The sequence below is a fragment of the Gadus macrocephalus genome, chromosome 10 (assembly GCF_031168955.1).
Source record: "Gadus macrocephalus chromosome 10, ASM3116895v1".
Taxonomy (NCBI): Eukaryota; Metazoa; Chordata; class Actinopteri; order Gadiformes; family Gadidae; genus Gadus; species Gadus macrocephalus.
The window spans coordinates 13191187-13261530 of NC_082391.1; the positions used below are offsets into that span (position 1 = coordinate 13191187).

The 70344-nt window shown below is 47.2% G+C and overlaps 5 protein-coding genes across 15 annotated transcripts in view; all 5 read left to right on the plus strand.

Moving 5' to 3' along the window:
* The window catches only part of LOC132465723 (uncharacterized), a 10596-nt gene extending 8681 nt beyond the window's left edge, over positions 1 to 1915 (plus strand). Inside the window, exon 6 of the mRNA XM_060062453.1 lies at positions 1 to 1915. This exon is cut by the window's left edge and continues 1058 nt beyond it. The gene's annotated coding sequence lies outside the window, so the exon portion shown is untranslated.
* Positions 1916 to 21889: 19974 nt separating this feature from the next.
* Positions 21890 to 25595, plus strand: LOC132465734 (zinc finger protein 239-like). Of its 4 annotated transcripts, none has more exons than XM_060062478.1 (4): positions 21890 to 22468; positions 23874 to 24222; positions 24389 to 24455; positions 24843 to 25595. In XM_060062478.1, the coding sequence occupies exons 2-4, from the start codon at positions 24025 to 24027 to the stop codon at positions 25451 to 25453; spliced, it is 876 nt and encodes a 291-aa protein (XP_059918461.1). In that variant the 5' UTR covers positions 21890 to 22468; positions 23874 to 24024; the 3' UTR covers positions 25454 to 25595. The 4 variants fall into 4 exon arrangements, with proteins under 4 accessions (XP_059918461.1, XP_059918459.1, XP_059918460.1 ...); XM_060062476.1 differs by having other exon boundaries at positions 23960 to 24222; XM_060062477.1 differs by having other exon boundaries at positions 23960 to 24222; positions 24392 to 24455.
* A 2665-nt stretch (positions 25596 to 28260) lies between these two features.
* LOC132466516 (zinc finger protein Xfin-like) lies at positions 28261 to 48855 on the plus strand. The gene is made up of 11 exons (XM_060063767.1): positions 28261 to 28700; positions 29052 to 30605; positions 30897 to 30991; positions 31115 to 31181; positions 31372 to 32179; positions 36206 to 36890; positions 37523 to 37621; positions 40214 to 40511; positions 40667 to 40902; positions 41031 to 41094; positions 41947 to 48855. Exons 2-11 carry the CDS (start codon positions 30299 to 30301, stop codon positions 42762 to 42764), a joined length of 3477 nt encoding a protein of 1158 aa, XP_059919750.1. The 5' UTR covers positions 28261 to 28700; positions 29052 to 30298; the 3' UTR covers positions 42765 to 48855.
* Positions 32193 to 39176, plus strand: LOC132465733 (zinc finger protein 252-like). Of its 3 annotated transcripts, none has more exons than XM_060062473.1 (4): positions 32193 to 34174; positions 35509 to 35603; positions 35735 to 35795; positions 36112 to 39176. In XM_060062473.1, exons 1-4 carry the CDS (start codon positions 33868 to 33870, stop codon positions 36906 to 36908), a joined length of 1260 nt encoding a protein of 419 aa, XP_059918456.1. In that variant the 5' UTR covers positions 32193 to 33867; the 3' UTR covers positions 36909 to 39176. The 3 variants fall into 3 exon arrangements, with proteins under 3 accessions (XP_059918456.1, XP_059918455.1, XP_059918457.1); XM_060062472.1 differs by having other exon boundaries at positions 35729 to 35795; positions 36112 to 38041; XM_060062474.1 differs by lacking the exons at positions 35509 to 35603; positions 35735 to 35795 and having other exon boundaries at positions 36112 to 38040.
* A 9534-nt stretch (positions 48856 to 58389) lies between the features above and the next one.
* Positions 58390 to 70344, plus strand: part of LOC132465719 (catenin delta-1-like) — a 13843-nt gene continuing 1888 nt past the window's right edge. Inside the window, exons 1-19 of one of the 6 annotated variants that reach the window (XR_009527682.1) lie at positions 58390 to 58536; positions 61051 to 61119; positions 61437 to 61559; positions 62270 to 62547; positions 63085 to 63369; positions 64075 to 64315; positions 64604 to 64826; positions 64993 to 65185; positions 65637 to 65754; positions 65870 to 66026; positions 66263 to 66280; positions 66676 to 66747; positions 67188 to 67315; positions 67672 to 67822; positions 68264 to 68459; positions 68778 to 68980; positions 69301 to 69342; positions 69468 to 69535; positions 69812 to 69921. Coding sequence is in view for 5 of the 6 variants with exons in the window: in XM_060062445.1 (XP_059918428.1) it covers positions 58393 to 58536; positions 61051 to 61119; positions 61437 to 61559; positions 62270 to 62547; positions 63085 to 63369; positions 64075 to 64315; positions 64604 to 64826; positions 64993 to 65185; positions 65637 to 65754; positions 65870 to 66026; positions 66263 to 66280; positions 66676 to 66747; positions 67188 to 67315; positions 67672 to 67822; positions 68264 to 68459; positions 68778 to 68980; positions 69301 to 69342; positions 69468 to 69535; positions 69812 to 69866 (2764 nt within the window). In the remaining variant the exon portion in view is untranslated. The other 5 variants (XM_060062445.1, XM_060062447.1, XM_060062446.1 and 2 more) reach the window with 5 other exon arrangements.

Below are 70344 nucleotides of genomic sequence, written 5' to 3' on the forward strand. Positions count from 1 at the left end.
ATTAAAATACATTGAAGGACATTTGCAGCATGTTAAAGAAATACTTTGGGGGGAATTCACTTGAACGAAGTCATTTCATTTGACATAATGTAGGATACCCACCTCCGTTCAGTAGGACGCCCTCTTCAGTTCTCCAGAAAGAAGGGTATCCCGCGCAAAGAGTATTCTGCGATCTTTGTAGCTCCATGGCTGGCACGCGTTGTGTCCCAGTGTAATTTGAGAAATGCATCCCTGCCGGCGATTTTCATTGGATTAGGAAATTATGGGCGGAACTATTTTGTCCCGCCCACGGACGCTCTGGCATCTACGGATACGAATACTTTTGCTACACATTTAGCACCATAGATATACAGGACTGTCTCAGAAAATTAGAATATTGTGATAAAGTTCTTTATTTGCTGTAATGCAATTAAAAAAAAAAAAAAAAAAAAGTCATACATTCTGGATTCATTACACATCTACTGAAATATTGCAAGCCTTTTATTATTTTAATATTGCTGATTATGGCATACAGCTTAAGAAAACTCAAAAATCCTATCTCAAAAAATTAGAATATTTCCTCAGACCAAGTAAAAAAAAAAGATTTATAACGGCAAAACAAAACAAACATTTGAAAATGTCAATTAATGCACTCAGTACTTGGTTGGGAATCCTTTTGTACGGATTACTGCATCAATGCGGCGTGGCATGGAGGCAATCAGCCTGTGGCATTGCTGAGGTGTTATGGATGCCCAGGATGCTTCAATAGCGGCCTTTAGCTCATTTGCATTATTGGGTCTGGTGTCTCTCTGCTTCTTCTTCACAATACCCCACAAATTCTCTATGGGGTTCAGGTCAGGGGAGTTGGCAGGCCAATCGAGGACAGTAATGCCATGGTCAGTACACCAGTTACTGGTGGTTTTGGCACTGTGGGCAGGGGCCAGATCATGCTGGAAAATGAAATCATCTCCATAGAGCTTTTCAACAGTTGGAAGCATGTAGTGCTCTAAAATCTCTTGGTACACAGCTGCATTGACTCTGGACTTGATGAAACACAGCGGACCAACACCAGCAGCTGACATGGCTCCCCAAACCATTGCTGACTGTGGGAACTTCACACTGGATTTCAAGCAACTTGGATTTTGCTCCTCTCCAGCCTTCCTCCAGACTCTAGCGCCTTGACTTACAAATGAAATACAAAACTTGCTTTCGTCTGAAAACAGGACTCTGGACCACTCTGCAACTGTCCAGTGCTTCTTTTCCATAGCCCAAGTCAGACGCTTCTTCCGTTGTCTTGAGTTCAGGAGTGGCTTGACCATGGGAATACGGCTATTGTAGCCCATTTCCCGGACACGTCTGTGAACAGTGGCTTTTGATACCTGGACTCCAGCTTCAGTCCACTGTCTTTGAAGCTCCCCCAAATTCTGGAAGCGGCTCTTCTTCACAATGCTGTTAAGGCTGCGGTCCTCTCTCTTGGTTGTGCAGCGTTTCCTGCCACATTTCCTCCTTCCAACAGACTTTTTGTGAATGTGCTTTGAAACTGCACTCTGTGAACAGCCTGCTCTTTTGGAAATTTATTTTTGTGTCTTACCCTCCTGATGGAGGGTGTCAATGATGGTCCTCTGGACAGCAGTCAGGTCAGCAGTCTTCCCCATACTTGTGATTTTTTTTAAAGGCTCAGGGAAACCCTTGCAGGTGTTTCGAGTTAATTAGACGATTCAAGTGATTAGTTAAATAGCCTGCTATTATACTTTTTCATGATATTCTAATATTTTGAGATAGGATATTTGAGTTTTCTTAAGCTGTATGCCATAATCAGCAATATTAAAACGACAAAAGGCTTGCAATATTTCAGTTGATGTGTAATGAATCCAGAATGTATGACATTTTCATGTTTTTAGTTGCATTACAGAAAATAAAGGACTTTATCACAATATTCTAATTTTCTGAGACAGTCCTGTATATTAGGGATGGGCATGAGTAGCAAATTCCAAACTCGGGTGATCAAAGGAATTCCTCGAGGATCAATCGAGTACTCGTTTAATCAAATGTATTTTTAGAATGCAACGCATCTGCAGCAGGAATAGGCCTAATGATGAACGGCAATATTACCAACCAAACATGTAATGCTTATCCTCCATCAAAACAGTCGGTTATCAGAGTATTCATTATTTATTTTTGCAAACGTTCAAAACACATTTTCCTTGCAAAAATAAATATGCGTCTCACAATTTAAATCACGACGAACCAAGGCCTGTAACGGTTTAAAAAACAAAAGGAAAAAAAACAAGTAGCCTAACCATTGCAAATAATTTAAAGCTGCAAATAAAACGGCAGCATATGGACTATGGAAATACTCGCGTTGTGATCTTCTCTACACGGCCGGGATTACAGCTGCGTCTTGCGGCGGTGAAAATAGCCGACACGCTTGGTTGCTGCGGGTCTTCTTTCCTGAACTCCCCGTTGTGTTTCAGGAGCATATGTTGCCGCATAGTACTTGTAGTACTCTGGTAGCTTGATTTTGTTTGGCATATTTTACATTTCACCTTATGATCTCCTATTTCTTTAAAGTATTTCAATTCTTCGCTGCGCTTTGCTTTAACCGCCATCTCTTAAAGGGCAACTTCACCCATTTCACTTAAGCTTTGCATCGTTAGAAACCCACTCATATTTTTGAATGGTCGAGCATCATTCCCTTATTTTCTGGAGAGACTGGAGAGATCCGTATCAATCTCCAACACTTCCTGTTTACAATGACGCAATATGACGATTTTTGCGTACAAGAAAATAGGAAGTGTAAGAGGGGATGATTCTCGTAAGACTACAACCACTAGTCCCACCCCCCTCTAGGGGGTGGGACTAGTGGTTGTAAACTAACATCCACAGCATCTGAAGCTAAGTGAAGTAAAATGGCGGAAGGTACTGGATCGGACCTAGAAGATCGGGATTTTGACGCTCTGATGCTGGAATCAGATGTTCGTGGCTACCTCTACGAGCCACAATATAGTGATGAGCAGCTGCAACTGATAGATGAACAGGAGGCGGCAGAATAACTACTATAAATACTTTATTAGCACCATCATATGACAGTGATCTGAACTCCTGTTCTCGGGGTGAGGAGCCCCGAGACCCTTGATTTTCTGTGTAATAGAATACAGAATAGTAGAGCAGAGAGAGATGGAGTTGGGTGCTGGGCTGAGGTCTCAGAAGCGGCTTTTGAACAAGGTTGTGGCAGCCTCCTTTGGTGGTTTATGTACAGGGGCAATGTTGGCTGGCAAAGCAGGTTGTGCCAGGGTGAGTGAGGAGGTTGGGACTTTGAACGTGATGTTAGGGTCATGTCTTCTGTCCATGACCCTGTTGATTAGATGTCTGATAAACTGGGTGATGTGTGGCGTGAAGATGGTTTTCAATATCCACTGTTTGGACTTCTTGCAGTACACCGGCTTGAACCGTGGTTCTCCTGTAAATGACAAGGAATATGATTACACAGAAAATTGGAAAGAAGCTTTGTCTAGTAGACTTCTCTCCCCAGGAATAGATTAAACCTTTCAGCGACTTATGCCTATTGAGTTAGCTGTGAACTTTCTAATTTTGGTTATTATACTATTCAAAGAGCACATGGTAACACCCCTGTCACTGTGGTGTCTTGCTTCCTTTTCACCATGTTTTCATTGTGCTCCAGGATAGCGAGGTAGCACCTCTCCCTCATTCCATCATATGAGAAGGCCTGGCGTTTGGGGAGGTATTTCAGGAGATCACTATGAAAGATCTCCAGTGGTCCTGTGGGCAATTAAAAAGAGAGAATGGATAGGACTAATTAAAACATGTTCATTAGCGTCGTGGAAATATCAATCATAACAAAAATATACAAATTACATTAACCTTGTTTATATACTTACTATTCACATTAAAATTAATTGTATACATTCTCCCTTCCTCTCTCTAACTGAGAGAGGTTAAGATAGTTCACATTTGCATTCCCACTGCAGCCACTAAGTCTGATACTGAGGCCAGGCCTGTTGTGTAGATGCCTTGCAGCCTTGCAGACATGTCTACTTCCCCCATAGTGTATTGCCGTTAGCTTGGCCGTTAATATGCGAGAGTAAAAGGGCATCTATTCTCACCAGTATGTTTGAAGAGGGCCATCTTCTCGAGGTCTTTCAATAGCCTTTTGTCTAGGACCAGCGACGACAGGTCCTGAAATGCCACCGAGTCCTTCTCAATCCACATCCTCTTCTTCTGCTCACGGGCGGTAAGAGGAGTGTGGTCACACCGATGACGATTTCCGTCACCATCTGTCCATTCGTGTTCATTGAGAGCATGGTGTGGAATAAACTTCCACCGTTTTTGCAGTGCCTGTGTGAAAGAAAAGATTGTCAATAATACTATTACTAAAGAAAAATAGGATCGAAGCTTTATCGCAGCTTTTGCTTCCTTACCTCTACGTCCCCCTTACTTCTGAAATACAATCCAACACTGACCTGGTCCATGAAAGACGGATTTCATTGCCCCCTTTTTTTCCCCTTCTTCAGCATCCTTTTCCTGAAACCTGTGATCGTAAATGCAGCATAATTTTGGTCAAACACCAATAATTTCCAATTATTTCTGTATTGTCTCCATTCACCCTGTCTTAGCCATATATATTCTTTTAGTTTAGGTTTATTTAGCTATTACTATTTACTATTGCACAGGGTGTGGCTTGTCACTGGGATTTAGGTAGAACTACAGGAGTGGTGATCAGTTAGGCAAAATTGTGGATAGTGGGGGGAACAATGTGTGAAGTACCAAACTTTGATAATGGGAGCACTACCCAAATATGACGCATGTAAGGACCTATGATTCTGTTTTGCTATGTGTTGAGAACATTTTGACATCCATGCAGAGGGTTTATAAGATAGCCTCCACGCACATCTTCTAGTTTCTCATTCTCAACCCCCCCCCAGAGCTTCGAAGCATTGCTTCCCTCAGCCAGTGTAGCCGTGTGGATTGTGTGTTTTCTTGAATGAAAGGAAATCGAGAGTTACATATGTAACTACGGTTCTATGAATTCTGGATGACCGCCAGAGGCAGTGCTTAACACTGGATGTTATCCATCGCGCATGCGCAGGTCGAGTATTTAATATCAACAAAGTCACACGTGACCGGGGATGATGTCGGGCCGCCCGTCTATATAAGCCCACGTCACTCTCCAAGATGTCCCTTCAGAATCTTCTCGCAAGATTCTGAGTGACGGAGAACTCTGGCGGTCATCCAGAATTCATAGAACCGTAGTTACATACGTAACTCTCGTTCTATTTCATTCTTACTGACCGCCAGAGGCAGTGCTTAACACTGGATGACTATTACGAACGTAGTCACAAGGAATCCTGTACCCACCTATTAGGAAGGGCCTGAGGGTTCCTGAATAACAGCTGCAGCCACTGCGTGGTGAGCAGCTACATTGACCCTGTAAAATCGGGCAACGGTGCACGCTGAAGCCCAGGAGGCCGCTGCACAAATCTCACCTAGAGGCACTCCTCGTAGTACTGCAGAGTAGGGCTGTAACGATACGTGTATCAAACCGAAAATCGCGATACTCAAAGCCACGAACCTGTCTCGCGGTGTGAGAAGGCAGAAGCGCGATATGCCCTTTCTAACTCTTCGGTCAAATTGTCCGATTGAAATTTGCTAATAATTTGTCTAAATAATAGTCTGCTGACAGCGCCCCCTCCTATCGATGCCGTAAATATGTGACGAGATGCAGGGGCGGGCCGTACTATTAGGCAAACCAGGCATTTGCCTGGAGCCCCAGGCCCCATAGAAGGTTTTTGGGGCCCCCAAAATGCCCCAATGCAAATATTTTGTCCCCATATTTATTATTTTTATAAAAATCTCTTCACAATAGTAGCATCGGGATGTCTAATTACTCATATTTTGACGATCTTTCCGTGTGCACCCCCCTTCAGTCTGCACTACATGGACTATTCCATGTTACGCGCATCACGCTCATCACGCGTATGCAGAAATGATGTCAAATTCAAAACGGTAAGCGGTAGAGAGAGAGAGAGAAATCGAGTGAGACATAAATCGAGTGAAACATGAAGCGATCGTACGAAAGCGGGTCACATAAAAAGAAGAAGAAAGACCAAAGGCAGGACTTGCTTTCAAATCTGCCAAAGCTATCCAGCTTTTTATACAGCCACCGCAGTGTTAGCGGGACCGTCGGCGGCTCAAGAGCAGCCGTCAACGTCGTTTGCCGTCACGTTACTGCTCCTTTCATTCCAAGTGGCTCTGGCTCAGCCAGCAGCGATGCTAATGACGTGTGTCAACAAACTGACGGAGATGATGCACAACTGGTAGTGAATATTGCTCATTCTCCTTCTTCCACTTCGGTTATTGAAATTGATGACAATAACGATAACAATGACTGCGAGACACATATTCTTGTGGATGACCCAGCACTCTGGCCCAAGCTGCTGTGTCTTGGGCAGGCGCACACATATTCTAGTGGATGACCCAGCACTCTGGCCCAAGGGCCGCAGATTCACAAAAGCATACTATTACATAGTAATGAAAAATGATGAGAGGGTGAACAGGTCTTGGTTAGTCTAGTGAAAGTGCAGACCGTGTTTTTTTGCTTTTGTTGTTGCCTTTTTGGAAAACAAAAACAACTGAGTGAGGAAGGATTTAAACACTGGAATAACCTTGCAATGCATCTAATCAACCATGAAAGGTCTGAAGAGCACAGGAAAAATACTGATGGCTGGAATCAGCTATCAGTAGGTTTCCAGTAGGTCACAGCATATAGCTGCTGTGACCTACTGGAAACCCTCAGGTATATGATGACATAAGGTTAACAGTCAGTGTAATGTGTCAACATAACTAATCTTATTGTTTTGAATGTTATTCTCAATTTGTAAATAGATAATTAACATTTGCATGAAAGAAGGATAGTGACTTTTGTTCATCCCTTGTATGGAGTATCTCATTATGCGACATAAGGTACAATAGACCGGTAGATGCAGGGGCCCCTAAATTACTGTTCGCCTGGAGCCCCCAAAGGGCTAAGTTCGCCACTGACGAGATGCCCTCTCTGTGATCACAGCTCTCCGTGGCTACGGAGGATTGCATTTCTCCACAGCCGTCGAAGTCCTCATGCGATATGAACGACATTTATCCAGAGTGGGCTAAGCGCGAAAAAAATTGCCTGTGTGATCCTGTCTCTATTGTTTTGTGTGATTTGACTGGCAGTTTGTCTGCTTATAGGTCGGAATGAAGCGGCCACCAATTATTGACAGGATGGGTACTTTATTCTACCGGACTCGTTCGCTTCTTCACTAGACACACGCGCTACCGCTCGCTCTCCTCGCTCGTCCACTCACTCGCTGACGTCACTCACACACGCATACGCACACTGCCATTCTCCCGCACACACATATGCTACTCGTAACACTATGCCTCGTTATTGCGACGTTCATGTTTTTCCTCATCTATTGAAAGTTAGGCTATTAAACATGTTGCATTCTATACGGCCTGATTATGTCATTATTTAAGCTACATAGCCTAATAAGAAGCGCTACTAAGGATATTTGAATAAACCAACCAAACAGTTAAAGGGGCCCTATTATGCCTACCAGCAAAAAGCATCCTCCAACTGCAATCTTTGGTTATTTCTTTATTAATTTAGCTATACTTTAATAGTATTCTTTCGGTTCAAATCTGTTCAGTGTTCCAAATTATTTGTTATTAAATGTTACATTAAGATAATTGGTATTTAAGTGTTGTTTAAAGGTCCCATGACATGCTATTTTATGTATTCTTTAATATAGGTATTAGTGGGCAACTAACACAGTATTCAAAGACGTTCCCTAAATTCAGCCGTGGTGCAGAGTTACAGCCACTCCGAGCCAGTCGCACATTGAGCTTCCCCCAAATGCGCTGTTTCGGTGGGCGTGTCAAGGAGGAGGGTGGGGGTGTGGCCCTGAGCAGCTTGCAGCCACGGTACCATGCGCTCTGTTTACAGTGGATGTATCGCAATGGCGAGGCGCACACAGCCTTTAGCCGTGTTCTGTAAATATTCTAGAACACACGGGAGTCCTGGAGCTCTATATCTAAATATTATCATATAGCCTACACAGATATCTATATCATATAATATATATTATCACGGCCAAAAGCTGTGAGCCGATATTATGAATCTCAAACGACCGCGTTGGGTTCTCCGACGTTCCTGGTTCTTCAACGTCCACATCAATGTGAATACACACACTGTAACGCAAGTGTTTCTTGTCGGTTCTTTGACGTGTCTTGTCACAACGAGGCTGTCGTGGGGGTTATCTGAGCCATGGTTGAGAAGGGGGGGGAAAGGAACTTTGGTTTGACTCGCTGAAGTACATGAACTGCGACATGCCGCCGGTTGCCGCGAGGCACCATCGCCCGGCAGCGGGCAGCCGGCAGCAGGCAGCGCGCGGTTCAGTCGACTTCAGGTTGATGTGAAAGTGGAAGAACCAGAGACGTCGCAGAACCCGACAAAGTCGTTTGTGATTCATAATATCGTCTGGAGGCGCACACAATATGTTATATGATATAGATATCTATGTATTATGATATTATTTAGATATAGAGCTCCAGGACTGTAACGCAAGTGTTGTACACTTCCTTGTTATTTGGATAACCGTTCTGCTGTTGGTGTGATGGCGCATAACACGTCGGACTCTCGTATCTGGTATTTCTACAACGAGACTCGTATTGGGGGTTATCTCAGCCAAGGTTGAGAATGAATTGGGGGGAAGGAACTTTGGCTTTGACTCCCTCAAGAACATGAACCACGACATGGAGGAGAAAGGGATTGTTGGCGGCGAATGTCTCCCGCTTGAGCCCCGCTGAGGGACCACCGCCGGAGGCGGAGGTGCATAAGTGCTGCCCGGCAAAGATCCCTTTCTCCTCCTTGTCGTGGTTCATGTTCTTGAGGGAGTCAAAGCCAAAGTTCCTTTGCAAATATCTTCCACCTGTTAGCATAAAGTGCCTTGGTGGAGGGAGCTCTTGAGTCCATGATGGTTTGAACTACCTCCTGGTCACATTCCATTATAAGTGGATCAGGCCCCTCAAGGGCCAAACCCATAGCTGCAGGCACTCTGGTCTGGGGTGCCAGATGTGGCCCCCCAGCTGTGAGAGCAGGTCCCGCCTCTTCGGCAGGCACTATGGATCTCTGTCCAGCAGCCTGTACATTACTGGAAAACAAGGTCTCCCTGGCCAGTTTGGGGCAACCAGCAGGAGTCTGTGGTTCCCCTTCTAAACTCTGTGTAGAGTTAACAGTGGAAATTGCGGGAAGGCATAAAGGAGCTGACGTGGCCATGGATGTGCCAAGGCATCCTGTCCCATCGGACTCGTCTCTGACGGAGAGAACCAGAGAGGGCAATGTGTTGTGGACTCTGAAGCAAACGGGTCTACCTCCGCTGTGCCGTATTTGCTCCTAATTGCCACTACTACCTCTGGTTGGAGTCGCCACTCCCCCGACGGAGGTTTCTGGCGTGAAAGAAAGTCTGCCACCGTATTCTGTGGGCCTGGAAGGTACATTGCCCTGAGGCTGGAAAAGTAAGGGAGAGCCCATAGAAGAAGTTGCTGTGCAACCTGTAATGACTGACTCGACCTTGTGCCCCCTTGGTGGTTCACATTGTAGACAGCTGACTTGTTGTCGCATCGTACCAGAACATGTCTGCCCTTCAAATATGGCAGGAATTGGTGGAGCGCTAAATAAATAGCATGGAGCTCGAGCACATTTATGTGCTGTGTCCTGTGCTGTGCACTCCAGAGCCCTCTCACCGCCCTGTGCTGCCACACTGCCCCCCAGCCAGAGAGCGAGGGTGTATCCACCCTTCTTCTCCAGGAGGGTGGATACCTCCTGGCTGAGGGCCTGTCGCCTTGTGGGATTGCTGACTGTAGTCAGTCTGATCCCCCTGAAAACTGGGGGCCGGCGTCGGAATCTGAGATTGTACCCCTGGGAAAGCGTGGTCACCACCCAAGGGTCTGTAGTGCAAATTCCCCAGCAGATTAGGTGCTGCTGGGTGAAGCGCCCGACGCCCGGCCCTGAGCCGTCAGTACCTGCCCCCACGTCCTCTTGGGGGCCTGGAGGGGGGAAACCCCGACCCCCGACCCCTCTGTGCCTGTGGTGCTGGCCTTGTGGGAGCCCGACGGGGTTGATAGGGTCGCTCAGGAGCTGGTGAGGTCCTGGGATAACCACTAGGACGCCCTAGCAGCAGGGGACGATTGGTGCCATAACCTTGTGGAGGCTGCTGCCTCGGTAGGGATGCAGCTCCCCGAAGGCTAGCAAACTGCTGCCGTGTCTGGTTAGCCTGGATGCCACGATCCAAGGCCTGTTGTGCTGCTTAGGAGTTCCCGATATGGCCCATTCGTGCCGCTGTGTCATAGCACTTTTTAACAGGTCATCAGTGATGCGACACTGTGGCCTGGGACAGCGAGCATTCGGCCTCAACACCTCCTCTGGTGCCACAATGAGGGAGGCAATGGTCGGCTCTACGGCTGGCATTCGGTCAAGTCCATGCTTGCTGGCATTCTGCATTGAAGCCAAGGCCCTGCTGTCACTGGTGTGATGAGATAGAGATCTGGGGTCTGGCAAGCATCTGTGAAGCTCCTCAATATATGGCTGGGATGGAGGAACAGAAAAAGTATCTTGTGGCGGGACACGCCTAAAGAATGCAATAGCTGGAGCCATTACTGCTGGAGCCTCATCCAACCCTAAGCGTGCCAGTGCCATTCGGAACACTGGCTTAACCGTGGCCGGGGAAGCTTCTGAGCCTGCCCTAGACCCACTCCCTACATGCTGGGAGCCCTTCAGAAGCCTGGGTAGAAGCCTCTACCTCGCCCTGTCCCGGCCTGTCTTCATAGAACTGGCTACAGGAAGCCTTCGTAGACGGAGCATCTCTGTCCCATTCTGGTGTAGTTGGAGCCTCAGCCTGAGGGATTGACGCCAACCTGACTGAAGGTTAAAGAGCAAACTCTTAATCTCAGCGAACTCTGACACTAGCTTGTCCACTTTGGCATAACCGTCAGCCTTCCTAGCCTTCTTCCTGGGCGGGGTAGCCCTGGGTGGGGATCGTACTCGTACCACTGGTTCTCTTCCAGGCGGGGGAAGCTCACCTTCAACCTGAGGTCCTTCCACCTCGGCTAGTCTTGCCACTTTCAGCCCATGTGGCATGAAACTGCAATTCATACACTGATTGTCGGACAGCCCCTCCCTCAGGTGGGCCACACCGAGGCATGCGGGGCATTCATAATGTCCATCTAGGGCTAGCAGTCGAGCCATGCAAGTGCGGCAACCATGTGAGAACATGTTGGGGGAAATAAGCTATCAAAAAATAGTATTTTTCCAGAGTGAAGTAGTTGCTAATGAGCGAAAGCATTCAACAAAAGTGCAGCAAACTGCTCAACGTAAGAAACTCAAACTAAAACAGTTCTCTTTTTTTATTTTTTATTTTATTATTTACCCATTAGCCTCAACCGTAATGGGGTGCTTCTGCTCTTTAATTCCAAATAAGGCGGTACACGCTTTAACGAGTGAAAACACTTGTCAGGGAGCCTTTAATTAACTTAAACGGAAGTTGCCACAAAAGGCAGCAAACGCCGGTAATGGCAATCTCCGATGCAGCGAGGCAAACAAAACAAGACGTAAGCTTAAGCGGGTGCCGAAAACAGGATCCCCTTATCTTACTTAACTTTAAAGCTAACACAGAGAGAATACTTACCTTGGCAGCCTTCGCTACAGCTGGTGAAGACGCTGTGTTAGCCTAGCGTGAGCCGAGCTCACCGGCGAAAACACCGGTATGCGGCGTTCAAAACATAGCCGTGCGTGACAAATCGCAGCCCTTGGAGGACGAATTCGTGGCTCCAACCATGCGGTTGCAGGGTTACCAGCAAAGAGTCACCGGCTAATATTGCTTTTATTCAAGCTTATCTCGTACTCTAAACCTGTATTCGCTACTGCGAGAAGATACAAGGGACATCTTGGAGAGTGACGTGGGCTTATATAGACGGGCGGCCCGACGTCATCCCCGGTCACGTGTGACTTTGTTGATATTAAATACTCGAACTGCGCATGCGCGATGGATAACATCCAGTGTTAAGTACTGCCTCTGGCGGTCAGTAAGAATGAAATAGAACACACCTCTACAATGGCTGAGTTCAGCGAGGCTGCACAGATCTGGGCAGGGGTGAAGAGTGATACCATGAGGTATCAATGGGGGGTAGGCGTCAATGGGGGGAAGGTCCGGAGAAGAATTGCGTGTGTATGTTTACAAGGATGGCAAAAAATACATACCTTTGGCTGTGTGCCAGATGTCAAATTTGTGCTGGACACTAGGATATTGTTCCCGAATTATTTTTTGTATTGATGTGGAGCGGCCCGTGGCCATCACCTCCACGTCAAGGCCCAAGTCCAGAAGCTCAGTCATTCCTCTCGTAAAACCCAGTGGCTCCATGGCTCCAGAGCTGGTGGCCTCTGTACACTAAAGATTCAAGTTTGATAAGTTGCATGTCATCAAAATGTTCAACATAGAAAGACTAATTTTCCATTATTGTTATTCTGCATCCATTTATATGTATCTTACCTGCACCAGTTCTGTGTGGAGTATCTCCTTTGTGTCGTCCAACATAAAGGTGTAGTGGCAGTATTTTGCATTGAAGCCTGACGAGTCACATCGGCCATCACCTGCCAAATGTGGCCTCTTCCCATCTTCCTGTTCCAAATAAACTCTTGCCAAGAGTTCCGTTCTTTTCTCCCTATACACGTTCTCAATAGCAGGGTGCAAGTACGCCTTCTGAATGTTATAAAACGTAGTTGTTCCAATAATTTGGAGACCCATGGTTTGGCACCAGTCTGAGAGTTCCGTGTATGTGCCGCCCCTGAACAGAATAGCTGCAGCTGAAGGGAGATTAACCTCTGGCATTCCTCTTACGTCAGGTGAAGATGTCCAGGTCCCAGAATGGCCCCCAAGACACATCCATTTCACCCTCCTCTGTGCCCCTGAATCAAAGATGGTCTTCGATGAAATCGGTTTCCCACACATCTGGCAAAATTTGAATAGTGACATGAGGCTGGATTCATTGACAGTAATCTTCTTTTCACCCCAGTCCTTTACACCTTCATCCTCTGACGACGCCGATGTGGGGGTGAGGGTTGATTCAGGCCGATAGCTTTCGTCGGTTTCACCAACTTCAAGGCTACTGGCACTGGTATCGACGCCTGGTGACTATAAAACAAAAGAGGTTTATTTTCAATGTTAAATTCCACAAATTACAGTAGTTTTATAATTCCATTACAGACAATATGCTGTACAAACTTACAAACTGTGCTCTGCCAGAGGGAGGATTCTTCATTGGTGTTGACATCATTGGCGCTGACTGGCCTTCCTCATCTTCTGACGACGAGAACAAAAATTGCAGCAGACGTTGTTAGTCTGAAATGAGATATGATCAATAAACATTTTAATAACAAAACGAATATACGTGAAACATCGATAACAGCAAACGTATATAGAATACTCAGCAACCAACAACAACACCTACGACCACAATGAATGAAAGCCATGCCGGCAATGCGTTGTGCAGTGGGCTACTGCACAACAAATTGCCGGCATGTCTGTCGTTTGATTGTGGTTGCTGAGTTACCACTGAAATCAATGGGTCAGTGGGTGAAATCGGTCGTCAAGATGGCCGCGCAAAGCTACAGTGCCGTCGCGTGAACCAAACGAATAGGCGTTATAAGTTGGCTGTTTACAAAGTTAAGCTGCCGTCTTTCGCATGTTTTTGTCGCATGTTGTTCTAATGTGCCGGCATGTAACAGTAAATATATTATGACATAACCTTATCCATAATAATTCAACTCTGGTTTTGTGGGGTAGCAGCCGACCGAGGAGCCGAGTAGCAAAAGCTCTCGCAGTAACCTGAAGTGCTTACTAGCAGCACTGATTTCAGCAATCAATGATGATCAGTGTGTGTCATCAGTCATATAGTTGAGTCAGTCTTACCTCCAGGCACATGCGTTTAGCGCTGCTAGTTGTAGACATCCCGGGCTGTTCATCGTCATATGGAACGGTAAATATTGACGGAATTGCAGTGTTCAAAAGAGCTGCTCTCTTCGTTCCCAGGACATTTAATTCGAAATCTTCAGGCTTGAAATGGAAGCTGCAAACCTTCTTCAGTTTTATGCCTTCCATGGCTGTGTCTTCTCCAAAATTCGGATGATTGATAGCCCGTAGCCACTGTTTGCAACGCTCCAAATCTCTTGTTGGTAGGCGATGAAAACTAACTGCTTGTCCTTTCCTTGTCCTGCTTGAACATCCCAGCACCATGCAAAAGTTCACCATTTCACAAGAAAGAAATACAAACGAGGAGTAATTTGCTAATGACTTCACCAGAGTTCACTAGAAATGTTGTTTGAATTGATTTTCAAGCTGTCTTGCGGTATCAGCTTGGTAGACGGAACCGCGAGGTCTCTGATAGGCGGAGATCTAGATCAGTGGGAGTGGCCTGCGAAGCTGTGCATCGGGGTTCATGGTGGGATTTGTTGTCTTTAATACACAAGCGACAAGTCACTTTCTGCCTTTTCTCGGTCAAGACGGCACCAAATTAGAAATGTATTTCATTACTCGACTACATATAGGACCCAATTTCAATACATATTAATTTCTCCACCGGTGAAATGCTCCTTTAACTTTTTGAATTCTGGCGTGCCTGCACACGGTACGGCACGCGCCACACAGAAATTTTATACATTTCATTTGCTTTGTTCCCACGGCATGCGTTAGTGGCGCCGCACAGAAAATTGATACATTTGCTTCAGAAAACTTTGTTTGTGTGTGTATATGCAAACTTGAGTTTGCCTGTCCACCAACCGAGTTAATTTGTAACGAGGAGTACTCGAGTAATCGATTCCTCATGCCCATCCCTAATATATGTATTAACTAGATGCCTCGTCCGCCGTGCTGACCAATGGAGTCGAACGTCACCACTGGCGGCCATCTTACCACAGTAAGCTGGTCACCAATAACATTGTGTTGGTAGTGATTCATGTACTTTTTAAATAAGCATAACTTGCTCAATTTTCAACTGATTTTCAAACGGTTTGGTTTGTTATAAACGTCAGAGATGTAGGTATGACAGTTCATACTTTTGAATAATTGTTAGGTTCTAAGAAAAGTAGAATGTTCTAAAATAGGTACAATATTTCCCTTTACAGATATACATCAAGAAAGGCTGCATGTTGAAATCCCCACCCTGTACAGAGATGTATTTATGTAATTATAACCATGTGTTTTCATATGAAATGAACATTAAACAGAACAGATAGGTGCAATAAATACACATATGCACAAGGTATTCATGTTAAATCAATATATGGGCTGCTAAAACTCAGCAATCTATTGTGTTGGTTGGTAACTTCACTCAAATCTATCTACAGTCAAGTATGCATTTAGAAAAATACGATAAAATATGAATATAGTATGTGCAACCTTTGTGGCTGTTCAAGACACACTGAAGGCACATTTTCAATCAGTATTTAAGATTAACCACACTAAAAACAACATATTCTAAAAAGCCTTTTGTCAACAACTTCTAGCAATACTAGCCCCGCTGTTCCTGTGTAACAGGAATTGTATATAATTCCACTAAGTAACTACCGATTATCCTAAAAATAAAAGTCATAATATTGTAATATCCTACAGGTGAAAGGTGATCCCACGGGTTCTCGTTTCGAGAGTTCGCAGATTAACGCATCCGTATAGCTGCACAAAAGTCTGGCATCTTCACGTGTCAGCAATTTCCTGTAGAATTCATTATGTAAGACAAACAAACCCGATTGGAAATCATGTGCAGCTTCAGTTTAATCATGTTCAAATTAAATTATATTGAAAATAGAAATTCTGCCTCTCCCATCGATGTAAAATTACTGGGTAGCTAGTAGCCTACCCGTGATACACAACTAAGCTGCACGATTAAGTAGTTTTTCGAAGAGAAAAGCTGCAATTTAAACATGTTCAAGCATCCAAGTATAACCACGTTAATAACGTTTGTAAGAAATCAAACCGTTTGTAAATCCGTCCAGATTTCAGCGAGATAAGAGGATTAGCGTTTGTGCAGATCACTGTCTTACGTCCGCTACAACAGATTCCACCAGAAAGCTTTACTGTGGTAAGATGGCGGCCGCCATAGGGCATCTAGTTAATATATATATCTATGTTTAGCACCTAGACGTGTTGCAAAACTACCTGCAAAAAACCCCACAGCTGAGACTTGCAGGAGCAGATTCGAGCAGTTGTAAAATAGATTTGTGCTCATTAAAATGCTGAATTAAGGTAGCGTTCTTTATCATTTTATTTGTGAGAATTTTTCACAGATGTGCAACTTCTGATGCATTAGTTCAAATTTGGGTTTACGAATGCACACCTTTTTGGGTATGTTCTCAGATTATGAAACACGGGTGTGCGAATGTGTTTTGCACCAACTGCGCTGCAATAATTGTAGCAAAAGGATTTGTGCACCTGTTACACAGATTTGCGACTCAGGCACTCAGAGAGCTCGGCCTTCCTCACGCGGTTAAGTGTCTTGCTCAGGGACACGTCAACACTCAGCTAGGAGGAGCTGATCGAACTAGCATCCTTTCGTTTACGTTCGGTTACAAGACAACTGCTCTACCTAAGCTGAGCCAGAGAATGTCTAATATGACGGGCTCTGGCTGAGCTGACCCCATTGATTCTTCTTCTTCTATTTGGTTTTATTGGCGGTTGGCCAACAAACATGTGCATTACCGCCACCTACTGGTTTCTTTATGCATCTTTATTTACTATTGTAACCCTGAGTTACCCGGATTTCATATTTTCTTTATCAAATTTGTTTCTTTTAAATATCCAAATACGTGCCTATAGCATCTATCTCCTGACATTTTCCTTAATATATTCTCTAACTCATATCTTTCTTTAATTCCTGCCAAATTATCCTGCATTTGTCGTCTCTCTACTTCATACTTTCTACAAATGTTCATTACATGATCTACAGTTTCCTGCTCCTCACAATGATCACACCTCCCTGTGTCATGTTTTCCAACCATAAACAACGATGCATTTAGCCCTGTATGTCCAAATCTTAGCCGTGATATTACGGTTTCTTCCCTTCTGCTCCTTCCTGTTCCCCTGGCCTCTCCTACTTTCCTCTGAATTTTATAAAACCACCTTCCCTTCCTCTCCTCCTCCCACCTCTTCTGCCATTTCTCCTTCATTTTCCTTTTAATTATGTTTTTACCCTCCATCTTGCTGATATTTATGCGTAATTCAATTTCTTCACATTTTGTTGCCTCTTTTGCCACCTTATCTACCACCTCATTCCCTCTCACTCCAATATGTGCCGGTACCCACACAAACACCACTGTTATACCCATCATCTCTATTCTATATAAAATCTGTTTTATCTCTATTAGAATGTCCGGCCTGCTATCTGACTTACTGCTCTGTAGACTGGTTAGAACTGAACTTGAGTCCGAACATATTGTTACTCTTACTGGTCTAGTTTCCTCTACCCAATGTATTGCCAATAATATTGCAATCATTTCTGCTGTATACACCGATACTTCATCATTGACCCTTTTACCCACCCGCACCTGAAATTCTGGGACCCAAAATGCTACTCCTACTTTACTTTCTGCACTCTTTGATCCATCTGTATATATCTTTACATAACCATAGAATTTATCAGTATACTCTTGCACACTTATGGCATTACAAACAAACTCTCTATCTTTATTTTTCCTTTCTAGAATTGTCAGATCTACTGTAGCATCTGGAAGAATCCAGGGTGGGAGTGCTGATATTGGTACTGTTGGACTAAACTGTATCTTTTCAATTCCAATTTCTTTTGCCCTCTGCACTGCTGTCCAACCAAAATTCCTAACTTCCTTTTTCTCTTTTTCCCAACTAGGTTTTAACGTGTCTTGCGATGGATGGTCCTTGCTATGTCCTTGTAAATGCACCCAGTATGTCAGTGACAATTGCAGCCTTCTCAAGTCAATAGGCATGACCCCCATTTCTACCTGCAGCGCAGCTATAGGTGTTGTTTTAAAACCGCCTGTACATAAACGCAATGCCTGATTCTGTATACCTTCCAGTGTCTCTGCTGCTGCCCCATATACCACACTCCCATAATCTATAAATGCTCTAATTAAACCATCATATATACCCTTTAGAGCCACTCTATCCGCCCCCCACTCTTTTCCAACTAGACACCTCATTATATTTATAACCTTTTTACATTTGTCCCCAACCTTCTGAATGTGTATATTCCATGTTAACCTTTCATCAAACCACATTCCTAATAACTTAAAGTGTTTTACTCTTTTTAGGTCTTGTTTATAAAGTTTTAATTTAATCTCATCTCCCACTCTTTTCCTGGTGAAAAACATTATGTTTGTCTTCCCTACCGAAAACTTAAAACCCCATTCATAAGACCATTCCTCCACTCTATTGATTACCTCCTGTAATTTTTTAACAATGAATTTCATATTTTTCCCCCTCTTCCATATTACCCCATCATCTGCAAATAATGAAAAACCCATACCACTCTCTATTTCTTCAAAAACTTCATTTATCATAATGGAAAATAATAGTGGACTAATTATGCTCCCCTGTGGTGTTCCATTCTCTATTTTAAATTTCCCTGACAAGCTTTTTCCTACTCTCGCCTGTATTGATCTCTCAGTTAAAAAATCTTCAATCCATCTGTATATTCTCCCTTTAACTCCCAATTTCCTTAATCTAACTAATAATCCTTCTACCCACATCATATGCCTTCTCAATATCAAAAAACACAGCTACAACACTTTCCTTATTTATCTGTGCCTTTCTGATCTCATGTTCTAGACATATGGTCGGATCCATAGTGTTCCTCCCCTTTCTGAACCCACTCTGATACTTTGACATAAATCCTTTACTCTCCATATAGTATGTTAATCTTTCATTTATCATTTTCTCCATTATTTTACATATATTCGATGTTAAGGCAATTGGCCTATAGTTCTCTGGGTTAGAACTGTCCTTCCCTGGTTTAGGTATTGGTACAATAACTGCCTCCTTCCAACTTTCTGGTAATTTACCTTCCTTCCAAATTCTATTGTATAACTCCAATAATATTCCCTTTGCTGCTTCACTTAAATTACTTATCATTATATAACAATCCTGATCCTTTCCTGGTGCGGTCATCTTTGTTTTCCTTAATGCACGATTCATTTCTGTCATTGTGAAAGTCTTATTAAGCAAATCTTCATTTTCTTCCTCATCTTGCATCAACACTTCATACTCCACTAAAGTAGCCTCCCTCCCTCTTTTTCCCTCTTCACTAATATTTTCTGAACTATGAACTTTCACAAAAGCCTTTGCTAACATCTCCCCCTTTTCTTCTTCCTTCATTGCTATTGTTTCCCCTACCTTCAAAACTGGATATCCATATTATCTCTTAACCCTGTTCATCTTTTTAATCATGCCCCAAATCTGTCCCAATTCCGTTTCCCGTCCCACCGAATTGCAAAAATTCCTCCAACAAGTTTTCCTTGCATTTTTAATAGTTCTCCTTACATTTGCTTGACTTCTTTTATATTCAATAAGGTTCTCAAACCTATGGTTTCCCTTTAGCCTTCTAAATGCTTTATTTCTACTCTTGATTGCTTTACTACATTCTTTGTTCCACCATGGTACCATCCTCTTTTTCCCTTTTCCTTCTTTCCTCTTAATTGTTCTCTCAACAGCCTCTAATATAACTCTGCACACATTCGTATTTAGCTGGTCAACATCTTCTCCTATCTCAATTTCTAACATTTCTTTCTCACTTATTTCCTTAAATAGTTCCCACTCTGCATTGTGAAAGTCCCAATTCATCACTCTTTCTAGATTGCACTCTTCAATTGTCAATTCTACTCCAATGATTATAGGATAGTGATCACTTCCAACAGTCGTTTCTTTCCTTACTTCCCATGAACATACTCCTGCCAGTGTATCTGTTACTAGTGTAAGATCTAACGCTGACTCCACTCCATTGCTTACATTTATTCTTGTCCCCTCCCCATTATTTAAACAAACTATTCCCTTGTTGTCCATTAATTCCTCTATCGTCTTCCCATTATCATCATCTTTCCTTCCTCCCCATAACGTGCTGTGTGCATTAAAATCTCCACACCATATAGCATTTTGCCTTTGTCCTACCCTCTCCAATTCCTCCAACTTCATTTTCTTACATGGATTGTACAAATTGATTATAGTCATTTTCCTTTTATTAACCCAGATTTCAATAACAATTATCTCTAGACTAGTTTCATAATTCATTGGTACTCTTTCATACAATATTCCTTCCTTAATAAACGTTGCACATCCCCCTGCCTGCCGCTCATTCCTATCCAGTCTAACTGAGTTGTATCCTACAATTTTAAAATCCAAGTGTGATTTCATCCATGTTTCTTGTATACAAATGATTTCTGGTTTAACGTCTAATTTCTCTATATATCTCTTAAATTCTTGCCCATTCGATATCAGGCTTCTGGCATTCCACTGCAGAATAAGGAACACCATAATTATACTACTTAGTAACCCCTTCATTTCTATTGATCTCATCCTGTACCATCTCTCCCGTTACATCCTTTATGTCTAAGTATTCCCTTGCTGCCTCCACAACAATCTTTATCCGATCTGACCTTGTATTTTTGTCCTGCATAGCTAGATTTATGACCTTCGCCATGAAGAATACAAAGTTAGCCTTATCCACAATCAAAGTGTCCTTATTCACATCACACTGCAAACCTACTGGCTTTAAAGCTTGCTGTGAATACTGAGACTTTATATTTCTGAACTTCTTTTGCTTTAATCTGTGCTTCGCATCCTTGATATGCAGCACTGTGATCCCCTCCACAATTGCAGCATTTAGCTTTAGCCTCTGCCTCGCATTTACCGTATTCATGTTCCCCTGCACATTTGGCACATCTTGGCTTTGCCCTACATTGTCCTGCTATATGCCCAAACCTCTGGCATTTAAAGCACCGCAATGGCCTGGGAACAAATTCTCTAACCGGGTAACTCAGGTATCCAATCGTAACCTTATCCTTTATTGCCCCTTCAAACTGAATAAGCACAGACAAACTGTCCACTATTTTCCCCTGGTATCTAGTGGACAACCTTTTTTCAACAGTCACTTTGGCTCCCTTGATTTCTTTCTGCAGTTATTCAATACTTAAGTCTATTGGCACTCCGATTATCACTCCACGTATCTTACGATTTATACCAGGGATATGACTTTTGATTCTCACTTCGTTCAGTGTACTCATTTTCAAAATCTTTTCTTGCTGATCTTTGTTAACAGTTTCTATTAACATCCTTCCTTTGCTCAAGAACCTTGCCTGTTTGACCGAACCAATCTCATTTCTCATAGCTTTCGATAGTTTGACTGGGTGTAGCTTGCTACTAGATATCTCTTCAAACTCCACAATCACTTTCCACACTTCTCCTTCCTCCTTCCTCCTTGCTTTTTTCGACTCATTCTGCTTTTCTCTGTCACTGTCACTCATCTCAGAACACCTTCTTGTTCTATTCTTTTTCCTACTGGTCACGGGATTCCAAATTTCTGCATCTGAATCATCATACTCCATATCATCACTAACGATACCAGACTTCGCCATCCTCCTCTCTCAACTGTTGCACTGTCCAGTCTCCAACTCTCCTGGCATCCAAACTCTCCGGCTCGGTCTCTTTCCCCCTCAACTCGACCTCGCTCCTCCGATCCTGACCCCATTGATGATTGATGCCTCTATCTTTATTCATGTGCTTAATTGAATATGACTGTTTTCAACCACTTGTCCATTTTCTCGATTTTCTATTGTCTAGCGTTAAGAATTAAAACATGCTCAGGCTGAAAAATGGATTGATTGAATCGACAGTTTGCCGTTTTTATTTATTGGGAGAAATGTTCTGCTTACTACCTGCAGTATTGAAAAGTCCCCCTAGGGGCACGTGTACCTCCATTCGCTCTTTGATATCGTTTTCCAGTCGTTACGGTAATATACCGGAAGAGGCCATTCTGTTCTGGGATATATCGACATCACAGGGTCAGTTCCAGTTCAGTTTTTTTTTTTTTTACCTCTCACCGGTGATCGAGTAAAACATGTTAATAAACGTGTCACCGAGCGACCCAACTTTGGAAGAACAGCTTTTGTCCATAATGGACGTGCTTGCGAAAGCGGCCGTATCTGAAATTAGCCAACTATTCTCGGACTGCTCGACCACCCTTCGCTTACAAATAAATGAGGGCCTGAAAGAAAACGAATCGCTGAGGACGAGGATGAAGGTGATGAGAAGTGAGCTGTTTTCTTTGCGGCTTCAAACGAGATCAAATGCATCGCGTGCGGCAAGTCGTTTCGCCCTGGCTCGAGCCAGCATCTGCAAACCACGGACTAAAGCACTGGGGAATGGTGAGTTGAGTAATAGTTGGAAAACAGGACAGTCCAAGTATTCAGGGAGGGCTATATATGACTTAATTTGTAGTAATAGGAAAAAGTTATAATCATGATTCAAAATTAATTATTTATATCGGTGAAGCAGGCTACCTCACAACTCATGCCTCCTAATTTGACGATATGCCCATTGCCTGCATGAATGTAATCAGTAGCGTGCGGTGCCCCTTCATTTCGGTGGGGCAGAAACTACTGGCGTATGACCACACCCACAATATATATATATTTTTTAACATGTATATTTTGAGCTACATTAAAACATGTTAACTAAACTAATTTTGAGTAAGAATGAAAAATAAACTAATAGCCTAATGTTACTTCACGCTTTTGAAGTGCCATCCGCCATACTCGTCATATGATGTCCCTTTATAGGGAAGTTATTTCTTCTTGGCCCAACGATGTGTGCAAATCTCTCAATAACACTTTTGTAATCAGATATTTCTCAATAACAGCTGTTTAAATCGGGTATGAAATCAGGTATACAATTTTAATACCTGCTGAAATAAATAAATAAATAGTCTTCAATGCTGAAAGATACAGGCGGAGTAATTCGATTTTAAACAACAGTCCTAGAATATATCCATGGGCAGACTACTTTACGACCATATCGGCGTCTTATAGCGCGGATTGCAATTCGTATTGCAGCCTGCAGGGTTATGCGAGAAACCTACGGAGGGACGCGGTCGTTGAGCTCCGCTGCCCCACATTGCATGACACGTTAAACTCAACTAGAATCGCCACCATCAATTTGATATCAACAGATCAAAAATAGTCGGAAAGCCTACTGAAACTATAGATAGTTAATGTGACAATCACATTATTAAAAATAAACTTGGAGCAATGATTTACTGAGGCAACTATTTTTTTTGGGAGCATGCTTTTGCAGGGAGTTCGCCGCCCCACCTGCCCATATGGACGGCACGCGCCTGAATGTAATTTAGTCATCATCAGGCCTAAAGCCTTTGATGGACACAAGGCAGTTGGATATTCCCCTACATTTAAACCACCCATAGATTCTAGGCAGTATCGATTATAGGCTGACTGCTAGATTCTACCTGCGCTATAAATCCTGGTCGTCTTTTGAAAAGCATCATGACCAGTGTGCCCTGCTAAAACACGAGTAACACTTTAGAGTTGCATTTCAAACATGGAATCAGTTAAGTGCCCATGGGTTTCAAGACAGATGCCACATCAGCTGGTTTATCATTCTCAAACGTAAATAAATTGCAAATATATAAACGTTGGCTGATCATCATCAGCTTACAGGGAAGGACAGGTTGTCGCTTGTTATTCTCAAAATGGAATAATCGCGCTTGTCTCGCATTTAATGTGCTCGGATCATTTTGTGATGATGTTCGTTCAGTGTCCTCAACCTGGTCACCCGCTTGAGCTTTGAGTCTCGGGAGGAGGGGGCTGGAGGAAACATCCCTCTCAATCTGTGACTGTCAGAACGCAGCATAGAGCGTGGCGCCACCTCGGAGAGTCTGCGTGTGGGAACCCCAGGCTCCTCCCACATGTCCAGACACAACAGGGAGCTGAGGATCCTGAGCGTCCATGGACGAGGGGAGGGTCCATTGGCAGTGGACGGCCATGACACCCTCGTAAAAGCATCCAAACTGGAGGCTCTGAGCTCGCTGACCACGGACCACAGTGTCGCCAAGAGCCTGGAGCGCGGCGAACGGCTTGGCGTCTGTGAGGAGTTGACTGGGCAGGTTAATAACAAATCAATTTCTCGTTCACTATCCAAAAAAGAGGCGTCCTCTGTTAAAACTCCAGCACACACCTGTGAAAAGCACACACCTTTTATGATTCAATGTCATGACTTCAGTGCAAATGAAAGTATATGTCTTGTGTGTCTTTTCTTCTTTATGTTTAAAGCAGCAGACCCGACACACCATTTTAATCAAGGAGGAAGAGGATATTGGTGGAGGCATGACCACTGTAGGTTAGTAATACACATTGCATCAAGGCAAGCAAGCAAGCAAACGATCTGGATCAACCTAGAATGCACTAGATTCTATCTGCGCTAAAAAAAACCTGGTCCTCTTTTGAAACCGCATTATGACCAGAGCCCTGCTTAAACAGGAGGACTAGTTACAGTTTATAGGACAATGACTTACATCTTCTTCGTGGCAGACAGGTGGCAGGAATGCTGAGATCAGCTCTGATTCCCAAAATATAACTACAGTATTGTTAAAACATGGAATCCAAATTCAAGGAAAAGGCATACTCAACCAATGGAAGTTAGAAAGATTGTCAAAGTACATACTGTCTCCCTTTGTGCATATAATGAATTAATAATAATAAAAATCTTTGTTTTTCCTCTCTGCAGAAGACTCAATCTCTGAGAGACTGCATGTGGACGCCCCTGGCTCCTCCCACATGTCCAGTCACAACGGGGAGCTGAGGATCCGGAGCGTCCACGGAAAAGGGGAGGGCCCACTGGCGGTGGACGGCCATGACACCCTCTTCAACGCATCCGAAGTGGAGGCCCCGAGCCCGCTGTCCGCGGACCAGCGGGCTCGGGAGGGCCTGCACTGCGGTGAGCGGCGAGTCCACCTTGAGGAGCGGACTAGGCCTCGGAGCGGCAACAAGGGCCCGCACTGTGTCTTGTGTGGCAAGGTTTTTTCAGACAACACCAAGATGGCCATCCACATGCGTACCCACACCGGCGAGAAGCCCTACGGGTGCGACCAATGCAAGAAGCGCTTCAGACAGACCGGCAACCTGAAGATCCACATGAGGACTCACTCCGGGGAGAAGCCCTTCAAGTGTGACCAATGCATGAAGTGCTTCAGTCAGAGCTCCAACCTGAAGACCCACCTGAGGACTCACTCGGGGGAGAAGCCCTTTGTGTGTCGGCAGTGCAAAGCCAGCTTTAGTGACCCAAGCAATTTGCGTTTGCACATGTTCAAGCAGTGTTTCCCCCAGGAAATGTCTTAGTGGACAATACATTACCAATACATTACTCATCTTTATTCTTTGTACCTGATGGAAGTATGTTTCCTTACCCTGCGAGAGTTGGGTAAGGAAATTGTTAATGCATAATAATTTGTTAATGCATAATAATAAAAAAGAATATAAATTTTTTTATATTTTTCTTTTCCTTTTACATTGGTAGTCAAGGCAGGGCCCTATTGTTGTTCAAGTGTAATTCCTGCGAACATTGAACCCAGGTTCTTTGTTTTGGACTTCTTGCGGCGTTTGTTTCATTGTTTGTATGTTATTTTACCGTTATTACCCTGCGTTCACACCAAAAGATGCATTTGCTGCCCGAACGCGTTGCCGCCGAAGTTTTGCGGCGCGTCAAAAGTTTTGCAGCGCGGCAAAGGTTTTGCGGCGCGTCAAAAGTTTAAATATTTCAACTCGAGCAGCATTTGACGCGCCGCAAAATACGTGAACGCGCCCGCCTCCCGTGCCCGGCAGCGGGCACGGGCATGCCGCGCTGCAAATCAGATTTTGACGCGCCGCAAATCAAATTTTGCTGCCCGTTTTCTCGGCAGCAAATGCTGCGGCAGCAAAGCAGCAACGCGTCTCTACATTCACTTTGAATGGGATCGTGACGCGCGTCAACTTTTTGCATCTTTTGGTGTGAACGCAGGGTTACACAAATATATGACCACAATTGTTAAACGTTCGGATGACTCTTCCTCCTCCACAACAATTGTGAAAATTCATATAACACGACAAATAAGCAAACAACTTTACCTCAAGTCTATCCGTAGCCACTTGCTGCACTCTTGGAATAGTATTCTTCCTCAATGACACTGTCTTTGGGTTCTTTGGGTCAGCAGCTCTTTTAGGAATGATGAAGTCGTCCTTATCGAAATGAGAACTCCAGACACGGTGATCCTTCTGCATCAGCTTCTCAATTAGTGATTGGTCGATATTTGCGTTTTTTACGTGTATCGTATCGGCCGATATATATGTATATTTTTTGCCGTGATTTACAGACGGTTCAATAAATGTTAATTTTTTTCAATTGAGGCATTGTAACATTTGTTATCATCATTGTGTCATTTTTACGATGTAAATTGAGAGAGGCTTAGCCTGGACATCCAAACCCGCATCTAGAAAGCTGTAGGGTCTGGCAACGAGTAATGAAAATGGCCCAACTCGAGGGGCGGCACCAAGCATGCGTTTGAAAATATCACTGGATCACTATGACCAATCAGAAGAATACAAGGGGTGACTATCCAGACAAGTGGCCGTATCCGGTCGGTAAAACAGCAACGCTTTTGGCCCGCATATATTATTACATCGATGTGATTGATTAATGTTCTGGGCCAGGGGACGCCCAGAATATACACAAGTACATTGCTCGTTCCCAGAGAGACTCGCTGAGCAAATTCAAATAGTGCTCTCGCGAGAACTCTGGATTTCCAGGGTATTATCGGCTCTAAATATCGGCTTAAGAAAATCGGTATCGGCGTTTCGGTTATCGGCTAAGGCTGATGAAAAATAAATCGGTATCGGTATCTCTTTCTTTTCTTTTTTTTCTTTTTTAGGATTTTGTATCGGCCCTAACAAATCCGTATCGGTTGATCCCTAGTCTCGATGTCGATATTCAAAACAATAAGCCACTGGTCTACCAGAGATCGGTCATTGTACCGCGATGGCAGTCTATAGGAAGTTTCTGGGGTGTAACTTTTCATTTGTTTTCTGCAGCCGGGGAAAACACAAACACGAACCAGCTCTCTCTCTTGACTTCAAGCTGTAGATGGGTCGTCTTCTCCGGTGCTTGAGCTGTCCTTCACTCTATGCCAGAGGTGTCAAACACAAGGCCCGCGGGCCGAATCCGGCCCGCTACCTCATTTTATGTGGCCCGCGGGAGCTTCAAATTAATTTGAAGATCTTAAAAAAAATGGCGAAAATGCAGAAAAATTCTGCCACACACCTCTGATAACCTATCATTGCATTGGACACCAAGAAGCCCTGTGTGAAATGGTTCTGCAACTGGATGATAAAATGACAACGGTCAACTGGTCATTATATGGCAGTGATACAGGCGTGTGGCCTGGATCACCGCCAGTTCCAGCAGTTTTTGAAAGAGGTTGCTCAGAATATTGAGATGTGACGTACCCTACAGAATTAAGGTGGTAGAACCTTGGTCCTTAAACAAGTTTTTGAGCTTAGTAAAGTTCATGTAATAACTTATGTTTGATAGTATTACTAATTTTTATTCACTTGATCTTTGATTGATTAAGTAATGTTGGTTTTCTTAACCTGATAAATTAAAGGGATTTATGGTATCATAACACATTATTATTATTACATATATTTTCAAATGTATGTAATTACATGAACAAGTATGCAATGTATATTATACACTTGAATAAATAATAATCAAACACAGAGACAGTTATTTAGCAATATCTTAAGGAATAGTTAAATTAGATAGTCTTACAGTTACAACTGGCCCTTTCAGGGAAACCCATAATGCTTGTGTGGCCCGGGGTGAAAATGAGTTTGACACCCCTGAATCACGTGTGCAGTGCGTCTTCTGTCAACAACGTGCCATGCTTGATTGTAGTGAATAAATATTTTGCTACTGTAACTTACATATGCAAGTACTTTTATTTACGTGTCAACACTTGCTATATATTATTTCTAAATATAAATTATATAAAGTATACATTTATATACTCGATTTTCAATGAAAAAGGTATATGGAGGGGTTATTTGATGGGTTTTCATGCCAAAACAAAGACCCTGCCTGGGTTCAATTTTCGCCAGAATTACACGCGGCCGCCTTAACCATATAGTGCTGGGGGAAACACAGGCAATGTACTTTGACACAGGGCAACAGGATTGTTTTAGAGAGTGATCATGGGAAGATACAGGCAGCAAAGTTAAAAACTATAGGCCTACATTCAATGAGACGATTTGTGTACATGATTCTTAAAGGAAAACTTTCACATCGTGGGTTAATACAAAGGAAACAAAGTTGAGGGAGAGTGACCATCATTGAGAGTTTAGGATTGGCCAGGCGAGAGACCAATTTAAATCGCAATACACCGGGTGAAGTGAAGTGGACATGGCTGCAAGACGGTTAATGGAATCAACAGTACAGAGGTCAGTCGATTGGCCACAGTATCAGGTCCTATGGTTTTTGTGCTAATGGCATGCCAGTGTTTGGGAGCGATCGACGGCACCCTCATCGAAATAAAGCAGCGATCTAACAGGAAAGGTAAGCATTCCCTTCATGTGCAGGCTGTGACTAAGTTCCGATTCATGGATGTCTCGTTAAAATGGCATGGGAGTGTATACGATGCACACGTTTTTGCTATTTCAAAGCTTAGCTCATACTTCAAGACTGGCAAGATCCCTACTCTGAAAAAGAGGATTATGGATGACGAGGCCATACCAATTTTGCTTCTTGATGATGACACAGCCTACCCTCTGATGCCTTACTTGATGAAGAAATATTCCAGCGGTGGCTCCCAACCTCAAGAAAAATATTTTGGGCTATGCTTGTGTAGGGCACGCATGACTATTTACCATTTTTAATTTACCCTTGTCTCATTCTTCATTACTTTAGTGAGGACATAAAGCAGACTGTGGCTGAATACTGGGAACAATACATGATAACGACTTGCAGTCTCCTATACAACGCAACATCTACATCACAATGTAATGAGGGGGAGGGAAAGCGAGTGAGAAGGGTGCTAACGTTCCTTGACCCTTAAACAAGAGACTGGCCGAGAGTGAATTGTTTACTGATTGTCATTTTGAAGTGTTGTGAATAATGTATGTGATAAACAAAGGATGGCATTCACTTTCAGAGATCTGGCTTTTATTAAAAAAGTAACGTTTCTTAAATGTGCAGAATAAGTCCTCAGGAGAAAGACACGACAAACACACACTAACTATACAAGAAACACAATGGTGCAAACGTGCACCAAAGCACAGTGCAGTCACTCCACATCATCTGTCTGCAGCAATGCTCACATGAAAGCATGGTTTCAATCCCTGGGGAGCGTGTGGGTGTATGTGTGTAAGCATGCGGTGTTGTATGAAGATGGCGGGTACCCAATAGTTTAGCCTGGTTACCCTTGGGATTTCGAAGCAACTTTGATGTTAATCTGGGAATGTTAACCTGACAGTTAATGGGTCCTGGTGGGATCGGATGATATAAATCTTGTTGAAAGGATAAGTATAACCGATGGGCACACAAAGAGACAGACAGAGGGACTGCAAAGTTGATTACAGGTTGGCCACAATTTAGAGCTGCACTGCTATGTTATTTTCTAGTAATTACGGTAACATGAGTGGCGAAGTCACGCCTCTTCCGGTAGATCTCTCGGCTCCTCTTCACCGCGTTTTTCCAAGGGGAGGATAACAGCATCGATAGAGAAAACCTAACCCTATTATAAGTTGGGGCATGTGGAGACTTTCAGTTATGCCGATGGGGAGATTGTCGGTCTTGTCCACGCCAGTCGCAAGGAGCGTGACGTCACATTCATACGAGACGTGTAGTCTTTCTCATTGTGTTTTATCTACAGCCCTTAACTGAACAATTGCACAATAAACGGTCAGGCATGAAAAATTATCATTTAAATCAACAAACAACATATGTGTACTCCGGGGCATATAAAGACTGGGACCAGAAGATAATTACTTTCTCTCCATTGAAACCCATTCATATTTTTCGATCTCGACTCATAGGTCCCATGGGCTCTACCGGAAGGGGTGTGACTTCGCGGCTATTCCATTCTGGGGTAAATCGACAACACGGGGTCGTTTCATGTCAGTCTCTGTTACTTCTCGCAGGTAGTCGAGAAAAACATGTTAATAAACATGTCGACCAGCGGCTCCACTTTGGAACAACAGCTTTGCTCCATAATGGACGTACTTGCGAAAGCGGCCGTATCGGAAATTAGCCAACTGTTCTCGGAAGGCTCGACTACCCTTCGATTACAAATAACTCAGAGCCTGAAAGAAAACGAAGCGCTGAGGACGAGGATGAAGGTGATGAGGAGTGAGCTGTTTACTTTGCGGCTTCAAACGAGATCGAATGCATCGCGTGCGGCAAGTCGTTTCGCCCTGGCCCGAGCCAACATCTGCAAACCATGGACTAAACCACTGGGGAATGGTGAGTTGAGTCCCGACTGTGATAGGTGGAACACAGGACGGTACTTAGTGTTGGGGGTTCATTAAGCACGATCAATGTACTATGCATTGCTATATGTGTAGTAATAGGAAGTAGTAATATTAATAATAATCATGATTCATGATTAACAATTGATAATGAATAATAACATATCAGTAGTCCACCTCACAAAAAAGACCTGATCCAAATTGACGTTATACTCATTTACTGGACTTTGAATCCTCTTGGTCAAGAATGTAATGTATTATTCTTCATCATCAACCTCATCATCAGGTTTAAAGCACCTCAAGGACCACAAGGCGGATGGAAGTCCCCCTTCTCATTCATCATCCAAAAGTGTGGCTTCAACCAATACAACTCCATCAGAGGTAGGCACAGCACACCTATATAATCACACACCTTTATGATTCAATGTGTAAATGGGGATTGACAACTTTTCTGTGCAAATGCAAAAATATGTCTTATGTGTGTTTCCCTCTTAATGTGGAAAGCAGGAGACCCCAGACATAATTTTAATCAAAGATGAAGAGGATATCAATGGATGCAGTCCAACTGTTGGTGAGTTATAAATTGTTTAAGTGTTAACACACAATGGACATGTATAACTAATTTGGGAAGAAACATAGAGAGCAATAGGTGAACGAATTTTACTTTAGTAAGCCTGTGTAAAACCACCCATACACAAGCCATACCCATATGGAGAATATTGTATTCAACATTTGCTTTCTTTCTATTTTCCTCTCTGCAGAAGACTGCGATGCCTTTGGAGAATGCAGCACGCAGCGTGGCGCTACCTCGGAGAGTCTGCATGTGGACGCCCCTGGCTCCTCCCACATGTCCAGTCACGACGGGGAGCTGCGGATCCTGAGCGTCCACGGAAAAGGGGAGGGCCCACTGGCGGTGGACGCTAATGACACCCTCTTTACCGCGTCTGAACTGGAGGCCCTGAGCTCGCTGTCCCCGGACCACAGCATCACCCACGACAGCCTCCTCAGCTTCAACAGCGGCTCCAGTGAGAGGGCCCCGTCGCAGGGGACGCAGGACAGCAGGGGGGGTCCCGGTAGTGACGGCCAAGCAGAACGGCTCCAGTGCGTCCAGGCCGCCTCCCGGTCCCTGAAGAACGCCGCGCTAGAGGCCGGCGACAAGGGAAGGCGATTGGGCAACCTCGGTGCACCGTTCCCACTGCAGCACAACTTGTTGTTCCCGCAGGGAGTGGACAAGAGCCTGGACAGTGGCGAGCGGTTCTTAAGCCGCAAGGAGCTGGTCATGCACCGGGCCGGCCACAAGGAGGCGGGGCCTATCCTGTGTGCGTTGTGTGGCAAGTCGTTGGCTAACAAGGCAAAGCTGAGAATGCATATGCGCATCCACACAGGTGAAAGGCCGTACGGGTGCGTCCAGTGTGGGAAGCGCTTCACGCAGAGCGGTAGCCTGAAGATCCACCTGAGGACTCACTCTGGGGAGAAGCCCTGCGTGTGTCTGCAGTGCAACGCCCGCTTCAGCGACCCCAGCAGTCTTCGTCGCCACATGGTCAAGCACATTGGCAATGAGGTGATTTGACACGGGGCAACGGGATGCTTTGAATGACCCCTTTATCGCGTATGGGATCAAATGAATGCCTTTGGCTTTTTTCATCACAATAGCTGCGTTTCCTTCCCCCTGATTTCATGCGAATTTTGAAGTATCGAATCAGTAAACGCTGATGGAAATACCAAAATTCTCATAAAAATCCTTTAATTCTCCAAAAAAATTATCCGCTCTCTTGAAGTGGTTTTTGAGAAATGCGAAAGAGAGTAAATGTGCAAAATGGGAGATGGAAACACACTTTTCGAAACAGCTGTGACGTAGCGAACATTGAACACACAGGACTGACAACATCCTTCCGATTTCCGCATAACGACTGGCCATAGCAACCCTGCCGACATCAACTTGTAGCGTCAATATATATGTATTTTTAAGCGTGTGTATACATAGACACCCTATATCATTCATATATATATATATCATATATATATATATATATAGGATATCTATGTTTGCATATCCTTTAATTATACCGTGTCCATTAAATTGTCTGTTCAGCCTTCAAAACGAGCTGGTACATTGTAGAAATGCATTAAACTGTAAACAGACAACGTGGTTATATGCTAAAGACCCTGGAGTATCTGTGGTAAAAAGGCTGCAACGAATTTCGAATTATAAATATGAACAATGTATCCTTTAAATACGTCAATGGAAGAGATGGCCAATGTGAATAATAGATAGTACGTGTGGACCGCTGAAGAGGTAAAACTTTTCCTCGCTCTCATCGAAGAAAAAACATAACAGATATTTGAGATGGAAAACAACGCAATTCCACTCTATATCAGGACCTAAGAGAGGCTGTTATCAAAAGGATACGACAAGTCCTGGAATGTGTGTCGTTTTCCGCTCCAACCACTTGATGGAAATGCACCTAATTGAAATTTCTTTTTTGCACAATTTCTAAAGATTCGCTTCACCTTTCAGATGTAAACGTGACTTATGAAAGATGCTTTCCAACATTTCTATTTGTATCATTTTTCAGTTTTTTTTTCAAATAAATAATGTGTCATTATCGTTATGTTTATAATCCCAAATTGGCATCAAACTTAACTTGTGGAATAGGGTATTGCAAAGTTATGGAGGATTGTTTTAAATTATGGCACTGGGCAGATCCATTAGTTTTAAACTGCAACAGACACCCGCCTTCAAGTGAGTTAACGTTGGTCAGTTAGATCCAGACTCTCTGTGCAAATGAAATGAAGTACGAGAGTCTGGTAGTATTTTGTAGTTCTTACCTTGGATTGTATCACAAAAGAGTGAGTTTGAAATCCAAATGGGTTATAACACTATGGTTAACACGCCACAGTGGTATAACTTGTTGTAATTAACGATTTTTAAGTTATTTATTTTAAAAAGGTATATTTATTTTCACATGAAAATAAATATATCATTTATTGTTATTATTTTTTATCACTGGTCCGTTATTTTTCAGACCACTACTACTACTATATAATTTAATAACATGCTGGCCACAGCTCAATATTTATAATTACAGACACCGACTGATTAATTGACATACAGGTTTGTACAACAATGTTGTTTCAAGTAATTACGGTAACATACCGGAAGAGGCCATTGTGGGTATTTCGTTCGGGGGTTAACTGTCATCACAGGGCTCAGTTTAATCGGTTTCTACAACAGCTCGCAAGTGGTCGAGTAAAATATGGCAATAAACATGTCGCCGTGCGACTCAACTTTGGAAGAACAGCTTTCGTCCATAATGGACGTACTTGCAAAAGCGGCTGTATCTGAAATTTGCCAACTATTCTCGGAAGGCTCGACAACCCTTCGCATACAAATAACTCAGAGCCTGAAAGAAAACGAAGCGCTTAGGACGAGGATGAAGGTGATGAGGAGTGAGCTGTTTTCTTTGCGGCTTCAAACAAGATCAAATGGATCGCGTGCGGCAAGTCGTTTCGCCCTGGCTCGAGCCAACATCTGCAAATCACGGACTAAATCACTGGGAAATGGTGAGTTGATCTCCGGCTGTAATAGTTGGAAAGTGTTCAGAGGTCTTTAAAGACCCTCACTGTACTATTAATTATTACTTTAGTTATAATTAAGTGAAGTGGCATGCGAGTCACAATTCTGGTGGGGTGGGGGGGGGGGGGGGGTCCTTCCCTAGGAATACATGGAAATAATTACGCAATTTTATGTATATATTCAAAGACCTAAAACTTACACAACATCAGTTTTGTAGCTCAGTAATCTCCCACTTTATATTAGGGTAAATAGTGTATTTATTTTCTTTTGAGATTTTCGTGTGAATTATTTGTGCTGTTATGCTTATCGCACTTATTGCCTCACTTATACACTGCTGCTATTTTTTTATGAAAAAAAGAGAAGCCTTGTCTGCTTCACCCAAAACTTTGAAGGGGCATGATTTCAATCTCACTTTGAAAACATTATCATTCCTATCATCCTGTTCATGTCGTTGATGTGATAGACACCCAGACTAGTATATGGAAATGCAAATGTAAGTTGGATAATTGTATTTTTATTCAAAACTTCACTAAAATAACATATACATATCTGGAAAACGATAATGCTATTGCATTATACATTCACAACTTTACATGGTCATTTTAATATAGTCCCCTAGGCTTCCATTTGCTTTACACATATCAGCAACTGCTTGACTATCATCCTCCCTTAATTTGTTTGAAACTTCAAAATGGTCAAATGGGAGACGGAACCAATCCTCAATTAAATCTACATATATTTCCATGAAGGAAAAATAGCCTATCCCTTTCAAATCTCACCCGAGATGACCTATCTCTTGCTGTAGCACTATTAACCTCCTGAAAGAGGACAGGGCTGGGGCTTCCTGAACAATGACATTTTCCTCTGCATCTTCACCTGAAAATATCTGGTTAAAGGGTTTTGTTAACTTTAACCAGTGATAGTGGTGGTAAACACGCCTCACTAACATAAGATTCACACAGCTCTCATTTGGCATATTAAATAGGATACTATGCTACAAGTCACCAAGTGAGTCAGAAGGCTGAAAAACAGGATTAAGGTACGGCTACTAACTTCAGCTGGTAACCAGGGCAGTTTCTTTCTATATGCAGACGGTGCTGTTGCATTGGGCCCCCAAAGACACAAGGGGGCCCCCAAGCTTCCATTTCAATTTTTACAATCAACATTTTGTAAAAAATGTATTCGCATGGAAGATGTTATTGTGCAAATTCAGATCATCATTTTAAAATGCTAGGGTCGAATTGAGAGACGATATGCCAATTTCTTGCACTTCAAGTGCTCTTGGTCCAGAATCTAATGTATTCTTTATCATCATTATCAGACCTTAAGCCCCAGATGGACCACAAGGAGGTTGCAAATTCCCCTTCTCATTCACCATCAATAAGTGAGGATTCCTCTGTTACAACTCAAGCAGAGGTAGGCACAACACTCATAGAAAGCAAACACCTTTTATGATTACTATTGTTGTTCATGGGGATTGCCAATTATCTGCTTAAATGCAAGAATATGTCTTGTGTGTGTTTCCCTCTTTATGTGGAAAGCCGCAGAACGCAGACATCATTTTAATCAAGGATGAAGAGGATATTGGTGGAGGCATGCCCGCTTTAGGTAAGTAATAACCATTGGAGCAAGCGAAGAAAAAGTATCAACTGAGAATATACTTGATTATTCCTGCGCTAAAAAGCCTGGACCTCTTTTAAAAAAGCATCATGACCAGAGCCCTGCTAAAACACAAGTATACCTCGGAGTTGTGGAGATTGAATGTTCTCCCCGTGTTGACGTGAGTTTCTTCACACACCAAAAGCCAACCGTGTTAGGTTACTCCTGCCGATGCCCTTGACCTAGGCACTAGGCGCCCGGTAGCCCTGGTTTTGGTCCTCGGGCACTTGTGCAATTTCACTGTCTTTGTTTTTCCTCTCTGCAGAAGACTGCGATGCCTTTGGAGACCGCAGCAGGCAGGGCGGCGCCACCTCGGAGAGTCTGCATGTGGACGCCCCTGGCTCCTCCCACATGTCCAGTCACGACAGTGACCTGCGAATCCTGAGCGTCCACGGAAAAGGGGAGGGCCCACTCGCGGTGGACGCTAATGACAACCTCTTTACGGCCTCCGAACTGGAGGCCCTGAGCTCGCTGTCCCCGGACCACAGTATCACCCACGACAGCCTCCTCAGCTTCACCAGCGGCCCCAGTGAGAGGGCCCCTTCGCAGGGGACGCAGGACAGCAGGGGGGGTCCCGGTAGAGACGGCCAAGTAGAACGGCTCCAGCACTTCCTGGCCGCCTCCCGGTCCCTGAAGCACGCTGCGCTGGCGGCCGGAGACAAGGAAAGGCAACCGGGCCAGCTCAGCACACAGTTCCCGCTTCAGCCCAACTTGGTGTTCCCTCAGGGCGTGGCCAAGAGTCTAGAAGGCTGCGGGCGGTTTGTCCGCCGCGATGAGCTGGTCATGCACCGGGTCCACCACAAGGGGACAATGCCCATCCCCTGTGCCTTGTGCGGCAAGGTGTTGGCCAGCAAGGCCAAGCTGACCATGCACATGCGCATCCACACGGGCGAGAAGCCGTACGGGTGCATCGAGTGTGGGAAGCACTTCACGCAGGGAGGCAACCTGAAGATCCACCTGAGGACTCACTCCGGGGAGAAGCCCTGCAAATGTCAGCAGTGCAACGCTAGCTTCAGCGACCCCAGCAGTCTGCGTCGCCACATGGTCAAGCACACGGGCTAAGGGGTGCTTTAACACGTAGCAACCGGACAATCGCATTGACAGCTTTCTTGTGTATGTGATCAATGATTGCTTTAGTTTTGTATTTCAGATACTTTCCAAGTTTTGGACTTTTATTATTTTATATATTATTTTTATTATTATGCTATTTGAATTATATTATTTAATTTTGTTTGTTTTTATAGATTGAGATACTAGTTTCTGTCCAATATTTGTAATGGTTTATTCCCCCTGAATACTATATTATTATTTATAAATATATATTATTTTGATATTGCAGTCTCATTTATCGCAAGGCCTGACATAAATTCACCTTCCCTGTATGCAGTCATGATTGAGTAATAATTTTCATAGTTGGTTGATCCACTAATGGTCAGTGGTGGGGATGCACGATATATCGGACCTACATCGGTATCGCCGATATTCGCTCTGTTGACTGATAACGGACTTTCTGCGAGTCGGTCAGCAGTTGCGGAGCTAGGGGGTGGCCGGGACCACCCTAGACCGAAACCCGGCCACCCTATTGGCCACCCTTGTTGTGTTTGCATTTTTTGTGTTGCATTTTTGCAGACTTGATACATTTATGTCTAACTCTTATGTCCATATTCGGTGAACAGATGCCCTCTGATATTGTGGAACTCACAAAGATCATTGAACCATTCAAAGAGGTATTCCACGAGCTGTTCAGGTTTATCAAAGGGACTATTGCCATACCTGTGAGTATAGCTACCTGTGAACGAAAAAACAAACAAAAGCCCTAGAATATGGTGATTTTGTGAATCGCTTTGCTACAAACCACAATAATCGCAGAATACGGCTGTTGTAAGATTAATGCCAAGTTAATGTATTTTGTATATGTTAGAGGCAGGGATTCAAGAGTTAACAAAATAATGTTTTTGAAATTGTGTAATTTTTTATTTTCTGATAAATGCACTCCATTTTAACTTTTTACTTTTACAGGGTTAGATCAGAATGTTAAGTTAGTGTTTTTTTTTAAACAGACCTGAAAACCTGAGACCAACCTGCACTTGGTGTCTTAGAATCTGAGTTAAATCTATGCACACTAGGCCACACTAGATGCCATATCATATCACTGCTCTGTAAGGTGACCTTGGGTGTCTTGAAAGGCGCCTCTAAATTAAATGTATTATTATTATTATCCTATTTAGATTTATGTGCCACACGGAAATTACCTCTGGTCTCACCCTGGCCACCCCACTGAAATTGTTCTAGCTCCGCCACTATCGTTCTGGTCAGCAACCTTTTCAACATGCAGTGCCAGTTTGACATTTTCTCGTTAATGAGTATGCCTTAAGCAACAATATATTAAAACATTTCCAGAAGCCCTGGAATTGTATTATTTCCATATAGTCCACAATCATGCATCAACATTTTAAATGATTTTTTTGTTATATTTGCAACATGGGCTTACAAATTGTAATTACATATGTCCAATCTTAAAACACCACTTTCAGAAACTCATTCAAAAACATATTTGCACTGTGAGAAACGTAAAAAAACAAGAATATGAGAATCTTGGAACCATCCGCATCAATATCTTTAAGACATGTACAGCTTTGCAAAACCATGTGAAGGCGATGCATACAGGCCACTTGCAACAATATTTTAAATAGTTTCTTGTCTGTCTATTACTCATTACATAGGTCTACAAACTATTAATTGGTCCCATTTCAGAACCCTGCTTTTAGTTACTCATTTAAACATATTTGCACTGGGAAATGCCCAAAACAGAATAATATATATTTTTTAAGTGTGCCAATGATTATGCTGCCACGTGCCAGTGGTGGCACGCGTGCCTACGGTTGCCGACCCCTTCAGATAGATAACTGTTGGCTTGTGATGCTAAAAACTGCCCAACCAAAGCTGCCCGGACACGGACAGAGATCCACTGACCATGCCGTCGGTGTCCCTGGTCGTGACGTCGATGTGTCTCGGAAAAGGCAGTTGGTCCAGAAAAGAGCGCGACCAAACAACGCGCGACCTGGGTTCCCAGCTGACTGGAACGTTCACGAGGTCGTTTGTGGAGACTGGCATTGGCAAACACATCGAATTTTACACCTGTTTCTGTAACCAATAAATATAATTTACTCAGGGAAGACAGCAGTGGACTATCTATCCAGATTTAAGTAACAATTGCTGGACTGCAACGCATACTGGAAAACCATAAAACAGAATACTGTAATATAGCGTATATATATAATTCATATTGTAATCACATAGCAATGCAATTATATTTAGAATAACCCTTAGTAAGAATATTAAAAAAAAATTTTTGGTTGTTTGAACAAAACAACGAACTTTCTGTTCAGAACAAATTCACCTGATGAGATAACGCGTCCTCTTCATCCTCTTTTTCTCAGTCCATGAAACCTATGAAATACCGAACGGCCTTCTATCTCAGTCCATTAAAACCAACATAAGCGAAAACACCAAGCTGTCTTCTTATTAAAAAAATAGAATAGTTTTTAGCAATAAAGAAATTAATAAAGTAAAGGGTTGGCCAGCAAAAACAAGATTATAGAGCTCTATATGAGTTTAATGGTTGAGGTGTTTTTGCCTGCATTTCTCTGGGACGTCCAGATGATGGCGACGGCTCCTTACGAGACACTGAGAAAAGCAACTCCTGGAAACAGCTGCAGTTTCTCTCATCGACGGTCATTCATTCGGCTAAATTCAGTCTTCTTGTAGATAAACGTTGCTGACCGGCTTCCAGCTTGTCACCAAAAGCAAACATAGTAATTTGTACTGTAAATATTACACTTTATATACTTTTGACAAGCAAACACATCACCATGGAAACCATAACACACACCTTAAATCAGCAGTCTTGAAACTGCGTAACATAAGGTGGTCACTTAAACACACACACCAACAGTGATTATACAGGAAAACATTAGCTGACTGAAATACAGCTGGGTTAGAAAACCACAACGATTTGGTGTTCACAGCCCCTTTATGTGCGAAAGGTTTATCTACAACTCTGATGGATGCACACACACACACACACACACACACACACACACACACACACACACACACACACACACACACACACACACACACACACACACACACACACACACACACACACACATCGATGGGTAGACTGATATGTCAATATTTCCATCGAGCTGTACTACAGTGTTGTTTTCTAGTAATTACGGTAGCATGCCGGAAGAGGCCATTTTGCGTGTTACGTCCTGGGGTAAATCCACATCACAGGGTTCAGTTTGATGTCAGTTTCTGTTACTGTCACATCAACAGTGGTCGAGTGAAATATGCCAATAAACATGTCGCCGAGCGGCTCCACTTTGGAAGAACAGCTTTCGTCCATAATGGACGTACTTGCGAAAGCGGCCGTATCTGAAATTAGCCAACTGTTCTCGGAAGGCTCGACTACCCTTCGCCTACAAATAACTCAGAGCCTGAAAGAAAACGAAGCGCTGAGGACGAGGATGAAGGTGATGAGGAGTGAGCTGTTTTCTATGCGGCTTCAAACGAGATCAAATGCATCGCGTGCGGCAAGTCGTTTCGCCCTGGCTCGAGCCAACATCTGCAAACCACGGACTAAATCACTGGGAAATGGTGAGTTGAGTAATAGTTGGAAAACAAGACAGTCCAAGTGTTCAGGGGGGTCTTTAAGCACGCTCACTGTATTAATAATTACTATGTGTAGTAAAATTAATAATAATAACCATGATTCATCCTGCATAATTAATAATGATGAATAACAGCAATAGGCAACCTCACAACACATGACTTATCTGAATGGACGAGATGCCCGTTTCCTGCACCTTGTTGTTCTTCATCATCATCATCATCATCATCATCATCATCATCATCATCATCATCATCATCATCATTATCGTCATCGTCTTCAGGTTTAAAGCCCCAGATGGACCATAAGGCGTTTGGATATCCCCCTTCTCATTCACCATCCAAAACTGAAGCTTCGTCTGTTGCAACTCAAGCAGAGGTAGGCACAGCACACACCTATATAATCACACACCTTTATGATTCACTGTGTCTTAAATGGGGATTTACAACTTTTCTGTGCAAATGCAAAAATATGTCTTATGTGTGTTTCCCTCTTAATGAGGAAAGCAGGAGACCCCAGACATCATTTTAATCAAAGATGAAGAGGATATTGGTGGAGGCAGGCCAACAGGTGAATACATGTATGAGTGGTTCGGTAATATCAGGGTGTTAGATATGGTCTATATAACTGTTGTCTATATATCTCCACATCACTGGTGATTGGTGATGTATTTGGCAAACTTTATCAATTGTGATTTTGTCGGTAATGCAGTCCCTTATTGCTTCTCGACTGGTACCTTTGGAATTAAATTGTCATATTGTACAGGGGGCCTATATTTATTGATGCATTTTTTCTATATATTTTCACTTCAAACTGCTTTTCATTCTTCAAATATTGAATTGGACATTTTAGTTGACACAAATATACTTAACCCGCTAACTCAACAGAAGCCCCATAGCATATATCTCTGAATTATCTGCGTCAGCCTCTCACCAAGTTAACACAGTCTGAACGGGAGCACATTTGAATAAAAGATCCACTGTTCAAAAAGAAACTAGGTAAATTGTTAAAATATCTTAAACCTTATCTTCAACTTATTAAAGATAAAGTTAGTTGGTGGGCAAGAATATAAATATCATAAATTACATTTATGATATTTATTTAAATAACATCTGCAGTAGTAAAAACAATATAAGCTATTTAAAAAACACTGTAGGCTTCCCCTGTGGATGTGCTTGGGTTTGTGTGTACCTTTGCCTCAGGGAAGTCATAAACTAGGAAAGAAAAAAATAGCTTAACAGGCCTTTGTACAAGTTTAACTCACAATGGACATGCGCAACTAGTTGAGGACCATACAAAAGAGTCACACCAATACCACAATCAGTGAGACTTGTACAGTTACTCCCAAAGTAAACATTCTATCCCTATGTGCTAATAATGAAACAATTACCTATACCTATACTTTGTTTTGTCTCTCTGCAGAAGACTGTGATGCATTTGGAGACCGCAGCACACAGCGCAGCGCCACCTCGGAGAGTCTGCATGTGGACGCCCCTAGCTCCTCCCACATGGCCAGTCACAACAGGGACCTGCGGATCCTGAGCGTCCACGGACAAGGGGAGGGCCCACTGGCGGTGGACGCTAATGATACCCTCTTTACCGCGTCCGAACTGGAGGCCCTGAGCTCGCTGTCCCCGGACCACAGCATCACACACGACAGCCTCCTCAGCTTCAACAGCGGCCCCAGTGAGAGGGCCCCTTCGCAGGGGACGCAGGACAGCAGGGGGGGTCCCGGTAGAGACGGCCAAGCTGAACGGCTCCAGCGCCTCCAGGCTGCCTCACTGTCCCTCAAGCACGCCGCGCTAGAGGCCGGCGACAAGGGAAGGCGACCGGGCCACTTCGGCGCACAGTTCCCGCTGCTGCACAACCTTGTGACCCCACAGGGAGTGGCCAAGAGCCTGGACTGCAGCTTCTGCGGGGAACGCTTTGTCAACCGCGAGGAGCTGATCGTGCACCGGGCCGGACACACCGGGGAGCCGCCCATCCCATGTGCCCTGTGCGGCAAGTCCTTCGCCAACAAGGCCACGCTAAACATCCACATGCGCATCCACACCGGAGAGAAGCCGTATGTCTGCGTCCAGTGTGGGAAGCGCTTCACTCAGAACGGCAGCCTTAAGATCCACCTGAGGACTCACTCGGGGGAGAAGCCTTACGTGTGTCTGCAGTGCACAGCCAGCTTCAACAACCCCAGCAATCTGCGTCGCCACATGGTCACACACACGGGCAACGGGGTGCTTTGACACCGGGCAACAAGGAATACCTAAGACCATTACCTTTGTCAACACTCATTGACTTTACAGGTTACTTGTGGAATAGACTATTTCCAAGTTCCACTTTATAGATGATGATTATTTTTATTCTAGATGCTTTAACTTATATGCCAAATATTTTTTTGTTTTTACCTTCTGTACGCTATTTTTTTATGACACCGGACAATTCGATATTCTAGTTCTTACCTTGTATTGTATCTAAATGGCAATAATGATTGAGAAGTACTTTTTTCTGTTGGTTAATCAACTAAGATTCAATGAAAAGCCTGTAGCCCTGTTGTCAACATTGGGGGGGACCAAATATGGCAGGGGTTATGGAGACTGCCTGACAGCAAAATTTGAAAACAAATTTCCTGCAATTCAATAATAAGTAATCCTTACTTTAAACAAAGCTAGCGAGTGGAATAAGCTCAGAATAGATGGACTGTCAGCTAGCTAATGTATGCTAGCGTTCTGATGGAATTTAGCATAACATTGAGAGAGGATAACGCAGAGTTACGTATGTAACTCCGGTTCTATGAATCCTGGATGACCGCCAGAGGCGGTGCATTAAGCACTGGATTTATCCGTCTCGCGCATGCGCAGTTCGAGTACCTATACCAACAAGGTCACATGTGACCCTCGTGACACCGGATTGGCTATATAGCCCGGTGTCGACAGAGGATCTGTTCTCAGGATCTTCTCGCGAACCACGAGACTTCTGAGTGACCTGTAACTCTGGCGGTCATCCAGGATTCATTTCATCCTTACTGACCTCCAGAGGCGGTGCATTAAGCACTGGATGGCCAATACCAACAACGTCACGAAGAATCAAAGCGCTCACCTACTGACCAGAGACAGCAGAGCTTGGCATCAGGACCACGCCCATTGGATGGGGAGTGACAACGTTGACCCGGTAGAACCTGGAGAATGTGCTAGGCGACGCCCATGACGCCGCGGCACAGATGGTCCCCAGGGGCACCCCTCTCAGGGCAGCCCATGATGTTGAGACGCTCCTGGTTGAGTGAAACCTCACCCTGGATGGCGAGGGGCGGCCACTGGCCCCGTAGGCGTGCGATATGGTCTCCACAATCCAGTGGGACAGCCTCTGCTTTGTTAAAGCACGACCCCTGTTAGGGCCACCATGGCAAACAAAAAGCTGCTCCGACTGGCGAATACCGGCGGTAGCAGAAATATAACCCCTAAGGGCCCGCACCGGGCACAGCAGCTCAGACCCACCCTCCCCAGATTGGGGGTCAAAGCGTGCTAACTGGATGGGCTGGTTAAGGTGATTGCGTGGAAGCACCTTTGGCAGGAACGCAACATTCGGCCATAGAGTGACACCCGAGCCATCAGAGTTCCACCACAGGCATGTATCACTCACTGATAGGGCATGCAACTCCCCGACCCGCTAGGCAGAGGTTATGGCGAGTAAAAAGGCAGCCTTCATGGACAGCCACTTCAACCCACCTTGACCCAAAGGCTCGAAGGGAGGCGATGACAAGGCTTCCAGCACCAGCGGCAGGTCCCATGCTGGAGACCTCATGGCTGTAGGGGGACGCAGCCTCAAAGCCCCTCTAAGAAAGAGGGACACTAATCTGTGGCACCCTACCGTGGCGCTGTCAACCCTATCATGTAGGGAGGAGATAGCAGCGACATAGACCCTCAAGGTAGAGTGCGACCGGCCACTATCCAGGAGGAACTGCAGAAATTCCAGCACGGTGGTCACAGCGCAGTGCACTGGATCCACGGCCCTAGCCGCACACCAGTTGGAGAACAGCTTCCACTTGTTTCCGTACTGCAACCTGGTCGACGGTGCCCTGGCACTCATGACGGTACCCCTGACAGCCGCAGTGCACTCCCTCAGCAGTGGGTCGGGCCCTGCAGTGGCCAAGCCCAGAGCTGTAGGCGAGAGGGGTCGGGATCTGCCAGATCTGACCCCCCAGCTGGGACAGGAGATCCCTCCTGTCGGGGAGGCGCCATGGCGAGCTGCAGCAGAGCCTGAGCAGCAGTGGATACCAGAGCCTCCCCGGCCAAAAGGGGGCCACCAGAAGGGGCCGGTGGCCCTGCAAAAGGACCCTCTGGAGTGTTTGTAGAACCAGAGGCAATGGTGGGTACGCATAAAGAGGCCTGTCCGGCCAATCGTGCGCCAGCGCGTCCTGCCCTAAAGGGCTGGACGCTTCTGCCCAGGAGAACCAGAGGGGGCAATGCGCCGACTCCTCTGAGGCAAAGAGGTCCACCTCTGCCCTGCCGAAGAGGCCCCACATTGACTCCACCACCTCGGGGTGAAGCCGCCATTCCCCCGGTGGAGGCTTCCGTCGGGAGAGGAAGTCTGCCGCCCGATTCTGGGCCCCCGGCAAATAGATTTCCCGTAGGCTTGCCAGACGAGGAGCCCAAGTCCACAGGCTCTGGGATACCCGGAGAAGCCGTGCCGACCTGGTGCCCCCCTGGTGGTTCACCTGGGAAACCATGGCCATGTTGTCCGACCGGACCAGGACATGCCGGCCTGTCAAATGGGGCAGAAAGCTGGCTAGTGCCAGCTGCACAGCCCGGAGTTCCAGCACATTGATGTGTTGTGCCACGTCCCTGCGCAGTCCTGCCCTGCCACACTGCGCCCCATCCCTAGAGGCAGGCGTCGGTTGTCACCAACTCCCGGCGTGCCGGAATTGCGCCCATGGGCACGCCTGCCTCCAGATACGCTCTTTCTCCATGGAGCCAGAGAGACAAAACACTGCAGGGTCACCTTGACCCTCCTCTGCCTGTGCCACTTGGCATCTAGGTGCAGGCTGTTCAGCCACATTTGGAGTGGGTGCAGGGACAGTAAGCCCAGAGGCACCACAGCTGAAGCAGCTGCCAGCTTTCCCAAAAGCTGAAGAAACTGAATAAAAAGCAGCCTCCTGCCGGCTCTGAAGAGGGGAAGGAGGCAGAGGATGTCGTTCACCCGTCGAGGTGAAAGGTAGGCCTTCATGGCGACCGAGTCCAGGACCAACCCCAGATAGGTAACCCGTTGGGAAGGGTCCAGGCAACTCTTTGTTTGGTTCACCGTCAAGCCCAGCCGGGCGACGTGCGACAGCAGGCGGGCCGTGTCCTGGGCCACCTGGGACCTGGAGGGCGCACAGACCAGCCAGTCGTCCAGATACGGCAGGACCTTCATGCCCTGCGTCTGCAGGGGTGCGAGGGCTGCCGCCACAACCCTGGTAAAAACCCTCGGGGAGAGGGAAAGCCCGAAGGGAAGTACCCTGAACTGGTAATGCCTGCCCCGATAGGCAAACCTCAGGAACCGCCTGTGGTGTGGCGCAACCGGCACATGAAAATAGGCGTCCTTCAGGTCTATGGTCGTGAACCACTCCCCCCTGGCAACTACCCTCAGGGTATCCGCCGAGGTGAGCATGTGGAATGGTAAAACTTTTAAAAACATGTTCAGGCCCCTTAGGTCTAGAATGGGCCGGAATCCGCCGTCTTTCTTGGGTACCAGAAAGTACGCCGAATAGAACCCCCCGGGTTGTAACTGAGGGTCCACTGGCTCGATCGCACCCTTGGCCAGGAGGGCGGATAGCTCCTGGGCCGAAGGCCTGGGGCCGGCGTCGGAACTGTAATTCGTACCCCCGGGTTAAGGTGGAAACCACCCAGGGGTCTATAGTACAGGCAGCCCAGTAACTGATCTGCTGCTGGGAAAAACAGCAGACGACCGGCCCCGTGGTCCTAGCGCCTGGCCCCCCGGCCTCTGTCGGCTCTGGAGGGGTACCGGTGAGGCTCCGCAGCCCGAGGCTGCCCAGGCGATGGGCGGGCGGGGGCGCGAAAGCTATCAGCGGGCTTCTGGGCGGGCCGCCGAGACCTACGTAAGCCCTCATCTCTCGCTGGGTAAGAGCGTGGCTGGTAGCGGCCCCGGGGGGCAGCCGGGGGGGCTCTAGGCCTGCCAGGAGCGGACACACTCCTGTGAAGACCCGACAGCTGCAGGTTGGTTTGCCTAGCTTGGGCAGCTCGCTCCAGCGTCTCCAGGGCAGCTGACCCAAACAGCTCCCCCGCTACCACTGGCACGGCTCTGAGGGCCTTCCTGCATGCCTCCATCAGGGGCGACTGAGCCAACCAAACCTGGTGGCGAGTCTGGACCAGGGTGGACATAACACGCCCCAATTCCCTGGACATGAGGGCAAAGGCCTGTAGGGACTCATCGCTCAGGTCCTGCGTAGACGGCTCAACTGCAGCTTGTTGCAGCGAGGTCGAGAGCGCCAGCATTAGGTGGGAGAGGGAGTTGCCAATCCGCCCCATACGCGCTGCTGCGTCATAGGCCTTCGAGAGCAGGTCGTCTGTGACCCTGCACTGGGGCCGAGGACACCTGGCATCCGGCCGCAAAGCCTGATCGGGGGTTAAAATGAGGGAGGCAATGGCGGGCTCAACGGGTGGCATGCGACCCAGCCCATACTGCGCTGGATCCCGCATGGCAGCCAAGGCCCGAGCACTGGAAGAAGACGGGGGAGAGCCTTGGCATCCGTTCCAGCAGACGTGTAGCTCCTTTAAATACTCCTCCGAAGGAGTGACAGAGAAAGGGGCTGTGGCAGGGCTGCGCCTGAAAAAGGCGCTAGGCTGAGCCAAGTCTGCCTGAGGAGCATCGAGCCCCAGGCGAGCCAGGGCCGTACGGATGACGGCCCCGATGGGGTTACCCTCTGTGCTGTGCCCAGAGCTCTGAGCAGAGGAGCGGGAGGCCTCCCCAAAAGCGTTCGAGGCTTCCTCCCCCGTGACACCCTCACTGAAGAGGTTAGCCGATGCCGCCAGCGACAGGACATCGTCCGTGCCCGGCACATCCCCCAAGGAAGGGTCAGGCTGGATGCCAGCCACCGCGCCTCCTGCCCCAGGTTGCAGGGTCAGGAGGAGTTCCTGTATCCTCACCATGTCGGACGACAAGCGATCCACCTTGGATGCTAGCTCGTCCCTAGCCCTTTTCCTGGGGGGGGGCCCTGCTCTACCCCGACGCCAAGAACGGCCGGGCTGAGCCGGAGGAAGTGGCGCCATTGATGGAAGGTCGACGGCTGTCGGATGTTCCACCGCTGCGAGCCTAGCCAGCCTGAGTGCCAAGGGCATGGAGCCGCAGTTCATACAGGCCCTCTCGGTAAGGCCCTCCCTCAAATGCTCGAAGCCGAGGCAAGAGGGGCAGCGATCATGGCCATCGTCGGGCTCAAGGAGGGCCACACAGGCGCCACACACATGAGCCATCAGCAGAACTCTGCGAGAGGGAGCACTGCCTTCACCAGTAAGCTACTAACTTGAGAAAAGCCAAGAAAGTGTTACCGGGAGAGGACGCGAGAGCACAGTCTTCACCAGCAAGTGACTGAAAATAATTACACTCAAATATACAGCAGTGTTACCGGGAGAGGATGCGAGAGCGCTGCCTTCACCGGTAAGTGACCGAAAGAAATACGCAACAGTGTTACAAACACGCTGCCTCACCCACAAGGTAGGTTAGCGCTGTACAATGTAGCCAGTAGTGAAAATAATCCCAGCAGTGTTGCCGGGAGAGGACGCGAGAGCGCTGCCTTTACCGGTAAATGACTGAACGATTATCTATATATTTTTCTAACAAAAGTGTTACTAAACAAAACTTGGAAGCTTCTACTCAAAGGAAGCCTTTCCGCGCTGTACAGACAAACAGCCCCTGGAGGACGAGTTCACCCGTTGCTCCGACCCTTGGTCGCGAGGCTGCACACAGTCTGGGGCGCGATCCTTTCCAAAAAGCGAATACGCTATCCGCAAGCGGTACTACTACATGCGTCTTTGCGAGAAGATGAAAGGAACAGATCCTCTGTCGACACCGGGCTATATAGCTAATCCGGTGTCACGAGGGTCACATGTGACCTTGTTGGTATAGGTACTCGAATTGCGCATGCGCGAGACGGATAAATCCAGTGCTTAATGCACCGCCTCTGGCGGTCAGTAAGGATGAAATAGAACCCTTCATACATCGACAGTTATATAGGCTAATTCAGTGGTTTTCAACCTTTGACTTTAGCTGTACCACTAAATTGTCATCAAGACCTTTCGCGGACCACCTCATGTGTAAAGGGTAATAAATGGATAAGAAAATGGATCATTCAGCGACTGTTCAAAGACTTCCAGCGCCCCGTTTATACACAATTATTACTGCTAGAAGACCATGGCCAGTGAGAAACAGTGGAAAGATAAAGTCAGCGATGCTGCTTATGCTCCCAGTGTGTTTATTTAGCAAACCCAGAAAAACACAAAACATAAATGGGAGACATTATAATGGAAAAATATGAGGGAATGCACAAAAGTGTACACTAAGTTTGAAATAACAAGTAATACTATATTTATTTCACCATAGCCTATCGATATAGGGTATTAATTCGATTTATTTATGTATTATTTTGTTGTTTTGCAAATGTTTGGGGGAATGTTTCCTCCCAAATATATATTATGATTTCGATTCTGTTTCAATGTAAATCTGTCGTGCTTCAGACAGTTTGCAGTTCTACCTCTAGAGTGCAGCATTATTCTCATGGGACACATTTGGGGAAATTCCTAGCATTGTTCCTCTTTGAATCCTCCATGATAGACTATTGTTTGTTTTCCCAAGTTAAACAAAAGGATAATTAATTTATCATGTTCACTAGAAATGTCAATTATATCAGGACTGGTATGAAAGATGTAACTTATATTAAAATGTTATATTCAATGCTTGATACATTGCATTAATTGTATTATTATGTAGGCCTTCAGTTGCCATAGTTTTTATTGGACTGCAATTATAAAAGGTTGCTGCATGAAGGGAAGACTAATGTGGCCATTGCCCCTGGATGGTATTTTGTCCCAATGCCCGGTGTTCAGACAAGGGTTCGGCGCTCCAAGAAAAACGTTGCTTCAGCGGGCTCGGCTGTTTCCGCAGGCTGTTTATTACACCAATAATAATTGGCGGAAATGGAAACGGAGCGGGATTATCAGACGAACCAACCACAATATTTGGAAAGCTTCTGGTGTGTTGTTATGGTTTGGTTTGACACTTAGGATCTCGTATAAAATCGTTCCTTAAGTTAACAATTAAAAATAATCTCATTAAACATTCAACCAGTTCATAGATCGCAACTAGTGACACACCTGTGTAAGTAGGGGAATTCTGATTGCGCCGTCATTACGGTAAAGGCTGATCCCGCCCTCTCTTTAATAGACGCCTCGATGCTGTCGCCTCGTCTGTAGCGAGGCGGACGAGAACCAAGACCAGTGGGCAAACACAGAGGGAATATTTATAGGATTACGGAGAAAAAAAACAGGACTGGGACACGCCGTGAATCGGTAAGTAAAAATACGTTTTGGGTGACAGTATATTCAGCACAGATACGTTTTTGGTGGTTAAAGTAGCACACTGCATCGCTGGCAAGGAGTGGTACCCCAGCACGACTTTAGGTGCTAACACTAGGAGCTAAAGAGTTAGCCAGGAGACTGACGCGCTACGCTTCGACTTCAGCCTTTCGATTGTCTGCCGGTAATGTGAGTAGACAATGAAATATACATCACCAAAAAAAGAGGGCGCTGATGTGCCGACATTTAAGGAACACTGTAGCTCTTATGACAGTGAAAAAAATAAAGGCATGGGAATCTAGGCCAGTGTATTGTTGGCCAGACGAAGGCAGCGATGCTATCTCTGAATGGGCTGACCCTGCAGGGTTCAGTCGGCTTGTTGTGTGTTTGTGCTGCTACAGCCCCGCTGGATGGCTGTGATAATAACACACAGGGTGTGTGGGTCACAAACGAGGCCGGTGATGCTAAGGGTAGGACCTAGTGTGTGTAGAAAGGCGTTATAGTGGAACATGTTCAGTGGAGTAGCTCCGTCGGTAACATGGGTTCACCCGGACCAGCCGCGCCAGTCTTTTGTTCACGAATGTGTCAATATGTTGTGGCTGCGGCGGGGTGGACCCAGGGATACTGGTGGGAGAGCAGCTCCTGGCTGTTGTGTATAAATACCTGAAGCCTGCCTCTCGGATGAGTCAAAACAAGACAACCAGCACAACGTTATTCTTATTATTTTCTTTACCTTGTTATATTGTACTTTATTTAAAAAACAAATGTATTTTGAATTTGTAATTGGTTCTACTGTGTGTTTGGGTAAGGGGGGAGCACTTCATGTTCATGCATTGTTTTTCTTTTTGTCACTACTGTTACCATTGAAAAACAACAAATATTTTTTTGAACAAATGTATATATTATGCGACATGTCGTCTAGGAGGATATGCAAGAACGGCTGAGCCAGACATAACCACAACGTCGAATTACTTCCAGCACTCACACCAACACAAGCCTTGGATTCATATTACGAATTCGACAATGACTGTTAGCGTTGACCTAATTAATATCCGTGTTGTCCGACATTTTCAGATTAGATTGTGTTGTGATTCACAAGAAAATTGGACCAGAAGAAAACATCCAGGCGATCCTTAATTAAAAAAGGTAAGAGAATACAATCAGACCACTAAAATTCTCCCATCAAATTTAATTTAAGACGTTCTACTTGTTCCCGCGAGTTGCTCTTGCAGTTCAGTGTTTGTGTATTTGAGCATGTAAGGGTGGTGGTCTTCAAAATTGCATTTGTTCAAAGGGTTCATTCAGGGTTGTCTGTCAGCTAGTAAACCAGTTGGATGGGTCTTGTACTAACTTGTTTCAGCCAGGAAAGGGCATGGTGGAGATAACTGTCAAACCCAGTGAGCTGGAACGTCCAGCAAACTGTCCGTTCCTTTATAACTACTAACTCAACTACTGTGGGCTGTATAGGTATAAAGTCTCCTATACCATTCAAGAAGATTTTTACAATTATGTTAATGTGAACACTGATTGCTTCTGAGATTAAATGTTGATGGAGTGGAAATTCATTAGTTTGTGTGCTTATGGTTGAAATGTATAAGTGAAATGGTGGCGTTTGATTGTTGATGCATGCTTTTGGTGCCAGACCCAATTTGCATCATTCCTAGAGTTGTATAGGTTAATCCTTTGTGTGTCTGAGACTGTGTGGCCGCGCAGGCATGAGAAGGTAAATGGATTACTAGCCTGAAGCCCCAATCCCTTCACAAAACGCACTCTGCCTAAACCAGTGTCAATGGCTACGGGCTGTTTCACACATCATAAGTACAGCATTTTCTGACAGAGTAGTACTACTACGTAGGGGCTGGTGTTGGTTGGATGGATTGCAGCAGCATACACTTACTACTTCATGAGGTTCACAGAGGGCAGTACTGTGGGCTCGTTGACTGAGTGTGGGTGAAGAGGCCCTCTGACGGCCTTTAGTTAGTCATGGTGAGTGATCTCTGACGGGTTGATGTGACTCGTGGTGAGTCAGGCCTGGATCAGGTGTGCGGTTGTGTGTGTGTTTGTGTGTGTGCTGTATTGACCTCAATAAACTCGCATTGCAGAACAATGGATGGACCGTAGAATGCCCCCCCCCCCCCAGCTCTGTTATCTTCCGTATAACTGACGGGACTTTTCTTAGGACTGGAGCAATAAAACTTTTGATTGGTCCGAGTCGACCTATGATAACTTTAGGTTTTGGTCTATATTCCCATGCAGTGTTCTTAACCTCCACATTGCTGGAGGACATTTGTGTGGGGTTGGATACACTCCTGGGCTCGTATTTCTTTAGCAGGAAGGGCCCAGGACGTGGGATGTGTGTTGAAGGAGGAGGGGATCGTGTCCAGGAATGTCTATTGTTTTAAATCTCGGCTCAAAATCTCGTTAGTTGGATGTAGATTTGTACCCTTTTATGGTTTACTCTTATTTTCTCCATGGCCTTTTTTAAGTTTTAACCAGATTCTCCCATACATATTAAAACATGTTGCATATGTTCTGTATAGGGAGCAGTACAGGCAAAGACACAACAGTGATGACCGTTAAGTATGATCACCATCTCTTGTCAAAGTAAATGCAGGAGTAAGATCCTGCTGCAAAGTTTGTCCATGAGAACAGCCGAGAGATGCCTTTCATTGCAGATAAAGGGGAAGAGGCTACTGGAGATGGGGAAGGTTAAGAACCCAAAAAAGCCCAAAAAAGGAAGCATCGTGAGGACATGATGGTCATATGCCCTGCAGGGTTCTTTCCCAGACGCGTCAAATCTGTTTGTGAATAGCTGCCGGTATCATCACAGATTAACCGAAAGGTCCTCCAGTGGCACCATGAGCCTTTTCAAGGTTCATTCATTTCGCGTTCTGCGATATGTCCAGGGAAGCGGACTCTTGGCAGGTCACCAGAGCTCCTCAGCGGAGAATCCAAAACATCCTGTTTCTCAGGAAGCCGCCGGGCTCTGGACGGGGGTCAGTGCTGCGATGGTCGCGCTGTGTCCCCATTGTTCTCCTGAAACCCACAGCTGACTTCCGAATCGGCCTCAAGGCCAAGAACCGCACATGTTAAGGGGAGACCTTAACGTCTGCGTTTTTCTAAGGGCTGACGATGGTTCCACGTCGACGTAATGCAAGGACCACGCAGACGCTTCGACACAGTCGTGAACCTGTCTTGGTTAAAAAAATAAATAATAATAATAAATAAAATTTATATAGCGCTTAATATGGTACTCTAAGATTTTAAGATTCTGGTTCTGTTAGGTTTTAGTAAGTGGACCAATCAGAGCCCTTGCTGCTGCGTCGCCTCGACGGAGAGTAACACTTTTTGGGAGGCGCACGTCAAGACCTTGCGGCGGACGCAAGGGGTCCGTAAACCCCCTTGCGTTGCGTCGACGTGGAAACATAGCTAAGCCTTAAGAGGGAGGGATTGCCGTAGTTGACGAACCCAAAAGATACGGGCGCCACATGACATGCTGCCACACGAGGTTGTGTGTAGTATCTGGCGTGTGATCGTGGCGTGCAGCCTACGCACCGTCACCAATGCATGCATGCGTGTGGGTGTGCCCCCCCCCCTAGCAGAGCACTGTATCTCACCCCCCCCCCCCCGTCGTGTCAACACTTGTGCAGGCACACACAAACTTCCCATTGTTCCCCCCCCCCCCCCCCCCCCCCCAGAACTGACAGCTGCAGAATTCCCTCCTCTCCGTGATTGAGACTGCGACCGCAGTGTGGTGTTCCCGAGAACGCTGGTGATAACAGAGCGGCTCTGTGTGTGTGTGTGTGTGTGTGTGTGTGTGTGTGTGTGTGTAATTCATCTTCGGTACATGGCCAGAAGAAGGGGCTCATTACTGAAAGGAGATAGTGTGTGGAATGCGTGTGTGCTTGTATTCGCGTGGTGCGTTTGATGGACCCACCACGGGGGGGGGGGGAAATCGCCAGGGTGGGGGGAATCGCCAGGGTGGGGTACGTAGATGGTGGTGTTGGAGTGCGTGCGTATGTGTGTGTTTATGTTTGCGTATCTTTGTTCCCTGGGTCCTGGTGACTTGCTGTGGCTTTTCCTCGAGTGCTGGCTGTCCCGGCGGGGTGTGTAGGAACGCGGGGTGCTTGTTTTGTCGGCCCGGCAGAGTTTGAAAGTGTTGAATTTAGCCAGTGACAATGGCAGGAATGTGAGACGTCCCTTTTATCGTGTGTGTGTGTGTGTGTGTGTGTGTGTGTGTGTGTGTGTGTGTGTGTGTGTGTGTGTGTGTGTGTGTGTGTGTGTGTGTGTGTGTGTGTGTGTGTGTGTGTGTGTGTGTGTGTGTGTGTGTGTGTGTGTGTGTGTACTCACACCCCTCAAGCCCTGTGGGTAGTATCAGCCCTTGTCCTTTGACCATATATGGGCGTAAATGTTCCAGTACGGCACAATGTGCTCTCAGGTGGGAGAGTCTGTGGCCGGTGGCGCCGCACCAATTACTCTCCAAACACAAACTTTGCCAGGGCCCGTCTGTATGACGTCATTCAAATGCGGCGTCAGAGCCCCCCCCCGCCCCCCATATTCCCTGCTAAAAATGCATTTTCAACGTTTTCAGACCTTTTGATCGATTTCCTCCCAGGAATTCCCTGTTCTTGTAAATGCCCTTGGCCCTGTTCTCACTAGCCTCCCCATCACGACGGCCCTATTCCGGTGTGTGTCTGTGTGTGTGTGTGCGCGTGCGCGATATCGAGAAACCCGAGCCAACACACCGGTGTTGTATTCCAGCCTAAGGGGAAGTTGGGTATGGCGCAAGGATGACATCATACTCTTCCTCCTAGACGGTTCGCTGAAACTCTGAGTCAGACCCCCCCCCCCCACACACACACACAGAGGGACTATCTCAATGCACCGCTGTGCCCCCCCCCCCCACCCCCTCCTTGCAGCAGGTGTCTGCTCAGGTGAAAACAAGTCCCCGTTTGTTTTGTTAACACACACACACCTCTTTTATATAGCGATCCCACGGCCGGAGATATTGGGAAACAGGCGGTGTCAGATTTCGCCTGAGGCCACCCATCCCCCATCGGCTAACACCTGCCGAACCGGTCAGGGGTGTGTGTGTGTGTGTGTCCTTTTAAAATCTGGCTGGCCGGGCTCCTCCCACTCCTCCATAGATCAACGGAAGGACCTGCACGTCTGAATCGGCCCCTGGGAACCACACTGTAGAAGGAGACTTCAAAGAGGGGTGCTACTGTTAAGCCTGTGAGGGGGGGGGGGGGGGGGGAATTGTGATGGGAGAGAGAGATGGCAACACGGGGGAGGGAAGAGGGAGGAGACAAAGGGGGGATACGGGCCAACTGTAGAGGCAGGCGGATGAGTAGGCACAGCTTGGGGCGGGCGTGGCCTGGTGGGACGGGGGACTGCTGGAGGGACGACGCCGGGGCCAGAGTGGTCAGGCCGACATATGGCTCGGAGGGAGCTGCGTTGGCACGGGCGCCCGTACCACGCCACGCACCGTCGGGCCTGAGTGCTGACGGGGAGCGTCGGGGCTCACCACAGCCTCTCGCTCGGCCCCCTCTCTCTCTCCGCGGCTACCTTGTGGAGCCGCTCCAGAGAGCGGAGTAAATACAGGGTGTGTCTGGAGCAGGAGGGAGTGTGCTTTGTTGAGCAAACAGAAACCCCTCCCTTCCCTCCCCTAGCTCTCTCTCCCCCCCCCCACTCCCGCTCTGTCTCTCTCCCGCTCTCATCTTCACGTCTGTATGATATTCTCACCACGCTGTCGTTTATTTTGGGTCAGCTGCACACCAAACCCCTAGTCCCCTTGTGTGGAAAACAACATTCTGCCTGCGAGCTTTTCCTCGCCTTCCAGCGCTGTAGCCCCCCCCTCTTCCCCCTTCCCCTCCCCACAAGCCTCCTGTTTCTGGGTGTGGCGTGTTGTTTTTTAAAAGGCGACTATCGCGAGAGAATTTCCATGATAAACAAGAGTTTGAAAGGAAAAAAAACAGACAGACACACTCGCTCAGACACACGTCTCTATTTTGGTTCAGTTGTGTCTGCCGCAAGAGGGTCTCTCACTAGCAATCATCTCTCTGGTGTTACTCTGGCAACGGAGCCCTCATACAACCGGGGACTGGAGTAGAGACGACGTCTCCAAGTCTATTACCAGTCTGGGAGCTCCAGGCCCTTTGTGCGGGCCATAAGGGAATGTACTGTAAAAGCGCCTTTCTTTCTTTCTTTCTTTCTTTCTTTCTTTCTTTCTTTCTTTCTTTCTTTCTTTCTTTCTTTCTTTCTTTCTTTCTTTCTTTCTTTCTTTCTTCCTTCCTTCCTTCCTTCCTTCCTTCCTTCCTTCCTTCCTTCCTTCCTTCCTTCCTTCCTTCCTTCCTTCCTTCCTTCCTTCCTTCCTTCCTTCCTTCCTTCCTTCCTTCCTTCCTTCCTTCCTTCCTTCCTTCCTTCCTTCCTTCCTTCCTTCCTTCCTTCCTTCCTTCCTTCCTTCCTTCCTTCCTTCCTTCCTTCCTTCCTTCCTTCCTTCCTTCCTTTCTTTCTTTCTTTCTTTCTTTCTTTCTTCCTTGTGTGCGTGCGTGCTTTGGGTTATCTTTTATTCAAAGAGGAGGGATCTCTACAAGTGAAAAGATTACACGGTCTCGACCCTCTGATTGGTACAGTACAGACAAAATGTGCATGATGATAATCTTTTATCAATTCATCGCGCTGGTGGCTGAGACTGCGTTTTTGACTGGAGGAGTCTCCGCCCTTGTCTGTGTGTAGCCGTGAGGGCGTTAAAATAAATGAGTGCTTGTAGCGTAGCCGTCTGGAGTCGGTGGTCAGAATTAAGGGTTGTAGTGTATACTTATGCTGCAGCACATGCAATGAGACACACGGCACACATTCAAATGGCGTTGCGTACGCCGACATGAGGTAGCAGCTAGCACATCACGTGACCGCTGTACTGTCGGGTTGTGCAGACTTCCAGATCCAAGCTTTCCTTTCCAGCTGGTTCTCAACAACGGAGTCTGGTGTGATTTTAGTGTGTGTGTGTGTGTGTGTGTGTGTGTGTGTGTGTGTGTGTGTGTGTGTGTGTGTGTGTGTGTGTGTGTGTGTGTGTGTGTGTGTGTGTGTGTGTGTGTGTGTGTGTGTGTGTGTGTGTGTGGGGGGGTTGGTTTGTTGCCGTGTTGAACGTGACTTTTATACACAATTTTTAAGGCAGATGAATAAGGCGTGTGTCTTTGCATACAGTCGCTTCTCAGAGGTTGGGTGTTGTTGACAGGGTAGGTAGTCCCACCTCCCCTGCAGCTTGATGTGTTAACGCTTCCTTCGCTAAGACAATAATGACAAAGTGTGGCATATTTCCACATTGGTAAAATCCACAGGCTCATCATGGCAAACTATATGATGCGATGGCAGCCAACGGCATGTTAATTGGGAACCTGAACATAAATTAAGCTTCTGTCTGAGTGGATCTAGAAAGGTTTGCAACGCCAACTTCTCCGTCATGACCTGTCCGATGAATAACGGCCTATTGTGTTCTGATTACTTATTAATGACCAAGCTATTTGCTTGTTCCAGTCAACGCTTATACACTTGAGCACTCTTGTGTTACGCCTTCACTTCCCATCTAAAGGAGGGGGTATCCAATGACACAGAGTACATGTACTCAAGTTGAATTCCAATGTGGCGTCCAAATGTCCAGTGTTCATATTTGAATATGAATATCGGCCACTTTGCTCAACCATTCTCGGTATCAAAGTACTGTTCGAAGTCGTCCAAGATCTGAGCGTGTCTCTGTGGGCGTGTCGCCGCCGTGTGTGTTTGCCTAACTGTACAGCCACTCTGCGAGCCAGACGCTCCTGGCCTCTATCTCTCGCTCTCTCTCTCGCTCTCTCTCTCCTCTTTGTTTGCTGTGGTGCGCTCAACAAGCCAGTGTCTCTGTGTAACCGGGCCCCCCCCCTCTGTCCCTCCACCCTCCTCCTCCTCTCTGCTCCACCCTGAACCTCATCCCTGCTCCCCTCTGTCCCTCCACCCTGCTCCTCCTGCAACCTTCCCCTCTGTCCTTCCCCTCTGTCCTTCCCCTCTGTCCTTCCCCTCTGTCCTTCCCCTCTGTCCTTCCCCTCTGTCCTTCCCCTCTGTCCTTCCCCTCTTTCTGTCCCTCCCCCCTCCCTCTGTCCTTCCCCTCTGTCCCTCCCCCCTCCTCCCTCCCTCTGTCCTTCCCCTCTGTTCACTCCCCTCTGTCCCTCCCCCCCCCCCTCTGTCCCTCCACCCTGCTCCTCCTCTCTCCCTCCCCCCCTGCTCCTCCCCCGCCCCTGCTCCCCTACTCCTGACCCCCCCCCCCCCCCCCAGCTCTATGGAGCAGTGTGGGAGCGCTGCCGCTCTTCTGGAGTCGGTCAGGGAGCAGGAGGCGCAGTTTGAGCAGCTGACCCGGGCGCTGGAGGAGGAGCGGAGGTGGGCGGGCCTCTCCGGCGGGGGACACGCTCCCTCTCACACGCAGGTAACCTCCCCCCCCCGGTTCTCATCCCGGCCGTCATGAGACCCCCCCCCCCTCCTCGCTCTCCCCCCAGGGGGGCATGTCTCCCCTCCCATGCTGTCGCACCGATCCGCCATTGGCTATTGCTGTTAACGCCGCCCCCCGCCCCGAGCACGCCGATCATCCATCTTCTAACATGCGGTCGTCATCCATCGCACCTTTGACCTGCGGGTGGCCTCGGCCCTGCAGCCCATTCCACCAGTCTCTCTCTAACTGGTTATGTCCATACCTTTCACTGCAGTCACTCTGTGTGTGTGTGTGTGTGTGTGTGTGTGTGTGTGTGTCAGACTCATGTTTGTCAGTCATCCCTGGTCCCTGACGGATCACCCCGTCCGTGCACATAATTGCACAGCTTCTAACATGCCAGGAGACGTCTCCCCCCCCCGACCGCCGGCGGCGTACCTATACCGCGAGTCACCGACTGGATACACTAACATAGCCTCAGGGCCAACCGCTCACCCTTATCCCCTGACCAAACGGTTTCTCCCCGTGTAAACATCCAGGCTGTTTGTCCTGTTGTCTGAGCATGTCGTGCTATGCATGTGCTCATCAGTTGTGCATGTGCTGATTGGCTACCCGCATCTGCCGTGAGTCCATGCTCCATGCATTCGTTCAGCCTCGTGGCGTTGGTGACTGGCACGATTCTGTGATTCCTGACGTCATTCTCGCCTTTTTATTTTTGTGTTTTGTCCTATTACAGTACTTCAGTGTTATTAAGCTCCATGCCAGTCTCTTTATTGGGGTATTTAAATGTATCCACTGTTCTAAGTATTCAATACGGTTAAACAACAACGCTGGCATCGATGTCTGTTGGCATAATTCTAAGCTTCTATTCGGGGTGCTTTTCCCTTTGCCAACGTCTCCTAATGAATCAACAAAAAGTGTGGCGTGGCATTTCCTCCATCGACTATCTAACAAACGGCAGATGGACCATCATCCCAAAGCTACCCTCAATGGTCACAGAGCTCCCCTGTTGCTCATCCATGCCACCATATCATCTTCCAGACGAAACTCTGAAGAACCCCACTGCACCGCCCCCGATCACTACAGCGTTGACTCATGTCCAGCCCGACCCGGGGCTATTTCAGTCCGGGGATGAATGCATCGTCTCTGTGTTCTGAGCGCCATCGCTGCCTGTGTACATTTAAACTGACGGAGGCGAGCGCTGCTGGTTGCGTAACGACCTCAAAGGCTCGACTCCAGCAGGGCTCCCGGTCCCCCGTGTGATTTGTTTACGGCCGGGCTAATTGGTTAGACAGGGCTGGCGGTGAGCCCTCCACTCCCAGGAGCAGTCGCTCTGCGGAGGCTTTCTCGTGACACAGGGACGGGCTATAAGGTCCAGAGCCACACAGCGCTGGGGCTCTTGGTGCCCTGCTGCAGCACGGTGCCTCAGCACTCGGGGGGGGGGGGGGGGGGGGGCTGACACAGGGTACTTTGGGCTAGGACTGCACACGACATTGGGTCCGTCACTGAACAACCATGTTGTGTTTATAATCTTTGAGAGCGTGTCTCTCTCAATGGCTTTTTAAACGGCTGAACCCTTTGTTCCTTGCCATGAGCGGTTCTCTGGTGTCAAGACCAAGAACCGGGAAGCTGGATTTTCAACTCTGAATATATTGATTACATTTCCTCCAGGCGATGCTTTTAATATGAATAAATTAGTACATGAGTCGAATTGGAAAAGGCAGGCTTACTGGAAACGAGCAGCCCATCTTTCAAGAAGACTTGAAGATGAAATAAATAAGCAGCCTTGAACTAGCTTGGAGACAAGTTCACATTGTCTCCCACTCCAAGAGGAGGCCAAGAGGAACCCCTGCTGGCTACTTCTGGTAGTCTCATTAAATGCATTTCCTTGTGTGCGCTGAAGCTGTAGGAGAGGTCCTTACTGCCGACCCTGTTGGTACTGACGGTGTATGATGAAGGGGATGTGTGTATGGGACAGCTCCGTGTATTTTTTTCTCTAGTCAGCTGCCGCCCTGCATCTCTTGGGGTCCAGTAGTTGTGGAATTTTTATTGCATTGGTTTATTTCTATGCATGCATTTTTTGTGATGCATGCATACGTCCTCCCTTCGTTTAAGTTGATTTTGTGGTAGTTTATCCTTCGAGCTAAAGCTAGATTTGAGTGCATGGTGAAATACGTAAAAGTGCCTAAGTAGGTAAAAATGAGTAGGGAAATGCTTTTTAAAATACAGTAAGAGGGGAGTTTTGTCTGTGGCGTTGCAAATAAAGACTCCTAAATGAAAAGTACATGACCTAAAACATAAAATATGTGATTTAGTAACTACATAGCAGTATGTCGCACTCCTTTTTTGAGGAAATGCTTGGGTCCCAGGCGATGATTAAGGTCCTGACGTTATCAGCTGTGTAAGTTGTAGGAAGTGATGCAGCTTCAGGAGCTGTTATCAACGCGGGTTTGACGCAATCGCATCAGTTTGTGTTTGCCGACTGACTGTGTTGGTTCTTTTCACTCGCCACAGAACGGCTGTCTGGGGGATGCAGACATAGAACGACTGAAGCTGACTGACGGATACATTAACGGAACACAGGTAGGTTTGTGTGTGTGTGTGTTTACCAACCCTATATTTATCAATATGCCATCTAGGGCTGTACGGTAATTAAGATTTTAATTGCAACATATTTTCCTTGTGTTGTGATACCAATTATTCATTGCGGTTGACAGATTGTCGATTTTAAATTAATGTTCAGTTGCGCCCACCGTATGGAAAAAAACAACAACCAAAAAACAATAATAAACTGATTATGTTGTAACAGTTTGTCATCTGATTGGACACTGAGAAATCGGTGGCGGTTGCATCAACCGGTGATTGAGCAAGGGGCTTTAACGTTGTATTTGCGTCACCAGTACAGAATGGTGGACCCCGCCCACGGCGCGCTGGATGAGAGCTACACTCCAGAGGATGATTTACAGGAAGCGCACTCCGTCTTTTCCGACGAAGGGTCGGCGCTGCGGCGGCCAGAAAACGGGGTGAGAAGCGCACTCGCCCACACGTTGTCGCAACACGTCCTCTCAAAGTGCCAGTCTCTTACTCACCCATGGGCCAATGGGCCCCTCCATGCACCATGTCCCTAACGTCCTCTCACAGTGGGAGCAACTCTGTTACTCACCCGTACCCCCGGGGCCCTCCGCGAACCGTGTCCAGGGCTGAACGATTAATCGACTTCAAACCGACATCGCAATGTAATGGAACGTGATTTGCAGAATCGCATTGGCAGCTTACGCATTAACAGTTAAAAGTCCGATTTTGGGGGATTTGTTTCTGACTGGAGATCAGTAAGATTCATATTTATTTTTATTTTACTATTCAATAGTTAATTAGATGTTATAATATGAATTCATGCATCAATTCATCTTTGAAGGAAAGAGCAGTTTATATGTTGACTCCTTCCATTTCTGGCCTGAAGGAAAGAGCAGTTTATTTGTTGATTCCTTCCAATGTTGTGTTGCTCATTCTATAGAATGATTTATTGCTTGTTTAGTAAATAATACAGAACATAAGGAACATCACAATCGCAATATTGGTCGAAATACTCTCGATTTAAATTATTTCCCCAAAACGTTCAGCCCTAAACGTTCCCCCCCCTCTCCCAGTGGCTGCCACTCTGTTACCCCCCCCCGTACCACTGGGCCCCCCTCCATGTCCCGCGACCCTAACGTGGTTCTCCCCTCCCCCCCAGCACCCCCAGATGATGATGAAGAAGCCCATGGTGGCCCGCTCGGTCCACCCCTCGGAGGGTCTGACGGTGGACGGCGGCATGATGGCGCCCGGCATGGGCAGCTACACCGCCACGCTGGACCGCTACCGGCAGGCCGCCCCCGCCGACTACCCCACCGCCACCGTGCCCCGCAACTACCACTACGGCCCCCCCGCCGGCTACGATGACTACCGGCCCGGCCCCCCGTCGGAGGCCTACTCCAGCATGAGCAGGGGCACGCGCATGGACGAGCGCTACCGGTGAGCACCCTGCAGCCACCACGACCTTACTCCATGAAGCTCATGCTTTAGGTCAGCTCAGGAGGCGGTCACTCCTTCTGTATTGCCTTACACTTGATGGACATGACCACGTTTTTTTTTTTTTTTTTTTCGTTTGAAAGGTCATACAGCACTTGGTGACCCACGTCTGCAAACGTTATACCAAATAAGTTCAAAGGAACTCTCTCTCTCGGTCTGTCTGTAAAAGAAAATCGTGATAGTCCGTGGTATGTTTTTTATTTTGTTTTCTGTCAGTCAGGCTCATCTTCGAATCCTCCGCAATCTTTTTTTTAATTAGCTGATGGGGTATTTTAATGAGCGGTGTTGTGGATGTTGGGAGTGAGTCAGACCTCCTACTAAAACATGTACAAGTATCCACTGTTATATTACCCTACGCTTGATGGACATGCCTAGTTTGTCCAAGACCCTGCGCTGCAGACATGTATCCATGGCTACAAAGAACCCCGCCAGTGGCTGTCTTCTCTGTCGTCATGGCTGCCCCTCTCGCCCCCCCCCCAGGCCCATGGACGGCTACAGGACCCTGGACTCTGGGTACCGGGCCCCCAGCCGCCAGCAGATGGACCCCTACGGCGCCCAGCCCCAGGTGGCCCGCGGCGTGCGGGGCATGGGCTCGGCCATGGACATGCGCTACGGGCAGTACGGGCCCGAGGACGACCAGCGCAGCCTGGGCTACGACGACCTGCACTACGACATGGGGCCGCCCCCAATGCATCCGGGGGGCTACGGCACCATGCCCCGCCTGGGGGGCCACGGGCCGGCAGGCATGGACCGGCGCCGGCTCAGGTGAGGGCAAGACACAAACGTAGCAGCAGTATTAGCCGTAGCAGTAGGCCTAGCAGTAGGAATAGTCCCAGGAGTAGACTTTATGTTCGCTGTACAAGACAAACAAAGACATGTATATTTTATTACAAATGATCAGACATATTGAAAATTGGTAGACACACATTTTACTCAAGTTAAGGTATTGTTATTTTTAAATTACGACTAGAGTAAATGCGATAGCGTTCATTTTAATAACCACTATCTGGATCTGGATGATTTTAATCTGGATGTTTGGACATCATTTTGATCCGTTTACTTCTACCAAAGGAAGTGGGCCAGATTTTAACAGGAAGAAGTACTCGCTACAGGAAATAATAGACCTTGTTTATCTAAGAACTATATCCTATTATTATAACTATTATATCTAATTATTTTGTTGAAAGCACTTTCTTTTTTTTAAAGTTCATGTAGCACTTGGTTAACCACATCTGCAAACTATTTACCAAATAAAAAGAAACGGGAACTCGCACTCGGTCTGTCGGTAAAAGAACATGGTTATCGTCAATGGTTTGATTGTGAAATCGAATCCTACGTGTTATATTTGAAATGACTGGTCGGGTATTATAAAGAGCTCTGTTGTGACTGTTCGGAGTGAGTCAGACTTAAACATGAACAAGGATCCAGTGTAGCTGACGCCTCACTCATTTAAACATGCTCTATCTGCAGGAGCTGCGAGGACACTTTAGACGGAGACATGGGCGGGGTGGACCCCTACGTCTGGGGGGTCCCCGGGACCATGGAGAGGGGGAGCATGGCCTCATTGGACAGCACACTGAGGAAGGGCCCGCCCCCTTCCTGGAGACAGCCGGAGCTTCCCGAGGTGATCGCCATGTTGAACTACCGCCTGGACCCCGTCAAGACCAACGCCGCCGCCTACCTGCAGCACCTCACCTTTAAGAACGACAAGGTAGACACACGCATGCACGTGACCTTCCATGCACGTCAACATGCACACATGCGTGCACACACACACTTCCTTAATCAAACGCGCACACACACGCGTGCGCAAGTACACTTCCTCAATCACATACGGTCCCTTACCGTTTAAGAACAACGATCATGTCGATGGTGTGTCTGGGAGGAGCTCCACCGAGCTGCTCCTCGCCGAACCTCAAAGGGGGGGGGGGGGGGGGTGAGCCGTTCTCTGGGCGCCAGACTCTCCGAGCGACTCAAGGCGTGCCGCGTTGTGTTCCAGGTCAAGTCGGACGTTCGGCGGCTGAAGGGCATCCCGGCGCTGGTGTCCATGCTGGACCACCCCAAGAAGGAGGTGCACCACTCGGCGTGCGGCGCGCTCAAGAACATCTCGTTCGGCCGCGACGCCGACAACAAGATTGCCATCAAGAACTGCGACGGCGTGACGGGCCTGGTGCGGCTGCTGAGGAAGACCCACGAGCAGGACCTCACCGACACCATCACAGGTAACCCCCCCCCCCCCCCCCCGCACACGCGCGCACGCGCACACGCACACACACGAAGACGGACGTGTGTTGTGCCGGACTCTAATGCATCGCTGCGTGGCAATAGCATCGCCAAGCATCTTGCAACGGTTTGTAACGGGCGCTCCTCTTCCTCGCCGCGCCCCAGGCACCCTGTGGAACCTGTCGTCCCACGACGTGGTGAAGATGGAGATCGTGGACCACGCGCTGCACGCCCTCTCCGACGAGGTGATGGTGCCGCGCTCGGGCTGGGAGCGGAGCAGCGACGCCGGGGAGGAGAACTGCAAGCCGCGCCACCTGGAGTGGGAGACGGCGCTCACCAACACGGCCGGCTGCCTCAGGTGAGGAGGGGGGGAGAGGGAGGGAGGGGGAGGCAGGGGTGATGATGAGAGGAGGGGGAGGGGAAGGCAGGGGGGATGATGATGAGTGGGGGGAGAGCGGGGAAGGCAGGGGTGACAATGAGAGAGGGGAGAGAGGGGAAGGCAGGGGTTATGATGTGAGGAGGGAGAGAGGGGGAGGCAGGGGTTATGATGTGAGGAGGGAGAGAGGGGGAGGCAGGGGTTATGATGTGAGGAGGGTGGGAGGGAGGGGAAGGAAGGGATGATGATGATAATGAGAGAGGGAGGGGAAGGCAGGGATGATGATGATAATGAGAGAGGGGAAGGCAGGGGTGAGGATGATGAGAAGGGGCAGGGGAGGAGGGGGAGCGGTGGCGTGAGGCGAGAAAACTATCGTTTTGGTTTGTTTGTTGTTTTTAAAACCTACTCCTCTGCCATGCCCACCCCAAAACAGGAACGTGAGTTCGGAGCGCAGCGAGGCCCGGAGGAAGCTACGCGAGTGCACCGGCCTCGTGGACTCCCTCATGTACATCGTCCAGTCGCAGATCAACCGCAAAGACGTGGACAACAAGGTACGCTTGAACCAACGCCTCGGCGATGAGCTTCAAACCCTCACACTGCTACAGGTTGTTTTGTTTGTTTCTATGGACTGTGGTAACCCCGCCTCTCTCCTCTCCTCTCCTCTAGTTGGTGGAGAACAGCGTGTGTCTGCTGAGGAATCTGTCCTATCACGTCCACCGCGAGATCCCCGGCTGCGAGCGCTTCTCCGAGTCCGTGCCCCTGAACCAGGGCCCCGCCCCCGGCTCCCAGAAGGGCAGCTGCTTCAGCTCCAAGAAGGGCAAAGGTCAGTGTCGAGCTGTCAGTGTTGCTGTGTGAAATACTGCGGGTGTTGCTTCCCAAAGGTCGCCGTCCCGCTGTGTCGGGGCGTGTGTGTGCAGGGAGCACCTATTGCTGTGTTTTTCTTCTCAGTCTTACCCTCCTTTTCCGTTTGCCTCCTCCCTCTCTCTGGCCTCTCTTTATCTTTACCTCCCTCCCTCTCCTTTTCCCCTCATCCTACGGCCTGACGTGGGCTCTGTTTAGATGAGTGGTTTTCCAAAGGTAAGCTTCCCCTGTCGGATGTTCCACTTTCCCCGGCCTGCGCTCTTGTCTCGGTTGATTCCCGGACGCCATATCCCTCCATCCTGCATCGCCCGTCACTGTACTAACATGTCTGAATGCATCACCATGACGATAGTGCTTGCCCATCATCATCATGCATGCAGGTATGCGTTACTTGGCGTCCGCCAGTAAAAACTGCATGGTACCCTTGCCTGTGTCACTGCCTGCCTTGACCCAGCATCATAACGCCTGCAGAGGGAGAGGGCTGTGGACCCCCTCTCCCCCACCATCCAGTGTCTCCCCCAACCCGTCCTTAACCCTCTCACAGGCCTGCTCCCAACTCAACCCATCTCACCCCTCCCCCCTCTTTCCCCCCCCCCCCCCCCCCCCCCCAGGAAAGAAGGACGACGACGACGACGGAAGCGGAGACCAAGTCGACATCCCCAAGAGAACGACAGCCGCCAAAGGTATGCACGCCCCCCCCCCCCCCCCCGGGCCTCTGGATAGCCATCCATCACGCTCCGGGCTACCGGGAGGCTTGTCATACGCTGTGCAAAGCCCCCCCCCCCCATGACTGTCGCAGGCTGTTCGTGCCATCTGTGCCTCCACCTCTGCCTGCTAGTCAGTGCTTCTGCTTTTCGTAAAAGAAGAAGCATTGGACAGCAGAATAAATATGATGGTCAACTCCATCTGTCATTATCTATTTATATCCACCATACCATCTATCTATAGCGTGCTTAATTCAGTCAATACGCTATCGGAGAGCTGAGAACGGCGGCTATGTCTTTGGCCGGTCAATAACTTGGTACTGAACTCTATCAAGGCATTGACCGTCAATGGACCTCAGCCGCAGCAGAGTCCCTGGCTTCAGCGCGGGCCTCATCGTGCCGTGTCTCCCCTCCCTCAGGCTACGAGCTGCTGTACCAGCCAGAGGTGGTGCGGCTGTACACCTCCCTGCTGCGAGAGAGCAAGAACGCATCGGTGCTGGAGGCGGCCGCCGGAGCCATCCAGAACCTGTGTGCCGGCCGTTGGACGGTAAGCGACACAGACGCACCGGTCCCTACCCGACTGTCAAGGGGAGACCGTCCTTTAAAACCTACCAACGCTGGACAGACCCACCACAGAGACGGATATCGCCACCTGGATCAGTGCAAAACAATGGCTGTGTTGGATTTGATTTGAATTGGCTCCAGGCAGTTTTATAAAAAATAAATCGAGTTTGTAGGGCAGTTCCTATGTGTCAGCTAACTGCTCACAGTTCTTGAATTACTGTTATATTTATTGCAGGACCACATCTGGTGTGTATTTAACAGATTATATCTGGGGTGTATTCTGTTGTGACCGGATGTGAAAGCTAAGTCCAGCCCCTCTAACCCGGCTCCTCCCTGCAGTACGGCCGTTACATCCGGGCCACGGTGCGCCTGGAGAAGGGTCTGCCCATGATGGCGGAGCTGCTGGCCCACGGCAACGACCGCGTGGTGCGCGCCATGTCCGGGGCGCTCAGGAACCTCGCCATCGACAACCGCAACAAAGAGCTGCTGGGTAAACGGCCACTTCCTGTTCTGGCTTAACGAGGGTTCGATCGCTGGGTAATAAAACGCATTTCCTCTGGTGGACTCCAGAGTGGCTTGGTAAGAGTGGAAAGTAATGGCGAGTGGTTTGTTGGGACTAAACCTTGCCCCAGCGGGGATCGAACCCCTACGTCTTAACGACGTTAATGCCTTGCTTTACCAACTGGGAGACATTGATCCACAATGTTATTATTTATTTTTTGTGTTCTTTATCTCAGGGTTGTTTCTTATTAATAACTTTTGTGTACCTTTTTGTACGGTGGCCTTGAGTGCCCAGAAAGACGCCTACAAATTATTATTATTATTATTATTATTATCATTGTGATCATATGCGCTGACATTGGAGAGTCGATTCGGGGCTGAGCACCTGATGAATGACCCCCCTCCCCCCCCTCTCTCCTCCCTCCCCCAGGGAAGCACGCGGTGCCCCACCTAGTGGCGGACCTGCCGGGCGGCCCTGCCCAGTCGGCCCGGCCCCTGTCGGAGGAGACGGTGGTGTCGGTGCTCAGCACGCTGGCCGAGGTGCTGGGGGGGGGCAGCCTGGAGGCAGCCAAGACGCTGCGCACCTCGCAGGGCATCGAGCGGCTGGTGCTCATCAGCAAGGACGGGTAGGTGGGGGTCCCTCAACGTGGGGGGGGGGGGGGGCGGGGGCATGTGACCACCATACTTGTGACCCCCATACATGTGACCCAGAGAAGTGTCTTTTGTGCGTCTGACCCATACATGTGACATGTGACCCTAAGAAGTGACGTTTGTGCATGTGACCCCGTACATGTAACCTCTGATCCATGAAGTGTCTTTAGTTCATGTGACCCCATACATGTGACATGTCACCACCATACATGAAGCCCTTCCCCGCCAGGTGCTGGGAGGATTCTGTGTGTGTGTGAGAGTCCGGTGCTGACGGCGGTTTGTGTGCTTCGCAGTAAGCGCTCTGAGCGGGAGGTGCGTGCGGCTGGCCAGGTGCTGCAGCTGGTCTGGGGCCACAAGGAGCTGCGCCGGCCCCTGGAGAAGGATGGCTGGAAGAAGGCCGACTTCGCCGTCAACCTCAGCGGCGTCAACGGCAGCACCAACGGGGGCCGCGCCAACGGTAGCTACGACGACGGGACCCTGCCGCTGCTGGACAGAGGTGTGTGTGTGTGGGTCTTATGAGGGATCAGGGAGCCTGAATTTAATAATAAAATATGGCGCGGCTAAAATTCAGATGACTGACCACGCTATCCAGAAAGACAAACAAAACGCAACTTACCACGTGCTGGTTCTTTATCAGCAGGTTTCATTGAGCCATGTGTTTGAAATTTGCCAGATCCCGTTTTATATTTAGATAAATTCCAGTGGCCTTTTTACAGTTCCCCAAAATGGCAATTGGTTGGAGTTCGAAAGTAAAATAAAAGGGAAATGGGCAAAGCAGTAAAAGTATAACTTATGATATTTGGTTTGCTTCAACAGGGGAGAAGAGGGACATGATCCCCCTGAACGACCTGGGACCCGGTCAGTACATCTCCAAAACACCTCCTCTTCCCCTTCCTATCCTTTAGCCTTTCAATTTCCCCACTGGCCGTGTCTGTTGAATCGATGTACTAAACGTCCTCCCCACTTCAATGCTCCCCATGCAGAAGGCTACACCACACTGGAGCAGAAGGAGAGGAGACACACTCTAGAACACACCACAGACACTTTACCGGTAAGTCCCCCTGCCCGACAGACAAACAGGCATTCACCTGATCCCACGTTGTCTTAACGGCTCTAACCTGCTCTCCTTCTCTCACTCGCACTTCCTAAAGAAATGAATAACACTTTTGTCTGTGCCTTAACATCCTTCTGAGGCCTCACGGTATGCTCACTCTGTGGTGCGCCCTCACACTTCTTTCCTCTTCCTCCTGGTTTCTCTGTCTCTGTCTCTGTCTCTCTCTCTCTCTCTCTCTCTCTCTCTCTCTGTCTCTCTCTCTCTCTCTCTCAGCGAGGGGTGTATGGGCCCAGAAAGGGCTCCCTTCCCCTCCTGGACTCCTACGATGGTTAGCCACCACCCCATCCCTCCTCCCTCTCCCCTCCTCTGCATGTCACAGCATGGTATGTGCTGCATGGAGACGCTGGCTCGCGCTCTTCCCTTTTCTCTGTGTGTTCTAACATCGTTCAAACCTGTCCAATAACCCTCTTCTTCGGGGAACCAACGCTGTCCTCTGTTGTGGTGTTAAACCGTTGCTGGCGTGTTTGGTTACCTTGATGTTCCAGCGTCCTACTGCAGTGTCTTTGTTTTTTGCGTGTGGGTAAGCATATGTTTGCCCACGTCGGGTGGAAACGTATGAGAGGGTGCACAACCCTGACCTCTCACCCCTCCACCCAGGATCGGGTTTATTGCAATCCTAAAATGACGCGTTGTTGCTGTTGTCGTGCGTGCGGTTAACCATGGGTGTACCATAGTCTGTCTGTGCAGTCTGTATTTTATTTCTAAGTTTTAATATGGACGTGTCATCTTGTTCTGACCTTCCCGCT

Bases quoted from the DNA above. Each gene is read 5' to 3' on its own strand.
- LOC132465734 (XM_060062476.1), top strand. From the start codon at position 22,162: ATGTTAATAAACGTGTCACCGAGCGACCCAACTTTGGAAGAACAGCTT. The intron at 22,469-23,959 runs GTGAGTTGAGTA...TGTGACTGTCAG, and splicing joins GACTAAAGCACTGGGGAATG to AACGCAGCATAGAGCGTGGC. The intron at 24,223-24,388 runs GTTAATAACAAA...TTATGTTTAAAG, and splicing joins GTGAGGAGTTGACTGGGCAG to CAGCAGACCCGACACACCAT.
- LOC132465733 (XM_060062472.1), top strand. From the start codon at position 33,868: ATGGCAATAAACATGTCGCCGTGCGACTCAACTTTGGAAGAACAGCTT. The intron at 34,175-35,508 runs GTGAGTTGATCT...CATCATTATCAG, and splicing joins GACTAAATCACTGGGAAATG to ACCTTAAGCCCCAGATGGAC. The intron at 35,604-35,728 runs GTAGGCACAACA...TTATGTGGAAAG, and splicing joins CTGTTACAACTCAAGCAGAG to CCGCAGAACGCAGACATCAT.
- LOC132466516 (XM_060063767.1), top strand. From the start codon at position 30,299: ATGTTAATAAACATGTCGACCAGCGGCTCCACTTTGGAACAACAGCTT. The intron at 30,606-30,896 runs GTGAGTTGAGTC...CCTCATCATCAG, and splicing joins GACTAAACCACTGGGGAATG to GTTTAAAGCACCTCAAGGAC. The intron at 37,622-40,213 runs GTGAGTATAGCT...AATATGCCAATA, and splicing joins AAGGGACTATTGCCATACCT to AACATGTCGCCGAGCGGCTC.